The sequence below is a fragment of the Lampetra fluviatilis genome, chromosome 53 (genome assembly GCF_964198595.1).
Source record: "Lampetra fluviatilis chromosome 53, kcLamFluv1.1, whole genome shotgun sequence".
Lineage (NCBI taxonomy): Eukaryota > Metazoa > Chordata > Hyperoartia > Petromyzontiformes > Petromyzontidae > Lampetra > Lampetra fluviatilis.
The window spans coordinates 1449176-1521264 of record NC_136327.1 but is presented as its reverse complement, the minus strand read 5'-3'; the positions used below and the strand labels follow the sequence as shown (position 1 = coordinate 1521264).

At 56.0% G+C, this 72089-nt stretch overlaps 3 protein-coding genes across 3 annotated transcripts; 2 read left to right on the top strand and 1 right to left on the bottom strand.

Annotated features, from left to right (window-relative positions):
* Positions 1-14887: 14887 nt before the first annotated feature.
* Positions 14888-18217, top strand: LOC144949201 (major facilitator superfamily domain-containing protein 12-like). Its single transcript, XM_078879090.1, has 2 exons — positions 14888-15209; positions 17987-18217. Exons 1-2 carry the CDS (start codon positions 14888-14890, stop codon positions 18199-18201), a joined length of 537 nt encoding a protein of 178 aa, XP_078735216.1. The 3' UTR covers positions 18202-18217.
* A 1463-nt stretch (positions 18218-19680) lies between these two features.
* On the top strand, positions 19681-34045 carry MFSD12 (major facilitator superfamily domain containing 12). Its single transcript, XM_078879184.1, has 10 exons — positions 19681-21066; positions 24351-24561; positions 25798-25921; positions 28062-28259; positions 28851-28943; positions 29585-29677; positions 30476-30643; positions 31187-31281; positions 31701-31831; positions 33134-34045. Exons 1-10 carry the CDS (start codon positions 20802-20804, stop codon positions 33214-33216), a joined length of 1461 nt encoding a protein of 486 aa, XP_078735310.1. The 5' UTR covers positions 19681-20801; the 3' UTR covers positions 33217-34045.
* A 580-nt stretch (positions 34046-34625) lies between these two features.
* Positions 34626-45254, bottom strand: LOC144949263 (uncharacterized). The gene is made up of 5 exons (XM_078879183.1): positions 44800-45254; positions 43642-43936; positions 40514-40601; positions 36653-39038; positions 34626-36209 (listed from the first exon to the last, which is right to left on the bottom strand). The coding sequence occupies exons 1-5, from the start codon at positions 45073-45075 to the stop codon at positions 35766-35768; spliced, it is 3489 nt and encodes a 1162-aa protein (XP_078735309.1). The 5' UTR covers positions 45076-45254; the 3' UTR covers positions 34626-35765.
* Between the last annotated feature and the right edge of the window lie 26835 nt (positions 45255-72089).

Sequence of the window (72089 nt, the reverse complement as noted above, 5' to 3'; positions counted from 1 at the left end):
CAGTCACGAAAGTTTGAAGTCAAAATTTGGACCTTGATCAGCAGAATCCACCCAGTGGGCCCAGGGACACGTGATTAATTCATGAACAATTCCCGGAATTATAATCATGTCCAATGGTGTAAACAAGGGCAGTCTCCATCTCCCTGCCCTCTCTCTGTGTGCTATGAAGAAGGGCCATTGCCCGAAACGTCGCCTACCACTCTAGATATTTGTTTCCCATGTGAAGGCCAGAGAGCGTTATCGACCACCTTGTTGAGTGTTTGTTGTTTGCGCAGCATCAGTCACGCGGTGTACAACAACACCACGCACGGCCGCCTTTGGGGCCGTCCATAAATGACGTCACGCACCTAGGGGGGGGGGGTCAGATATTTGTGACGATGTGTGACGAGGGGGGGTTTGAGAAATGTGACGTCGCATCAACATGCGCAACTTTAAATAAATAGACAACACGGTCTGCTTAATTAAATAGACTTTTTAATACATGTTTACTCCTACAACATCAGAGTGCAGCGGCACATTAAATACGCACTACAATGACAATAGTTTAAAGCGATTTGAAACATGTTTTATTTGGGGGGGGGGGGGGGGCAGAGCTTTGTGACGTCATATTTGAGGGGGGGGGCTGACTTTTTGTGACGTCGTGTGACGAGGGGGGGGGGGGTCAAAAATCGTCAAAAATCGCGTGACGTCATTTATGGACGGCCCTTTGTGTCCCCAAACAAACACACGCGCACACGTCCAGCCCCCCCCCCTTCTCCTCCCTGCGTTTCCCAGGAGCTCAGGAGACGCCGCGGAAGACATCCTACGCAACCCTCCCCCTCCAGCCCCCGCGCTCTCACCCCTCCCGACCCCTACCCGTGATGTTGCGTCGCTGCTGATGTCACAACGGCGCCTGTTGAGGTGCTAGGCGAGGTCCACGTGGAGAGCACGTGGCGTGTGTGTTAAGCTGCTGTCACGTGACAGACCCAGGTGCTATGGCTGGGAAGATGCGCCGCCCGTTCCTCCCGGCTGTGCCAACTCGCTGCGTTTAATCCGCCCGGCGCTCAGCTCGTTGTTGTGAGCGCCGCACCTCTGCCGCCCGTTTGTTGTTCAAGGGCGACTGCCTCCAACTGCCCGCAGAGGCCGATCTTGACACCGCTGGTACCCGGTCACCGGCAAGTCCACTCAGCTCCACGTCCCTCTGCACCGCATCAGCTCCATCTCTTCTCGAGCCCGTGCCGCGCCCATTTACCCCCCCCCCCCTCTATCCGGGCAACCAGAACCTTCTTGGCCATGCGGTGGCTGGGGCATGGGGGCTCCATGGGGCATGGGGGGGGGCTCCATGGGGCATGGGGGGGGGGGCTCCATGGGGCATGGGGGGGGCTCCATGGGGCATGGGGGGGGCTCCATGGGGCATGGGGGGGGGCTCCATGGGGCATGGTGGCTCCATGGGGTAGGGGGGGCTCTATGGGGCATGGGGGGCTCTATGGGGGGCTCTATGGGGCATGGAGGGGGGGCTCCATGCCCCAGCCACCGCAGAATCGCCTACCGATGGGCGCTCACCGATGAGACTGCCCCCCCAACCCCTCCCCTCCCATTCCCCCAATCTCCTGCCCCCCCCCCGCCCCGCCGCCTGCTCCCCACGCTTCGTGCCTCAACCCCAGACCGGTCCCTCACCCAGGCGTGCTGCTACTGCAGCGAAGGGGTCGTGTGGGGGGGGGGGGTGCAGGTGGCGACCGCCTTCCCCTGGGGGGGCGGGGGGGGTCGTCACCCGTGGCTCCATGACGACCTGGAGAGGATTACGAAACCTCAACCCTCACCCCGCGATCCCCCCCATCCACCACCACCACCACGCCTCGGTCTCCCTCGCGGCGATGTTTTACAACACCCGCAGCAGCTGCTCGGTTTTTTTAAGGCTGAGTCGACCCAGGGGAGGCCCAGCATCGGTTCAGATGATTGTCGCCGGTGTTGGCCGTGAGTTGGGAATCGAACTCGGGTCGCCGGGCTCGTCGATCGACGCGCTAACCACTACACCACCGCTCCCCACGAACAAACATTGATATAGTGGATATGCAAAGATCCACTTTATAGACTTTACAGATTACAGATTATTGTCAGCGAGTAGCACCTATGAAGTCGGAGCGGTACACAAAGGGGTGGGAGGCCAGAACTACGCCCGACCGCCTTTGTCTTCCCAGTGGCGATGTTTATTACACACCGCACCAGATACTCATTTGACGCTGAGTCGACCTAGGGGAGGCCCAGGAACGGTTCAGATCGTCACCGGTGTTGGCCGTGAGCAGGAATCGAACTCGAGTGATCTCGCTGGGTTCATAGCGCAGCGTAGCGCTAACCGCTACACGACTGCTCCCCACACACACACACACAGACAGACACCCACACAGACACACACACAGACACACACACACAGACACACACACACACTGACATCACCATCAGCAGCCATGATCAATCCGCTGCTGGATGAAGGCATCCACAAGCCCTACGATTTTGTGATGTAATCATGAAATCAAGCCCTTGTAACAAGAGCCGATTTTACCTGGCTCCATCTCTTCTCGGCTCCGGGTGTTCCCTAGGTCGACTGAGCCTTAAATTAATATTTGGTGCGTTGTGTAAACATCAGCACTGGAATGGGAGGAGAGAGGGGAGGAGAGAAAGGCAAGTGATGGCTATGATGGTGTGATGATGTGATGGGTATGATGGTGTGATGGGTATGATGCAAGTGATGGTGTGATGGGTATGATGGCAATGATTGCTGGTGGTGATGGGTGTATTGGGGAACGACAGTGCAGTGGCTATCGCACTGCGCTACGAATCCGGCAATCCGAGTTCGATTCCCGCCAATACCAGTGACGATCATATGCACCGGTCCTGAGCCTCCCCTAGGTCGACTCAGCCTCAAATGAGTACCTTGTGCGGTGTGTAAACACCGCCGGACGTGGTGCTGGCCACCCACCCCGTCGTGTGCCACAGTGCCGGCCTTCACAGGTGCTGCTCGATAACAGCACTTGCCCCAACAGTCTGTGAAGGCTACACGGGGGATCTTTGTCTTTGATGGGTGCGATGATGATGGTGATGAAGGCGGTGCTTCTCTGCTGCCTCCTGGCGGCCCACAGTGGGATAGAAGGGCGAGTTTCTCTGCTCCCCGTGGCTCCCCCTTGGCTCCCCGTGTCTCCCCGTGTTATCTGTTATCTTCCCCTGATATCTGTAATCCCCCTGTGTCTCCCCTTGCTATCTGTTATCTCATCGTGTCTCCTCCTGATATCTGTTATCAACCCCTGATATCTGTAATCCCCCGGTGTCTCCCCTGCTATCTGTTATCAACCCGTGTCTCCCAGGATCTCCCCCTATCTCCCCGTCTCTCCCCCGTCGCCCAGTGTCTCCCCGTACCACCGTGTCTCCCCGTGGCTCCGCGTGTCTCCCCCGTGTCTCCCCGTGTCTCCTCCTGCTCCACGTGTCTCCCCCTACTCCCCCGTGTCTCCCCCTACTTCCCCGTGTCTCCCCCTACTATCGGAATCTCACCCCCCCCCCCCCCGTGTCTCCTGTCACCCAAGGGGGTCTGAGGGCCCCGTGGCCTCCCGAGGGTTCCCAGACCACGTGGGCCATCAGTTCTGGTTGTGGTCCAGTCGTCGAGATTGAATCGTCTGCATTGACTGGTCGTGGTTGACTTGTGGAGGTAGACTAGTCGCGTTTAAACTGGTTGACTCGTGCGTATGTTGAACTTCTTTCGCACCGTACGTAGCCAGCCGTGTTTATCGGAGGTGTGCGGGATTCGTGGCTGACTGGATGTTTGTTCACGAGCCGCGATTGACCAGTGGATGTTGACTCGTTGAAGGTTTACCGAGGTTGACTAATCGAGGGTGACTGGTTGAAGTTGACTGGTCGAAGTTGACTGGTCGAGGTTGACTGGTCGAGATTGATTGGTCGAGTTTGTCTGGTCGAGGTCGACTGGTCAAGGTCGACTGGTCGAGTTGACTGTTCGAGCTGCGTGGTAGTGCGGAGGTCGCATCTCGTGTCCGTGTGAATCGCAGCTCCAGGCACAATGCGTCCCCGCGTTCTGGGAAAATCAAATTCACATCACAGCGAGACGCACACTCACTCACACACTCACTCACACACACTCACTCACACACACTCACACACTCACACACTCACACTCTCACACACTCACACACACACACTCACACTCTCACACACTCACACACACACACACTCACACACTCACACACTCACTCACTCACACACTCACTCACACACTCACTCACTCACACACTCACTCACTCACACAATCACTCACACACTCACACACTCACACACTCACACACTCACTCACTCACACACTCACTCACACACTCACACACTCACTCACACACTCACTCACAGACTCACACACTCACACTCGCACACTCACTCACACGCACACTCACACACCTACTCACTCACACACCTACTCACACTCAGTAGCAGCAGCAACCTACACTCCCCACTGGCAAACTCTCGCCCCAGGTCACTCCTGCGAATGAGACACCGATCCTGGTCTCTTGACTTCTCAACCTGGTGGAACAACAATCAACTTGCACGTGTGTTGGACTTCTTTCGCACCGTACGTAGCCAACCGTTCTAATCGGAAGTGCGGGGGAAGGACAACAACCTCACTCACCATCATTCACCGCAACTCACCATCACTCACCATCTCTTATCTCTTCGTCATCTCCCCGCTTGCTGAGTCAACATCTCCATCCATTCGCGCCCCCCCCCACATCAACATCCCTCTCCCCAAAGCTCCCCCCCCCGCCTCTCCGCACCCCCCGCCCGCCCAAGTCCCCATCTCTCTCTCTCTCCCTCTAATCTCTCGACGTCTCAGGGCAGGAGCCGCGTCACCCCTCCTCCTCCTCCTGCTCCTCCACCCCTCCCCACGACACCGCGAGTTTAAAAGCCCGCGGCACCGCTGCTCCTGACACGAGACGCGGCCTCGTCCAGCTCTCCCAGGGCTCCCACCCCCCCGCCCCTATCGCCCCTCTTTCCCATCCCTCAAACCCCCATATCGGTCCCCTCTGATACCCCCTCTGATACCCCCCTTGTCTCGTGCACCACCAACCTCTCCTATCTCTCTCTCTCCTGCTCTTATCCCGTATGCTAGCAACTCACCACCACCTCCACCACCAATCCGCTCACCATGTGGGCCCCAGCCAAGACGTCGCACGCCCCACAGCCGCTGCCGCTCTTGGCGAAGCTCGCCTACGGCAGCGGCCACTTCTTGAACGACGTGAGCGCCTCCCTGGGCTTCACCTACAGCCTCGCGTTCCTGCACAGCGTGGCCGGCATCGGCTCGGACGGCGCGGGCCTCCTCGTGCTGCTGGGACAGGTGGCCGACGGCCTCGTCACGCCGCTCGTCGGCATCGCCGCGGACCGCGCGCCCGCGATCCCCGGCATGGCTCGACGCAAGAGTTGGCACCTCCTGGGTGAGGAGGGGGGGGAGGGGGGTGTGGAGTTAATGGGGGAGGGGGCGAATGGGGGAGCAGGTGGAGGGGGGAATGTGGAGGGAGGGGAGGGGCACTTCTGTTGGGTGGGGACTGGGGAGGTTGGCACCGCATCACCTGTTGGAGGAGAATCGGAATCGAGGGGGAGGGAGGGGACGGAGGGAGGGGGTGGGAGGGGAGGGAGGGGAGGGAGAGTCGGACGGGGAGAATCGAAGGGGAGGGGAGGGGGGGCACCTGTTGGGGGGTGGTGGGACCCCTGCGTGGGGGGACCGAACTCACCATTTGGTGACATTGTGTTTGCTGCTGCGGCGTTGGCAGTGAGGGCAGTGCGAGTGGTTCTGTATTGGGGGAGGAGGTGTGGAGAAGGTTGGCAACCCCGATTAGAGAAGAGGGAGACGGGGGGAGGGGGCAGCAGACCTGTCACGGGAAGTTCACGATACCTGCGGGGTGGGAGAGGGAGACACCTCGTGGCAGGAGGGACAATCCTCGACCCGTTGAGCGTCTTGGGGGTTCGGACATGAGATGGGGGGAGCGGTGGCTCTGCGGTTAGCGCGCCGCGCTGCGAACCCGGCGACCCGACGGCCACCAACACCGGCGACGACTACTCACGCCTCGGTCCTGGACCGACGCGACGTGATGTCTCGCGCGCGCCCTCTCTAATCCACGCGCTCCTCTGCGCCCATCCCGTCTCGCGGTGTTCATCCCAAGCGGCTCCGCTCCGCGCTTCTGTGCGCACTCATTGTCAACTTTGGGTGAAACGTTCTCCGTGGGCGTCCACGTGTTCGCGCCGTACGCGATATCTGGGGATAGGGAGAGAGGGCGTCTGCCGTGTGCATGACGACGTGAGTGTGATTACACTGGTCAACAAAAACAAAAAATTCTGGCCTGGACTTTTGCAGCTGTTTTAGACTAATTTCAGGGTGCTGATTCCAATCTGATCTCAGATTTGCTCTATCACATCTCATTTTTATGCTATCGGCATACCCCATTTTCATTGATTTTACCCGAAATTAACTCTGTCACTTGTGATTGCAAGTTGTTGCGAGGGAGGGGAGGGGCACGTCTGTTGGGGGGGACTGGGGAGGTTGGCACCGCATCACCTGTTGGAGGAGAATCGGAATCGAGGGGGAGGGAGGGGAGGGAGAGTCGGGACGGAGGGGAGGGAGAGTCGGACGGTGAGAATCGAAGGGGAGGGGAGGGGGGGCACCTGTTGGGGGGTGGTGGGACCCCTGCGTGGGGGGACCGAACTCACCATTTGGTGACATTGTGTTTGCTGCGGCGTTTGCTGTGGCGTTGGCAGTGGAGGCAGTGCGAGTGGTTCTGTATTGGGGGAGGAGGTGTGGAGAAGGTTGGCAACCCCGATAAGAGAAGAGGGAGACAGGGGGGGAGAGGAGCAGCAGGGGACAGGGGGGGGGGCAGCAGACCTGTTACGGGAAGTTCACGATACCTGCGGGGTGGGAGAGGGAGACACCTCGTGGCACGAGGAACAATCCTCGACCCGTTCAGCGTCTTGGGGGGTTCGGACATGAGATGGGGGGAGCGGTGGCTCTGCGGTTAGCGCGCCGCGCTGCGAACCCGGCGACCCGACGGCCACCAACACCGGCGACGACTACTCACGCCTCGGTCCTGGACCTCCCGTGGGTCGGCTCAGCCTAAAATGAGTATCCGGGTGCTTTGTGTAAAAATCGCCACGAGGGAGACAAAAGCGGCCGGGCGCGGGGCTGGCCACACCACCCACTCACGTGCCGGTCCGGCCTTCACGGGGGCTACTCGCTAACAGCACTTGCCACGAAAGTCTGTTGAAGCTATACGGGGGATCTTTGTCTTTTTGAATGAGATGGAATGTTCACCTGTGGGGGGGGGGGGAGGAGACACCTGTGGGGGGGAGGAACCTGTGGGGGGAGGAGAGGGAGACACCTGGGACAGGTCGTCGCTGCTGACTCTGCGTATCGTGCAGCCGACGCGACGTGATGTCTCGCGCGCGCCCTCTCTAATCCACGCGCTCCTCTGCTCCCATCCCGTCTCGCGGTGTTCATCCCAAGCGGCTCCGCTCCGCGCTTCTGTGCGCACTCATTGTCAACTTTGGGTGAAACGTTCTCCGTGGGCGTCCACGTGTTCGAGCCGTACGCGATATCTGGGGATAGGGAGAGAGGGCGTCTGCCGTGTGCATGACGACGTGAGTGTGATTACACTGGTCAACAAAAACAAAAAATTCTGGCCTGGACTTTTGCAGCTGTTTTAGACTAATTTCAGGGTGCTGATTCCAATCTGATCTCAGATTTGCTCTATCACATCTCATTTTTATGCTATCGGCATACCCCATTTTCATTGATTTTATCCGAAATTAACTCTGTCACATATGATTGCAAGTTGTTGCGAGTCAGTGACTGCTTTAGTGTTAAAATACGGTGCTGTATTTTTAGGATAGTGTGTTTCTAATATCAATTTATGTAGATGTAGTATTGTAAATTACGGCGGGAGACCACTTGACGGGTAGCACACTTTATTAACACTTGTCTTGCCACAATAACACGTGTGGTCACTACAGTTCACGCTACACGTTCCACCCGACACGTGTGGTTACTACAGCTCACGCTACACGTTCCACCCGGCTACACACACACAGGCATTCCAGCCCCGTAGCATCCGGGGGAACCTACAGACCCACCCCAACTTGGGTATGGGTCACGACCACTGGGTCCCGCGGCCCGGCCCTCACACGGACGTCCGGCCCCGGGTCCCAAGGTCCCACCTCTGAGCCACACAGGGTCCCGGTCCTTACAAGGACAGCGGGACTAGGTGTCTCAGGGCCCTATCTCTTCCTCCTCCGTCTTCCGTCTTCACTGGTCACCAACTCCCTGGGCGCCCGCGCGCACCGCCATTTATAGCCCTCCGCTCCCGAGGGGACGGAGCCTATGCGGACCGCGATGTGAGCACCCACTCTAGTTGACCAATCACGACGCGCTGCCACACGATCCGTTTTCCCAGTCAGCGCGCGTCACCAACACACAGCCAATCACCACGCGCTGCCACACGATCCCTCACTGTCAGCGCGCGTCACCAACACACAGCCAATCACCATGCGCTGCCACACGATCCCTACTGTCAGCGCGCGTCACCAACACACAGCCAATCACCACGCGCTGCCACACGATCCCTACTGTCAGCGCGCGTCACCAACACACAGCCAATCACCATGCGCTGCCACACGATCCCTACTGTCAGCGCGCGTCACCAACACACAGCCAATCACCACGCGCTGCCACACGATCCCTACTGTCAGCGCGCGTCACCAACACACAGCCAATCACCATGCGCTGCCACACGATCCCTACTGTCAGCGCGCGTCACCAACACACAGCCAATCACCACGCGCTGCCACACGATCCCTACTGTCAGCGCGCGTCACCAACACACAGCCAATCACCATGCGCTGCCACACGATCCCTACTGTCAGCGCGCGTCACCAACACACAGCCAATCACCACGCGCTGCCACACGATCCCTACTGTCAGCGCGCGTCACCAACACACAGCCAATCACCATGCGCTGCCACACGATCCCTACTGTCAGCGCGCGTCACCAACACACAGCCAATCACCACGCGCTGCCACACGATCCCTCACAGTCAGCGCGCGTCACCAACACACAGCCAATCACCACGCGCTGCCACACGATCCCTACTGTCAGCGCGTATCACCACTACATAGATATCCACATTTATTTAATATTTTTCTTCTGCAGGGCGTGATCTAACAATGGCTACAACATCCGAAAGAAGGAAATGCAGTAATGACCCAGATATCTTCTGCTACATCTGTGGCAGCTTCACTTTGCAGGATCAAAGGCGCAACATCAATACCTTTGTCAAGAAGGTTTATCTTGCCTACTTTAAAGTACGACTTGGAGAGCAAAACAAAAATTGGGCTCCTCACATAGCGTGTAAACCTGTGTTGAAACTTTGCGATCATGGTCTAAAGGAAAGAATGCTAAGCTGAAGTTTGGTGTGCCAATGGTTTGGAGAGAACCTACAAACCATTTTGATAACTGCTACTTCTGCCTTGTCAATGTACAAGGTTTCAATAAGAAAAACAAACAACACTTACAATACCCAGATATCACATCTGCCAGACGACCAGTTGAGCACTGTGAGGAAATGCCTGTGCCTGTATTTACTGAGCTACCAGAGATTGATGTTGAATCCCTCAGTTTACCTGCTTCTACAGATGATGATGATGATGATGCTCAGATCGAATATACGCCATCTGATGCAAATTGTGATAACATTTCTCTGTTTAGTCAGCCTGAATTGAATGATCTTGTAAGAGATTTGTATTTGCCAAAGCAGTCTGCTGAATTGTTGGCTTCCAGGCTGCAAGAGAAAGGACTACACAGACCTGGCACTAGTGTCTCCTTTTATCGTAACAGAAAAGCAGCACTGCGAAAGTACTTCCATTCAGATGGTCAACTTGTTTGTTCGAATGGTGTTGAAGGGCTTCTTCTCAATATGGGACTGCCCGCATATGATTCAAGTGAATGGAGACTTTTTATTGACAGTAGTAAAAGGAGTTTGAAATGTGTGTTACTTCACAACAGAAATATATATGGTTCAATCCCAATAGGACACTCTGTAAAAATGAATGAAGAGTATGCCAACATCAAGATTGTTCTGGATAGATTCGAATACCATGTTCATGGATGGCTAATTTGTGTTGATCTGAAAATGGTTAATTTTCTGCTGGGTCAGCAGGGAGCTCACACCAAATACCATTGTTTCCTGTGCTACTGGGACAGTCGGGCTACATTAGAACACTGGGTTCAAAAGAACTGGCCACCAAGAATCAGTTTGACGCCTGGTGACAAGAACATCAAGAATGAGCCTCTGGTTGATAGGAATACAATTGTATTTCCCCCACTGCACATAAAACTTGGGTTAATGAAGCAATTCGTCAAAGCTCTTGATCACACTGGAGACTGCTTCAGCTATATATGTTCAACCTTTTCAAGTCTCAGTGCCGAGAAGAAAAAGGCAGGAATATTTGATGGCCCTCAAATAAGAACACTCATCAGGGATCCACACTTTGTTACAACAATGACTGCGGCAGAGGCTAGAGCTTGGAATGCATTCTCTGATGTGGTGCGGAATTTCCTTGGGAACAGGAAAGCGGACAACTCTCGAGAGATTGTGGAGGAGCTGCTCTTGAGTTTCCAAGCACTTGGATGTGGAATGAGCATCAAGGTTCACTACTTACATAGTCACGTGGCCCAGTGTCCGGAGAACATTGGTCACGTGAGCGAAGAGCAAGGTGAACGCTTTCATCAAGACATTAAAGTTATGGAAGAACGTTACCAAGGCCGATGGGACTCAAACATGATGACAGATTACTGCTGGTCCTTGATGAGAGACATTCCACAAGCTGTACATCGGAGATCGTGAAAGAAGAGGTCGTTTATGCAAATGTAACATAACTATTGTGAATTACCTTTTTCTACATATTTTTCTTATCTTCACAATTCAATTCTTACACGGTAATGTGCATTCACTCACATTGATATGCAGTCACTCTCACCACTTTGTGCTACGGCTCATTAAATGTTTGTTTCATTATTATTGTTTATTGTATCTCATCTTATTTTTGTATGGATATCTGTTTAGCTATTCGTATATGAGCATAAATTTGCTGTTTTTATTGAAAATGCAATATTTGATATCTCAAAAACCTGATGTGATAGAAAAAAACTGATGCCAGATTTGGAATCAGCACCCCAACCTTACATTAAAACCGTTGGAATACCTTATGCCAGAAAACGTGTGTTGACCAGTGTAATCGGTGTGTTATATTTGGCCCCGTGAAAGGCTCGGCTCGATGTGTAGACTGGCAGAGACTCGCATAGAGACCCACAGACTCACGTAGACGCACAGACCTCGCATAGAGACCCACAGACTCACGTAGAGACCCACATACCTCGCATAGAGACCCACGGACTCACGTAGACGCACAGACCTCGCATAGAGACCCACGGACTCACGTAGACCCACAGACCTCGCATAGAGACCCAAGGACTCACGTAGAGACCCACAGACCTCGCATAGAGACCCACGGACTCACGTAGACGCACAGACCTCGCATAGAGACCCACGGACTCACGTAGACCCACAGACCTCGCATAGAGACCCAAGGACTCACGTAGAGACCCACAGACCTCGCATAGAGACCCGCGGACTCACGTAGACGCACAGACCTCGCATAGAGACCCACGGACTCATGTAGACCCACAGACCTCGCATAGAGACCCAATGACTCACGTAGAGACCCACAGACCTCGCATAGAGACCCGCGGACTCACGTAGACGCACAGACCTCGCATAGAGACCCACGGACTCACGTAGACGCACAGACCTCGCAGAGACCCACGGACTCACGTAGACCCACAGACCTCGCATAGAGACCCACAGACTCACGTAGAGATCCACAGACCTCGCATAGAGACCCACGGACTCACGTAGACGCACAGACCTCGCATAGAGACCCACAGACCTCGCATAGAGACCCACAGACCTCGCATAGAGACCCACAGACATCGCATACAGACCCACAGACCTCGCATAGAGACGCACAGACTCACGTAGACCCGCAGACATCACATAGAGACACACAGATTCACCCATATACACAGTAAGTCATCGTTGAACGCGGTAGATGCGTTCGTGAAAAGTGACTCCCGTTCAACGAAAAATGCGTGAAGCGAAAATAATTTCCCAAAAGGCAGAGGTGTGGACTCGAGTCATGTGACTTGGACTCGAGTCAGACTCGAGTCATGAATTTGATGACTTGCGACTCGACTTGGACTTGCATAACAATGACTTTGTCCCACCTATGAGGTGTGGACTCGAGTCATGTGACTTGGACTCGAGTCAGACTCGAGTCATGAATTTGATGACTTGCGACTCGACTTGGACTTGCATAACAATGACTTTGTCCCACCTATGAGATGTGGACTCGAGTCATGTGACTTGGACTCGAGTCAGACTCGAGTCATGAATTTGATGACTTGCGACTCGACTTGGACTTGCATAACAATGACTTTGTCCCACCTCTGCCAAAAGGTAATGTAGCGATAAAGTTGGGGGCGAGATACGATGTACAGTGATATGGCAGGACAAATAACTGAGGTACGGCGCCGTGTTACTGTATCATTCCGCGCAGCTCAAGAAAGTAGTTCGTCATCGACCGCTCAGTGACCGCGTTATAACAGTCGCGTTCCGCGTTATAACGGTCGAGTTCCACATCAAAGGACCTCCCTTACAAACTAACCAGGCAAAAACAATTGTAACTTAAACGTAACTATATTCTGGATTCTTTCGGTAAAGTCACGTAGAATGGAAATAATAAAATAAGAACAATAAAACTTTTTTTAATTTATTTCCCTTCTACGTGACTTTACCGAAAGAACCAAGAATATGAATCCCTGCAGCCACGAAAGCTTTAAGTCCAAATTTAAACGTAACTGTTGAGTCTTTTTGGGAGGTTGGATATGAGATGGGGAGCGGTAGTGTAGTGGTTATCGCTATGCTGAGCTACGAACCCGGTGTTACCCGAGTTCGATTCCCACTCACGGCCAACACCAGCGACGATTATCTGAACCGGTCCTGGGTCTCCCCTAGGTCGACTAAGCCTCAAACGAGTACCTGGTGCAGTGTGTAGGCAGAGTTCACATAGACCCATATACTCATATACAGGCCCATAGACTGGCCCTGAGACCAACATACTCGCATAGAGACCCACAGAATTACACAGAGACCCATTGACTCACATAGACCCACAGGCTCATTAGAGACTCATTGACTCCTGTAGACACCCACAGACTCGCATAGAGACCCATAGAGACCATACTGTTCTGATCTCACCACGTGCTGAGCACACCACGTTTTCTGCGCCAAACCGTGTTCCGTCCGACAGAACTCGTTATTAGAAGGGTCCTGCCACATTGGGATGTTTGGCCTTTGAATGTGCAGCAGAGTTATGAGTGCTTGGCAAGCATAGTACTGTATCACGAAGGTTTATCCACCTCGGGTGTTGGTGGTGATGATGGTGGTTTCTGCCGGGGCCCATAGCGCTGAGATGTTAACTCCCTCGCCTGGTCTACAGGAGGTCGTGGGTTCGATCCCGACCATCACGCCTGCTGTATATTTCGAGTTTGTGTGCCTCTCTCTCCCCGTGGTAGCGTGGATTTTTCTCCGGGTCCTCCGGTTTTGCCCTCCACATCTAGAACCAACATCACTCGTTTAGAGTATTTGGGTGCTATACATTTCCACGTGATAAGAAACTTCGTTGAGCTGTCATTTGTGGCCAGGGTCGCTTATTAAAAAGAGCTACGAAGGTCAGTGGACCTTGCCTGGTAAACAATATTAATAGTAAAAAAAAGAGTTAATAGCTAGAGGGGTGGGGGTGGGGTGGGGGGTGAATGTTGCAGTTCCTCCGAGATCTCGTCTTGAGTTGCCAGGGCCCGGACGTGGGGGCCCCGTGCGGGTGACCATCTCTCCCCGGGCCCTCCCGAGGGTCTGCGGCCGTACGGGCCTCGTGCGTAGAGGGCCCAGCGCGGGCCATGGCGAGGCGAATGAGCAGGGAGGGCGGTCAATGACCTCTGACCCTCTCGGCCGAGGACGTCCCCCCCCCCCAGCCACAACCCCTCCCCCCACCCCCCCCCGTCTCTCAATTAACACGGAGCCGAGGATGCGCGATTCATTAGAGGCTCGCGCCGAGTTCGACAAACAAACAAACTCGGCGCATTCTGGGGACTCGTGTCACTTTTACCCCCTAGGCGCTCCGGGGGTGGGAGGAGATTGGGAGGGGAGGGGGTCTAAGGGGCGGGATGGGGGGGGCGCTCCTATAAATGAAGTCGCGCCATGGCCCACTCGCATTTGATCGACGCGTCCCTCTGCCCAGTGCCCCCCCCCAATCGCCGCCCCTTCTATGCAGCCCCTCCCCCTGCCTCCCTCTTGGGTCCCCTACTGCGCCGTTGCCCCTCTATCCAGGGCCCCCCCTCTGCGCAGGGTGAGTGGGATACCGGGCGGCGCGAGAACGGCGGCGGCGGGGGGGTTGGTTGTTTGCGTGCGAGCCGATCGCCTCGTGCGTGTGGACGTCTCGCGCGCAAGCCGGCCGATTTTATTTCGCGAGTCGGGGCAGGCGGCACTCGGGCATCTGCGAGGCAATCGTGGGGAGCGATGCCGTTGCCGCGCTATCCATGAGCGCGCAGTCGCAGGCGACTGAAGTTGCCCGGCTGTCGGAGCGACTCGGGTCGCGCATCTAATCGCGCAGGTGTGGTTCAGCCTCAGGGCTCCAGGTCCCTTCCGACCCACCCCTCTCCATCTCCATCGCTTCGGCTGCTCCATCAACGCCCGTACAATGGGGGGTCCTAATGGGACCCCCATCTTCCGAGCGCCCACGACGGCGGCCCCTGCAACCGAACCCCTGGGCCGCATGACCCTGGCCTCCAGGCTGGCCTTCGCCGGCGGCCACTTCTTCAACGACGTGTGCGCCGCCACGTGGTTCACCTACGGCCTCGCGTTCCTGCACGGCGTGGCCGGCATCGGCTCGCCCGGCGCGGGCCTCCTCGTGCTGCTGGGACAGGTGGCCGACGGCCTCGCCACGCCGCTCGTCGGCATCGCCGCGGACCGCGCGCCCGCGATCCCCGGAATGGCTCGACGCAAGAGTTGGCACCTCCTGGGTGAGGAGGGGGGGAGGTGGAGGGGCGTGTGGAGTTAATGGGAGAGGGGGCAAATGGGGGAGCAGGTGGAGGTGGGAATGTGGAGGGAGGGTGGGATGAGACTGGGGAGTCTTGACTTGAAGATTTCGTGACTGCAGGAATTTATACTCTTTGCTTCTGGCGGGAAAGTCGCGTAGGTAGAAATAAATTAAATATTTCTAACTACGGGACTTTACCGATAGAACCAAAGAGTAGGGATTGTGAGGTTGGCGCACCTGTCGGAGGAGAGGTGAGCACCTGTGTGGATAGCAGACAGGGCGGTGTACACCTGTTACGTGGGGGGGGGGGGGGGGGCGCAAGAGAGGGTGGGGGGTGGGGGGTAGATGGGAGGCGCCCCCCTGTGGGGTGGAGAGGGACCTGGAGACGGGGCAGTGTCAATGGGTGGGGAGCTGGGGGAAGCGTGGCACGCACAGGCGGAGTTTGACCTCGAAAATGGTGGGGGGGGGGGCAGGGATTGGCTTTGTCGCTCACATTCTGAATCGCGGGCGCATGCAAATTTTTTAAATCTTAATTGTAAACTATTAAAATAAATTAAGAAAGGTGCCAAGTATTGGACGGGGCGTTGCCCCCCCCCCCCGTGCCACCCTGCAATCTCCACCCATGGTGGCGCACGTGGTGTTGGAGAAGGGGGGGGTGGGGCACACACTTATTGGGGGGGGGCATGGTGGGGCACTTGTTTACTGGTTGGTGGGGAGGGGGGGGTTAGAGCTGATGGAGAATGGAGGGGGGAGATGGAAGTTGGAGGTGAGAGGGAAACGGGGGGAGGGGGTCACCCGTTGGGGGGGTGGGGGGAGGTTGGCACCCCTGTTGAAGACGACGTTTCGGGCAACAGACCTTCATTGCACGTAAATCAATTTATAAGTCTGAATGTGAATCTATGGATCTCTAAGTACGTCTTTGGGTATCTCTGTGAGTTTATCGACCTCTTTATGAAAGGGTGTTTAAGTAAGTCGATGTGAGCCTCTGTGTCTACATTTACTACTGAGCCAACAATGTCTGTGTGTCCCGTGCGTGACGTCAATCAACGTCGACCAGCTCCCCTCATTAATAATCATGAGCAGGTGACGTCACTCCGCATGGAAACCACCCCACCTTTAATATTAATTAGCAGGTGACGTCACTCCCTTCCCCCCTCCTCAGCGTCAACTTACAACCCTCACTACAAAGGCAGAACCCTCACGTCACGCGATCTCCGTAAGGCTGTTGAGACATCGAAGTAAGAAGGACGTCGTGATGAACAAGGGATTATAACTTTTAAATGAAATAAGTCTATAATCGTTGGTTCTTTCGGTAAAGTGACGTAGATAGAAAAATAATAATAATAAAGTGAATAAAAATTAGAAAAATAAGAAAAACTAATTTTACTGAAAGAACCTACATTATAGACTGCCAGTGCGCTCACTCAGGTTAAGAACCAGGCTACAGTCTACATTATAGACTGCTAGTACACTCACCCAGCTTAATAACCATTGCTACAGTCTACATGATAGACTGCCAGTACACTCACCAAACTTAATAACCAGGCTCCAGTCTACATTATAGACTGCCAGTACACTCACCAAACTTAATAACCAGGCTCCAGTCTACATTATAGACTGCCAGTACACTCACCAAACTTAATAACCACGCTCCAGTCTACATTATAGACCGCCAGTACACTCACTTCGATTAAGAACCAGGCTACAGTGTACATTAGTGGTTTTAATATTTTTATTCAGTTTATTTTTATTATTATTTTACTATCTACGTGACTTTACCGAAAGAACCAAAGAATATGAATTCCTGCAGCCACGAAAGTTTTTAGTCAAAATATGAAATCGGTCTGTGTCACCACGGCCTTACAAATTTCACACGAACGGATGCAATCAATATCACGTCGCGCTCTACTTTTCGCTTGCAAGTTTCAGATTTACTGCAATACACCCGTCCTTGGACGGGCAAACGGCGAGTGTGAATCGATGGGTCGATGTATAAGTCTATGTTTCAGTTTCATTTATGTGGTATAGCCCTGTGAGCCATTCGGCTCTTGAATGGGTCTCTCTGTGAGTCTATGGATCTGGGGGTGAGTCTGTGGGTCTCAATGTACACCAGAGTATGTCCACCACTGTGAGCCTACGCGTGACTCTCTGCGTCGGGCTACGACTCTCTCGGTAAGGAATGTAATTCCCTCGGTCTGTATGAGTCAGCTCACGTCTAGGCGCCACTCCCAAGGAGGAGCTCTGTGTCCACCCCCCCAAAACGCCGATCCCCTTGACCCCCCCCCCGTATCCCCTTGACCCTGCGTAACCCCCCCCCCACTCGCCCCGCGTCCCATCCCTGTGATGCCCCCATGCCCGCCCCATGTCCCCGTGTCACCCTCCAGGATCCGCCTTCTCCTGTCCCCCTCTCTCCCCCGTGCATCCCCACGTCTCCCCCCCCCTCCCCCCAGGATCCCCCCACTTTTCCCGCCGTGTCCCCCCCCCCGTATCCCATCCCGGTGCCCCCCCCCTTATACCCGCGACCCTCTCCTCCTATCACCCCCCACCCCGTGTCCCCTACGCCACACCCCTCCCCCATCTCTCCGTGTCCCCGTGCCCCCCACTGCCCCCACTGCCCGTACCCTCCTATTGCCTCCATACCCCCCTCCCACCACCCCGTGTCTCCACCAAACCCATGCCTCCGTAACCCCCTTCCTCTACCCCCCCCCCCCCATCGTGTCCGTCCCTCCGACCCCCCCCCCACCGCCGCCGTGGTGCCAGGCACGGTGCTCCTGACGCTCACGTTCCCCTTCACGTTCGCGTCGTGCCTCGCGTGCGGGCTGGCCCCCCAGGAGGGGACGCTGCTGGGCTACTACGCCCCCTTCATCGTGCTCAGCCAGGTGGCGTGGGCGGCCGTGCAGGTGTCTCACCTGGCGCTCATCCCCGAGCTCGCGCACACGCAGAGCGAGAAGGTGGAGCTCACCGCGTACAGGTGAGCCCGCCGGGGGTGAGTGCGTGCCCACAGGTGAGCGGGGTCGCGGGCAGGTGAGTGGTGGGGTGGGTGCTGTTGTGTGGAAAGGTGAAGCCGCGTAGCGATTAGCACGGTTGGCTACGTACGGTGCGAAAGAAGTTCAACATATGGACATTCATACGGCAGGTGAGTGGTGGGGTGTGTGTGCGGACAGGTGAGCGTGGTACGGAAAGTGAGTGGTGGGTGTGTGTGTGGTCAGGTGAGTGGTGGGTGTGTGTGTGGTTAGGAACGGGAGAGACCCATCGACTCACACGGTGTGTGGACAGGCAAGTCGGTGTGTAGGGACACGTGTGAGGAGCGTGCACAGGTGAGAGGTGTGTACAGGTGAAGTGTGTGTACAGGTGAGAGGTGTGTACAGGTGAAGTGTGTGTACAGGTGAGAGGTGTGTACAGGTGAAGTGTGTGTACAGGTGAGAGGTGTGCACAGGTGAGAGGTGTGGCCAGGTGAGGGTGGTGTGTGGGTGGACAGGTGAGCGGCGTGCGTGAAGTGGTGAGTGATGGTGTGGACGGGTGAGTGATTGTGTAGGTAGGTGAGCGGCTTGGTGTGTAGGCAGGTGAGTGGTAGTAGTGCATGGGTGGGTTTAGCGGTTAGCGTGGGGAGCGGTAGTGTAGTGGTGTAGCGGCTAGCGCCCTGCGCTACAAACCCGGCGACCCGAGTTCGATTCCCGCTCACGGCCAACACCGGTGACGATTATCTGAACCGGTCCTGGGTCTCCTCTTGGTCGACTCGGCCTCAAATGAGTAGCTGGTGTGGTGTGTCAACATCGCTGCGTATGGGAGTTACACAGCGCGGTGCCATGGCTAGGATCACGATGGACTTGGAGTGCTGCAGAAGTCGCCGGTTTCGCGTCGATCTCCCGGCGCGGCAGCTGAACTCTGGCTTCAAGCAGAGTGTGTGTGGCCGTCCTCACGCTCGCCGCTCACTCATCGCTCTCCAGGCTCGAGTCCTGCTGAGCCTCCGACATCTGCGGGGAACGCGGCGGGTGCGTTCCGGCTGATTCGGAGGCAGGGAGGGGATGCGGCTGTAAAGGTGCTGGCACGGACAACCGCCATGCATAACAGGTGTTATAGGCTGCTGCTGCTGCCGCTTATTGACAGGGGGGTTACGTGGTGGGCGGCAGACATCCATGGTTGCGACTGGACGTGTATGCTCCCCATAGATCGTTCGATCGCTCGGCCGAAGCAATGGTGCAAGCTGCAGGTGTCAGATGGGTGCACGGCAGTGTAGTCGGTGTGGCGTGTGCCCACCGACCCTCTTCTCTGTGTGGGCACACAGTGCCCACCAACCGTCTTCTTCTTAAAGACGTCTCACATTGAAGCGCTGCGCCTTTGCCTCTATATTTAAATTACCCTTGGCGCGATGACGTCACAGGAGAGCGGGGCATCGGCGGATGACGTCACGTAGCAATTTGGGCGCGTGACGTCACTCACGTTGCTTCCGCCCATAAACACGTGACGTCATAAGGTTCCCGCCTACGAGCACGCGACGCCGGTGGCGGATGCGGCCTGGTCTCTCTCTGAGACCCGCGCTCCCCCACGGCTCGCCTGAATCCCCGACCCGCTGAGGGTGACCCCAGCCCGCCGGGGACTTTGAGGGGCACCGGGAGTCACCGAGCCCCCCGACTAAGTTGTGGGGTTTCCCAGTCAGGGTTCGTGCGGATAGGAGGAGACCTCGTTAGGGACCGCGATCCCGATTGCCAGCTCCCTACAAGGACCCGCAGACGTCAAGATTCCAGCACCGCAGACCGGGGACCTCTCCAACTTGGGCTCCCTCATACCCCCGGACCCCTTTGGGGACCCCGGTTCCTTCCGCCCCCCCCCCCGGGGCCGGTCACGAGCGGCGCGTGTCCCGCGGTCACGCGCCGGGTCCGAGGGGTCTCCGACTCCGGAGCGCCGCGGGTTTCCGTCATTCATTGACCGGGGCGCGGACCCTGCACCGCCTCCCTCGCTCGCTCCCTCCCTCCTCCTCCTCCCCTGGCGAAGTAGCGGAGGCGGTCACACGGGCATGAGGACGTCGTCTCGACAACAACAGCAGCAGCAGCATCAGCAGCATCACGCTCGTCACCCGACCACGGGGCGATAAAAGCGCCTCGGCTGAGGAAGGTTTGTGAGGAGACGCGCAGCGGGCAGCTGTGGGGAGGGGGTCTCAAAAGTAATCGGTGGACGAGTCTCCTCTGGAGAGGAATTCAGTTCTCACGGCGGGACCACGGGGACATCACCGACACCAACAGCTACAGCAGCAAGCAGCCGCCGCCAATAGCCATACGCCGCGCTTGTGCCAGGCTAGGTGCGCTGTGAATCCAGGGGAAGCGCCGACTACTCACTCACTCGAACCACCACTACTACTACTCACAACCACTACCACCAACCACTACTACTACCCACCACTACTACTACCCACCACTACTACTAACCACCACTACTACTACTACCACCACCACCACTACTACAACCACCACTACTACTAACCACCACTACTACCACCACCACTACTACTACCCACCACTACTACTAACCACCACCACCACTACTACAACCACCACCACTACAACCACCACCAACGACCATGGCCGATCGCACCCCCTTGAGCGCCTCCACGAAGCTGTGCTACGCCGTGGGTCACGTGCTGAACGACCTGTGCGCGTCCATGTGGTTCACCTACCTGCTCGTCTACTTCCACAACGTGCTGCGCTTCAGCAACGCGGCCGCGGGCGTCGTGCTCGCCGTGGGCCAGGCGGCTGACGGCCTCTGCACGCCGCTCATCGGCTACGAGTCGGACCGCTCGCTCGCAGCCTGCGCCTACGGACGCCGAAAGTCGTGGCACCTCGTGGGTAAGCGATGCCCGGGGGGGTGGGGGGGGCTGCGTTGGTGTGTCTCTGTGGGGGGGGGGGGGGTGTGTCTCTGTGGGGGGCTGCGTTGGTGTGTCTCTGTGGGGGGGGGGGGTGTCTCTGTGGGGGGTTGCGTTGGTGTGTCTCTGTGGGGGGGGGGGTGTCTCTGTGGGGGGCTGCGTTGGTGTGTCTCTGTGGGGGGGGTCTCTGTGGGGGGCTGTGTGGTGTGTCTCTGTGGGGGGGGGGGCTGTGTTGGTGTGTCTCTGTGGGGCGGGGGGGGGCTGTGTTGGTGTGTCTCTGTGGGGGGCGGGGGGCTCCGTTGGTGTGTCTCTGTGGGGGGCTGTGTTGGTGTGTCTCTGTGGGGGGCTGTGTTGGTGTGTCGCTGTGGGGGGCTGTGTTGGTGTGTCTCTGTGGGGGGCTGCGTTGGTGTGTCTCTGTGGGGGGCGGTTGTGTGGCCGGGCGACCCGAGTTCGATTTCGCGCTCCCGGCCACTAACGCCAGTGAACATTCTCTAAGCCGGTCCTTGTCCTCCTCCCCGAGGTCCACTCCGGTTCAATTGAGTCCCTGGTGGGAAGTGCAAAAACCATCGCCACTCGGGAGACAAAAGCGGCCGGGCGTGGTGCTGGCCACCCACCCTCTCGTGTGCCGTTCGGGGCTCCATATGTGCTCGCTATACAGCACTTGCCCCTACAGTCTGTTAAGGCTATACGGGGAATCTTTGGTGGGTGGCACGACCTGGTGGTTGAGGGGAGCCGAACAGTTCAGATGGATGGGATGGGATAGAGGCACTCACTGAGACCCGCTCAGGGGATGGGATGGAGGGCATCGGTGGGATGGGGGCACGAGTGGGACCCAAGCTGGCTTAGGTACGGGGATAACAGTGGAACGTCGGTTGAACTTCTTTCGTACCATACGTAGCCAACCGTGCTCATTGGAGGTGCGTAAACAGGTACCCCATTGGAATAATGACCCCCAGTGGAACAAGGTTCACCTGTGGGACCCTAGCCAGAGAGGGGTTTTGGGGACCCCAGGGAAACATAAATCCCCCCTGTTAGACCCCAGCCATGAGAGAGACATGAACCCCAATGGAACAGAATCCACCCCCCGTGAGACCCCAATGAGGTGTTAACTCCAGGAAGCCGGTATTTTCCGTCTGGTCAGAGACAAGATACCCCTCAAGACAAAGAGAGTTTAACCTTCGTTGGGCGCTTATCTGGGCAGTCATCTGAGTCGGTGGCTGGTGGGAGCCAGTGGCGTTTCTCTATAGTATGTGGGTCTGTTTTTTTAGAACTCTGGGGAATATTTGTAGGTCTACTGGTCTATTTAAATATCGATCTGTGTATGTCGTTGGATCGTTATGTAATTCTGTGGGGCTGTATGTGAGCTTATGAGTCTACAAGTAAATGTGTGGGGTCTTTGTATAAATCTGTGTGTTTCTGTAATTCTAGGTCTCTGTGTAAGTCTGTGGGTCTCTGTAGGGTTATGGGTCTCCATGTAAGTCAGTGGGTCTCTCTGTAGGAGTTTCTGGTGGTCAATCATGAGGATTGTTGTGTAAGCTGGTTCTTTAGATATGTGTCGATCAATTCACAGATTTCAATCAACCTCTCACGCTCCCCACTTTGGCCTGCCCGTGCGAAATAAATGTTCCGTGTTTGAGTAATTATGACTTGAAAATAAACACATTTACACAAATATTCGCTTTAGGCAACAAGGCAACAGCACTGACCAAAGACGTTGCACAATACAAACGAGTTTGACCATACACATGAGCCAGATTGTATTAGACGAAATACATTATTTAATCGAATTATAACCCTGGGTCATCTCGCAGCATCACACTTTGAGGTGAGTTTATCCACAAAATACGGATCATAGGACTGCCCATGGAGCTCTGGAGGTTAGTCTCTGTGGAAGTTCACAAATCACTCAAAGCGAATTGCGTTACCCTAACCATAGCTACTCCTTATGGGTGCCCTGGGCTCTGGTGTAATATGCTTATGCTTGGAGGGTCCTGCCAAGTGTTTTTTTACAGTCGGGGCAATGCTTCTATGTTATTTCCCTGCCAAGTTATTACGGTAGTGGCAATGTATCTCATAAGGGCCAAGTAATTTGTAAGTAATTCTTCACATTTGGATCGTGACGCCGGTACACAATTACCTACTGTTCTTAGAATTTCATGGCGGGATCTTTATTGTCCATTGCGAAGCAGACGGCACATAGTAATTTCATGGGACCTTTTTTGCCAGTATCAAAATATGATGAATAAGAATAGGGTTTACCCTTTATGGCAATACAACGGGTTTTAAGATGTTCAAACACCAAATAGACACCTGTTGAACACACAAACAAGCTCTGATAATCGATGCATTGTCTTTGAAACTGATTGGCCTACGGCAGAGCCAGAGGAGAGAACGGCAAATACTTTTTTGGCGTTCTGTGGTCTGACGCTGGTGAGACGAGGCTGTCTCTGCTGTAGGCCAATCGGTTTCAAAGACAATGCCATATATTATCAGAACATGTTGTGTTTGCATGTTCACCACAAGTACGTGTGGTTAATGCAGACTTAATTCCTTGCAAAAAGTTTATATTTGGTGTTTGAACATCTTAACAACTGTTTTGTTGCCAGAAAGGGTAAATCCTATTCTTATTTTTTCGGTGTGTCGTAATGTTTACGGTTAATACACCGGCAGTATTAACCAGGGCTGCCTGCCGGATTCGAACCACGAACTTCTTCAACAAGCGATGAACGGTGCTCCCGCTGGGACACGTCACCGCCCCTCCAGCTGCGACAATATTCCCCGTCGCACGCTCGTTGCCAGGCGTTTCGTTCTGCCCCCGTGCCTCGAAGGTGAAGATGGCAATGGTGGTAGCGATGGTTGTGGTTGGTGTGCTGGTGACAGGTGGGGTTTTTGCCACCTCTTCGTGGGAAAAGGAAGAACACTATCTCTCAATAGTGGAGGAGCGGAGAGCGACTTGTGCATGCATCAATGTCTTAAGTGGCATACCACTACCACCATCATTATTATGATGAAACCGACAAAACATGGGACTTTTGATGTCCCCAGAAGAGTTACTGATTACCCAGGACGACAGCAGCAGCAGCAGCAGCTACCTCACTCAACAAGAGGGTGATCCTGGGACCACCAGGACGGCTTGTAGCAGTTGGGGAGGTAGTTGGGGTGGTAGCAGTCTGGGGCAATGGCGGCGACAGCGATCGGGGTGGCTGGAAGGGTGTTGGCGGTCGTGATTGTGGCGGCGGTGACGGCGGCGTGGCGCGTGGGGTGCAGGCACGGTCTGCGTGCTCGTGTCCTTCCCCTTCATCTTCCTGCGCTGCTTCGGCTGCTCGGAATTCACGCCCGAGTACGTGCAGCTGCTCTACTTCCTGCCGCTCGTCATCATCTTCCAGTTCGGCTGGGCGGCCACGCAGATCTCGCACCTCTCCATCATCCCCGAGCTCGCCACCAACGATGGCGAGAAGGTGGAGCTCACCGCGTACAGGTGAGGGGGCGACGTCGGAGAGCGCCGAGTGGAGGCGTGAGAAGGCTGGGAGCGTTGTTCGTGCAATGCGGGTGACCACGTGACGCGCTCGCAAGCGAGTGTGGATGGAGGTCGCGCCTTCCTGCCGTTTGTGAGCAGTAGCGTACCTTTGGGTGCTGTTAGTTACACGTGAGGGTAGGTGCACGAGTGAGGGCCGGGTTGTGAGGGTAGATGTGAGTGGTGGAGTGAGGTTGGAGATGAGGGTCAGTGTAGACTCGAGCGGGGTGGTTGGGGTGAGCGGTAGATGAGGTGCGAGGGTGAGCACGTGCGAGCGGTGACGGCGAGCGATTGAAGTGCGTACGTGAAGGCGTGAGTGGAGGTGTGGTGAGGGGGACTGCGTGCGAGGTGTGAGAACTTTGTGATGATTTCCGCAAAGCACAGTAAAGTGCCACCACGTGAAGTTTACAGCCGCGTGACCTGAGCGCTTCCGCAAGGTTCTGCCTTGTCACGGTACTCACACGTGCCCCACGTGCCCCACGTGCCCCCCCCCAGCACCACACTTCCCACGCTCCTCACGTGCCCCCCACCACACCTCTCACGTCCCCCGTGACCTTCCACCTGTCGGATCCTGGGCGCCGCCGTGATGTATGACGTCACCACGGCTCTGCCGCAAACGTGGTGGGACCGGGCGCCGAGCGGTGGGGTGTCGTTGTGTCGAGTGCTGTGGATGTCTCGTTGTGTTGGCTGCGGTTGAGCCGTGGTGCCATTCGATGGCGACTCCGTTGCTCGACCACATGTGTGTGATCCGAGTTCGATTCTCGCCGACGGCCACCAACACCGGTGACGATTATCATAACCGGTCCTGGGCCTCCCCTAGGTCGATTCTGCCTCAAAAATGAGTACCTGGAGCGGTGTGTAAACATCACCACTGGAGAGACAAAGGCGGCCGGGCGTGGTGCTGGCCACCCACCCACCTCGTGTGCCGTGCCGGCCTTCATAGGTGCTCGCTAACAGCACTTGCCACAACAGTCTGTTCAGTCTAACCGGGGGGGGTGAGATCTGTGTCTTGCGTGGTGTGCCGAGTGTCGTGCCGCCAGTGTGACCTGTGCTGCCGGTGTGCTGTGTCCCAGGTACGCGTTCACGGTGTGCCGTGTCCCAGGTACGCGTTCACGGTGTGCCGTGTCCCAGGTACGCGTTCACGGTGTGCCGTGTCTCAGGGACGCGTTCACCGTGTGCTGTTGGTGTGCCGTGTCTCAGGTACGCGTTCACGGTGTGCGCCAACATCCTGGTGTTTGGCATCGCTTGGCTGCTCTTCCACTTCCAGGCCAACAAGGAGGACCTGGGAGCCGACCTTGGCCCCGAGGACGGCGCCATCTTCAGGGTGCGGCCAGTGTGTGTGTGTGTCTGTGTGTGTGTCTGTGTGTGTGTCTCTGTGTGTGTGTCTGTGTGTGTGTCTGTGTGTGTCTCTGTGTGTGTCTGTGTGTGTGTGTGCTTGCTGTCATTCCCCGTACGGGAGCTTTACTGGTACCGCCTGGACCTCTGGAATATCGGAGGTCCGGTCGGCTGGTTCGAGCTGCAGTTACAAACAAGGGGTGATAAGTGTGCCACTCGGGGGAGTAAACTGACAAGCAACGGGGAGTGGCTCTTCTTCTGAACAAAACAATGATGGGGCCGAGGAGGGGGGAGCATGGCGGCGAGGTCGAGGGAAGCTGCGAGTCCCAGCCTCTGCTGTGGGGCTCGCCTCCCCATCGGCATCCAGTGAGGAACGGTGGTGACTTTTGCTCCCAGACAAGATGACCCCCCTGAGTGGAGAGATACAAGCGAGGCTGATGAGTTGGATGCCTTCTATGGCCCCCTGTCTTAGGTGCTGGCTCAAGTAGCGCCCTCGGGATGGGGAACTTATTGGAGGCCTTTAATGCCCGAGCGGGTAACGGCGCAGACACCGTGGACCCGATTTAGCTCGATAACAACCGTAGCAGGAGGCTGCTAGACTTGCGCTTCTTAACCTGGTAAAATAAAAAATAGTTTAGTTTTAGATTCCTCGGCGACATGTGCTTGGGGTGGTTTGCCTTCAGGTTGTAGGCAAACCACCCTACGGGTTTCTACTAGGTAGGTTAGTTCTATGCAGCGAGCGGGGAAAAGGGGAATTTATCCAAAAACCCACGAGAAATTACCACCGGGCACACACACACACACACGTATGCACGCTTACGCCCTAGCGCATTCCCGAACTCACAATAATTAATCATTAATGCATTGATTATTTATCCAGGAAAGCCACACTGAGTGTTTTTTAGTAGGGTCCAGCATTGGGTTTTTAATCCCAGATGTTTTCAGCCAGTCACTTATGAGTGTCTACACAATTGGGAGGAAATTGGAGCGCCCGGAAAAAACACAAGACAAAGACAATGATCCCCCGTATAGCCTGAACATACTGTTGGGGCAAGTGCTGTTCGCGAGCACCTATGAAGGTCGGCACGGCACACGAGGTGGTGGGTGGCCAGCATGACGCCCGACCGCCTTTGTCTCCCTAATGACGATGTTGGCGATTAGTTTCACATGTAGGGCTTTCGCGACAAATCTTATCCATAATAGAGGTTTTTTTGGGTTAGGTCGTGTAAATATCAATGTGTCGTTAAACCCGCCACCACCTGACACAGCCAACTAGTAAGGTTTGTTGCCTAAACAAAAGCGTGCCAATTGGTTCCTACTACAGAACACCGGTGTGTTGGAGAGTAAACCCACAACATTTACCATTAGAGTCCCGTTACGTTTCACCGGTAATTTGGCTTAAAGTGCACTTGGTGTACTGCTTTTCGGAGAGCCAGGGTATATGGCCACCTCAACGCCGACGTGGAAGGGAGTTTCACAAGATGTGTGCGATCCACCGACCCTCGCCTCGACAGTGCTGGCCTACAGGCGTGCGCAACCACCGCCACGCCGCCTACCCCTGAGCGCATTCCCGAACTCGCTCGCACCTTGAAACGATGTTCCATCGGCCACCGCTATGCACCGATGCCGTGTTGGACGTCCTCCCGGATGTCAGCTCGTCCCCACCATGAGCCAAAATAAATCGGATGACACTGCAGGGTTTGCACAGTCGTGATTTCACCCCGCCCTTGGTCGTAATCTCTCGGCTTTGTTGTCTCGAGGCAACCCCACGGCACCACCTCCACAATCCGCCAGAAGGCGCCCCACTCACGCCACCTCGCCACAGTCCACCACTCTTATGCCGGACACCGCAACAACTCGGCGCCGTCCGGCACCACGGTTCACAACCTCCACCGTTACAGATCACCAACGCTCCACCTCGGTCCACAGCACAAGTGTCCCTCTCCTTCGCCGGTTCGGTAACGCGGCGTTACCGATCCCTCCTCGCCACGGGGCGGCGCTTGGGGGGGGGGGGGGCAGCCTTCCGCTGCTTGCTCTTGGTCCCAGCTGCTGTTGTGTCCTCGTGAGGCTGCGGGTTCTCTGCGTGAGCCCTCTGGGTCTTTGTTTCGTGTATTTCCTCGCGTCCCCAGAACCTCGTTCTCATCGTCGTGGCGATCGGCGCCGTCTTCTCGCTCGTCTTCCACCTGGGGACCAAGGAGCAGCCGCCCCGCGGCGACGGGGAGGGCGAGCGGCCCGACGAGGCGACCCCGCTGATCCAGGGCGGCGTCGTGCGCTCCACCATGCGCATGAAGTGGAGCGATTGGCTGAAGGAGCCATCCTTCCACCAGGTGTGGTCCCAGGTTCCCGGCTATCCCGGGGTCCCAGGGCTTCGAGGACCGGTCCGGTGATGTCCCTGTTCCACACCCGAGCCGGGTCAGCGCGGCGTCCGCACAGTGCGGGTGGTTTTGTCGATCTGCCCACTAAGGGTGAGAGCGTGAGTCCAGTAACGCTGCGGAGAGTCTGGTGCACGGGCTGCGTCGCTCTCCCCCGTGTGTTCTCGGGCTGTGCCGCGCGCAGTCCGGCGCGACGGTACCGACGTTTTCGCAGGACGTGCCTGGAGCCTCTTTCCATTCGGTTCCTAAAGAAGCTCCTGGCATGTGGAGCGAAACGTCGGACATCGTGTCTGGCCCCCGGCTCCTGACGCTGCCCGTGTTCTCCGTCGCACTGGAGGAGGAGGAGGAGGGGGGGGGGGAGGTTGAGAAGGCGTCGCGATCGGGCGTTTAAAAAGCCGAGTCATCGCACACCTCCAGTTCTCACTCCTGTCCCTGTGTGTTGTCTTGTTTCCATGTGTTCCTTGTCTCCCTGTGTCTGTGCCCCATGTCCACTGTGTTCCCGTGTGTCTCTGTCCCCACTGTGTCCCCACTGTGTCCCCACCCCAGCTGGCGCTGTTGTACATGTGCACGAGGCTCATCGTGAACCTGTCGCAGGCCTACATCCCCATGTACCTCACCGAGAGCCTGGAGCTCGACAAGGTGAGAACCCCCCCCCCCCCCAAATCCTCCTCCTACCCCACCCCCCGCCAAGCCCTCAACTTCCCCCTAACACCTCTCCCTCACACCTCCCCCTAATTCCCACCCCTCCCCCCTGTAACACCTCCCCCTAATTCCCACACCTTCCACCAGCTCACTCCAACTCCCCCCCCCCACCTCTCCGTGTACCTCCCCCTATCTCCCATTACCTCCCCTAACTCCCACCACCTTCCCCAACTACCCCCATCACCCTCCTAACACCTCCCACCACCTACCCCCAACCTCCCAGCACCACCTCCTCCAATCTCTCACCATCTCCCCCATCTCCCCCGGCCTCCCCCCACCACATCCTACCTTTCTCATCTTGCCTCCCCTTCACTGAAAAAATCGCCCCCCTCCCTTCCCGCACATCCGCTACTTCCCCCACCTCCCCTCATCTCCCCCCAACCGCATAGACACAGAGTGGTGGTGGTGGTAATGATGCTGAGCAGCGAGAGAGTGGCGGTGGTGCGGTGATGACGATTGTGGTTGTTAATGTTGAAGATCGGTGCCGGTAATGAAGTGGCCTAGATATATTATTGTTCCGACTCCCCGTGCCCCCCCCCTTCCCCCCCCCCCCCCCCCCCCCCCCGGTGTGTGAATAGAATTACATCGCCACGATCCCGCTGGTGATGTACGTGAGCGGCTTCCTCTCCTCCTTCCTCATGAAGCCCATCAATCGAATCGCCGGCAGAAACGTACGCCAATATTACCACCATCACATCACCATCACGTCACCACCATCACATCACCACCATCACATCACCACCACATCACCACCATCACGTCATCACCATCACACATCACCATCACGTCACCACCATCACGTCACCACCATCACACCACCATCACATCACCATCACATCACCATCACGTCACCACTATCATGTGAACTGCATAGCGAGCAGAAACGTACGGCGACATCGTCAGCATCACGTCACCAACACGTCATTTTCTTTAGAACTGCTTATTGTGTTTAGTTTGTTGTCCTTCCCCCGCATCTACGATTAGCATGGTTGGCTACGTATGGTGTGGAAGAAGTTCTACATACATGCGTGACCTTCACGTCACCATCACAATCAGCTGCATCGCCGGCAGAAACTGAGGGCATCATCACAATCGTCACTACCATCACATCGCCGTCAGCACACAATTACTCGTGTCATCACACCACATTGTCACTCATAATTACCCTTGCATCATCACATTCACATCTAGATTTGAAGCTTTCGTGACTGCAAGGAATCATATTCTTAGGTTTTTTCGGTAAAGTCACGTAGGTAAAAAAAAAAATTGTTTTATTTTATTTTATTTTCATTAATTTTGATGTTTTACCTACGTGACTTTACCGAAAAAACCTAAGAATACACATTCACATCATCGCGGATACTTGCCTTGTGACCCCGTGACCCTATGCTTCTCATGGCCCCGTGACCCCTGTGACCTGGTTACCACCGTGTCTTGTGACCCCATGACTCGTTGACCCCCCCCCACAGATGACCTATTTCCTGGGCCTGGTGCTGGTGCTGGTGTTTGCCGACTGGGTGTGGCTGGGCGTGGGGGGCGATGCCGTCTATGGGGCGGCCGTGCTGCTCGGAGTCGGGGGCTCCACCATCCTCGTCACCTCCTTGTCAATGACGGCCGACCTCATCGGGCCCAACACGGTGACTCTTCCTCGCTCGCTCCTCGCTCGCTCACCCCTCCTCGCCGCTCCACCACGTCGCTCCACCACGTCGCTCCACCACGTCGCCCCACACTCCACCAGCCTCATCGCCTCGTCTCTGCCCACCAAGCTCGCCGGCCTTAATTGGGGCGGCGACTTATCGCTCACCTCCTCGCCCCCGCCATGCTCGTCACGTTGCTCTCCATGATGTGATTAGGGTGGTGTGAGTCGTGTGTGTAAGCATGTGTGGTATTTAGTGTATAGTGTGTGCAATGTGTGTATTGTGGAGTGTGCGTGTAGTGTGTGCATAGGGGGGTGTGTACGTGTGTAGTGTAATGTTTATGCTGTGTGTGTGTAGTGTTAAGCTTACGTGTTAAACCGAGTGTATAGTGTTTGCGGTGTGTGTGCTGTGTGTGCTGTGTGTGTAGTGTGTGGAGGATAATGCGTGCGCTGTGGATGTATAGTGTGTGCAGTGTGTAGTGTGTGTATAGGGGTTTGTGTGCATGTGGAGGTTAATGCGGCGTGCGCTGTGTGTGTGGCACAGGAAAGCGGCGCATTTGTGTACGGAGCCATGAGCTTCACAGACAAGGTGTCAAACGGCCTCGGAGTGCTGCTCATACAGAACCTGCATCCTTGCAAGTACGGCCCTAAGCTCACCACTCGCCATGCTCCCCACACTCATGTCGTACGCTCACCGCTCTCGGCACACCTACCACACATACTCGCCACACTCGCCACACTCGCCACACTCGCCACACTCGCCACACTCGCCACACTCGCCACACTCGCCACACTCGCCACACTCGCCACCATCCTTGTCACCTCGTTACCCATGGTGCTGGCCACCCCCTCGTGTGCCGTGCCTGCCTTCATAGGTGCTCGCTAACGGCACTTGCCCCGACAGTCTGTTAAGGCCATCCAGGGGGGGGATCTTTGTTGCGTGTGTGTACACGTGTGTGTACACGTGTGTGTACACGTGTGTGTACACGTGTGTGTGTGTACACGTGTGTGTGTGTACACGTGTGTGTGTGTGTACACGTGTGTGTGTGTGCTTGTAGAGACGTGCCGTGCTGCGACCAGTGCAAGCCGTTCTACCGCACCATCATGGTGGCGGTGCCGGGTGGCGTCGCCGTGCTGGCGCTCATCGGCCTCGCCCTCATCGTCGCCATTCCCATCCGCGTGCGCAAAGGTGGGGGACGCCGCGCCGGGTGGCACTCTTACAGGGACGTCTCTCTCTGTGTGTGTGTGGTGACACGCGCAGAGGACAGGGATGCGCAGGCACACACGGGGGACGCACGGGTGTGTGTACACACTCGCTAACCACTCTGTCCCCCCCCTGGGCTGTGCAGTGGTGGGTGGGGTGGAGCGTGGGTTGAGTTCCCCCCCACCCCCCCCCATCCCCCCCACTGTCTGCTCTACGGAAGACGCCAAATGGAAAAAATTAGTTTTTTTTATGTTTGTGAGGAAGCCCAGATGCTACTGGGTTTCGCTTCCCTTTGCGGTCACGTGGGTGTGAGCAGATGCCACATGTACTCACACAAATGTACACACACACACGTGTATGCACAACAACAACGAACGCCCTTCCCCACTAAGTGGCGGTGATGTCACCGCGGTTCTTGCGCCAGGTTAGGTGCACTTAGGCCACGTGGTGTGTTAAAGACTCGCTGCTGGCATGAGGCCACGGGACAGACCGAGGTGCCACGGGGCTGACTGAGATGACTGGCAGATGAATCAGCTGTGGCCACTCGACTGTGCCAACTCACTGTGTTTTTGCTGCCCGGCGACTGCCTCCAACTGCCCAGTAGCGTCCTTCACGAGCCTCCTCCACAGAGGCCGAACTTGACACCGCTGGTACCAGTGATTGGCAAGTCGTCTCGGCTCCACATTCTCCCATACTGCATCATTCCCACTCTTTTCTAGCCCATGCTACGCCCATTTAGCCGCCTCTATCTGGCCAAACAGAAGCTGCTTTGGCATGTGATGGCTGGGCATACGGGCTACGTGATTCGGCCAACGCAGCCTCGCCTGCCAGAAGAGCTCACTTGATGAGACTGTGTCCAGATCTCTCAAGGATCTGTGAGCTCCTCGCACAATCTGGTCTGCTCAAACCCAGGTTGCAGCGTGTAGGCAGGGCCAGCCTGGATGTTGCAAACCGGCGCAGATCTTCCTTGAGAGGGCTTCACGTTTCTCAAGCATAGAGAAGGGAGGACAGAACTGGGGCCGAGAACACCCAGAGCGATAGACCAGGTAGCTTCTACACAGTGTGTTACAGTGTGTACACAAACATCACCTATGTAGCCTGAACAGACTGTAGGAGCAAGTGCTGTTAGCGAGCACCTATGAAGGCTGGCACGGCACCCGAAGAGGGTGGGTGGCCAGCACCACACCAGACCGCCTTTGTCTCCCTGCACCAGGTACTCATTGAGTCTCGTGTACACACACACACACGTGTCTCCTCTGATTGGGTCTGTGCTTTCCCCCCTTGCAGGCTGCACGCCCCCCATGCTGGAGAACGGCTCCGTCAACGTCCCCACGGAGACCGGTGGAGGCAGCGGTGACGATTCTCAATGACCCCCCCCCCAACTCCTTCCCCGTGACCACAATCCCACCCCCCCCCCTCCTCCACCTCAACCCCATCCTCTGTCCCTCCCCGGGTAGGAGTGTAAGGGACTTGAGCCCGTGTCACTGGGACCATATGGACTAACAGGGACTAACAGGGACTAGGTGGGGACTCGCTCGAATTGAGTGGAACTCGCCAGGACTCGCTGCGTGCATCAGGACTGCAACTGTTACTGGGGATCCGAGCGTCCACGTCAGCTCGTGGGGTCAGAGGTTGCCCAGGGAAGCTGAACCCTGACCCAGTTAGCTTAACTCCCCATGCACCACCACACCGTCGGTGTATGCACGTTGAACTTCTTTCTCACCTTACATAGCCAGCCACGCTAATCGGAGGTGGTGGAATGCCCAGCTGGCTGGTGGTGGTGTGGAGTGCCAAACTGGTTGGTGGTGGTGGTGGTGGAGTGCCAAACTGGTGGTGGTGGTGGAGTGCCAGGCCGTCTGGTGTTGGATCTGTTCGCCGTCAGGAGCCACTGCGCTGTCCGCGGCGCACGTCCTTAAGAAGAGGGGGAGCGAGTCTGTAAATTGGCGTGCCTCGCTCTCCTCCGGTGTTCCGCCGCACTTCACTCCTCGATCGTGGGGCGCGTGGTGGCGGTGTCGCGATTTCTTGCCAAGGGACCCCCTCCCCGCCCCCCGCCTCTGTGAACCCCTCCCCCCCTCTGCCCCCCAATGAAGCTCGGTTGGGCGGGGTGGGGGCCTAGCGATGGGCGGTGGCGCTGCGCGTTTGCACATTGTGATTTGAGGTTGTTGTAATAAAGGTGTCTGCACGTGCAGGGCGTCGCAGCGTACTGTGTGTTGTGCCAGTGTGTTGTGCATGTCGTCTGTGATTGTGAGTACCTGGTGCGGCGTAGTAAACAGCCACCGGGGAGACAAAAGCGGATGGGCGTGGTGCTGCCCCCCCCTCCCGCCGGCCTTCATCGGTGTGCATGAACAGAACTTGCCCCGACAGTGTTTAGGCTATCGGAGGAGTCTTTGTGAATTGTGCGTGTCTTCTGTTGCCGTGTGTGTGTTATGTAGGTACTGTTCAGTGCTCGCTTACATCACTTGATCCGGAAGTCTGTTGAAGGCTACACGGGGAATCAGTCTTGTTGTATGTAATGTGTTTTTGTTGTGTATGTGTGGTGGTGGTGGGTTGTGGACGTGTGATTAATTATCATGTGCAGCTGTGTGCCCTCATCCTGGAGTTGCTGACCACTCGCCTGCATTGTTCACCACCCCCCCCACCATCTCCAACCAGGACACTTAAGGCCTCTGTCCTCTGTATACACCGAGGTGACCCACTTGGGATCCCTTGACCTGCCACCTCCATTGTGATCGGAGCGACCACTACCTGACGGTGACGCCACACAGCGCGACCCCGGGGCACGTGGTTCCACATTTATTTTGGGGCCCACGGGGCCCCGCCGCGTCCGTCCCTCCCGCCGAGCAACAACAAAACGATGACAGCATCAACGACAGCGACGAGGTTAACGACGACGACGACGTGAGTGATGAGTTGATGAGCGCCGCTGCCCCCCCCCCCCCCCCACGGAGAATGGAGCCTCCGCTCTTTGGCACGGGGCTCGGCCTTCGGTGGGGACGTCTGTGGGGAGGTGGAGCCGGGAATCGACGTGGTTCCGTCCAGGACGATGACCGTGGTGGTGGTGATGATGGCGGCGACCATGACGATATTGATGATCACAATGCTGATGACGATGCCATGACAACGACGACGCGTCTAGGAGCGTCCTCGCTGAACTCGTGCGCGTGGCCCGGCGCGAGTCTGTTCGCCGGTCACGCGGGCGGATTCCTACACCCCCCCCACCCCCCCTCCGCACACAACTTCGGTTCACATCTCGCGGTGAAGTCGGCCAAACCAATGGCATCGCCAAAGCGACGATGCCAACGCTGAATTGTCACGAGCGACGCGGCCACCTCGAGTCGAGTGGCCCTGCTCCGGCCGACCCCCTCCAACTCTCCACCCCCCTACCCCCATTCCCCCTCCCCCCCCAAGTCCAGAGGATCGTCAGTCTGATCCGGAATAATGGTCCCGTAGAACCAGGTCCCAACAAGACACCCGATCCTTGGATCCGAGTCTCGAGCCCAGAATCTCGGCCTCCTGGAGCCGAGTCTCAAGTCCCTCACCGCGAAAGGGTGGACCTCGTGTTTTCCCTCATCGGCAAGACCCCTCGCCGACAGCAACGCGCGGAGGCCACGTGGCCCAGCCGCTCCGAGTCTCAACGCGGTGTGGCCAGGGTCGTTGCGGGAGACGCGCCCGAAGGCCCCACGAGTCCAAGGTGGCCTCCCGGCGCTGTCTCCCCGGTGGGGCGCCCCAAGTGCTCAACAACTCGCGTCTCCGAATCGGGGTCGAAAGCTGTCCCCCCCAACAGCTCCCCCCAACCCCCGCGACCTCCGACCCCAGAGCGGTGGCCATCCCGGGGCTCCTCCGCGGGGTCGGTCCCCGTCGTGCCGCGTATCTACAAGCCGCCGCCGCCCACGTGACGGCTCGGGGGCCTCCCGAGCCGTCACGTGGGCGTCAGCGTGGCGGCCCGCGCCACCGCCTCGCACGCGGCCTGACCCCCGGCGCGTCCGGCCCGCTCGGCGGGGGGCGGCGCGCCCCCCGCGGTGTGGCCGGGGGGGCCTGCCCGGGAGCCGGGTTCGGGCCCCAGCGACCCTCCGGCCTGCCGGTGCAGGGGGAAGAGGCCGTCGCGGGCACGGGGCTGGGGGCGCCGTTCGCGGCCGCCGCCTCCGATCTTCGCCGACAGCTGCGGAGGCGGCTGTTGCTGTTGCTGCTGCGGTGGTTGTTGTTGCTGCTGTTGCTGTGGATGGTGGTGGTGGTGGTTGTTGTGGTGGTGCTGGTGGTGCGGGTTGTGGTGGTTGTGGTGGTTATGGTTTGGACGGTGTTTTGCGTCGAGGTCCGGAAGTTTTTTCAGGGCGAGGAGGCGATCCCACGGCCGGGAGAGCGCGCCCTGGGACACACACACGCGACACGCAACACGTGACGTGTGACGTACACGATATGTGACACGCAACACAATGCGACACTTGTCACTGTTATGTGTCTCGCGTATTATGCAAGTGCGTGACGCATGATACGCGCCATGTGACACACAATGCATGACACGAAACATGGGACAATGCGTGACGCACGACACGCTGATCAGCGTGCAGAGACCAACAACCTGCAGCGACTTCATTCCAGAGTCGCAGCCTCGTCTGTGCTGTGTCTGTGTCGTGGCGGTGCGGCGCGAGTAACGCACGCAACGCACGGTTGGCACAACTTAGGGGCTTAGAGAGTGAGGTGAGAGTGAGGTGAGTGTGGTAGCGACTGCGAGGCTGGCGAGGTGATGGCGAGGTGATGGCGAGTGCGATTGGAACGGGTGAGGAGGGTGGCGAGCACGCAAGGCCTCACCTGCTTGATGGGCCCGTGGGTCTCCGCGTGCCGTCTCCGCACCTCCACCCCGGGTTTCACCTCCTCTGCCTCCCCCTCCCCGGCCCGGCCGGGCACCCCCAATGGGCCCTCTGTGGGGGCCCCCGCCCCTGGTTTCTCGCTGCTCGCCTTGGGTGGGTCGGGGGTGGGGACCCCGGGGTCACGCCTGCCGCTCGGCTTGGCCCCCGCGTTGTAGGGGCCCAGGGCCTTGAACGAGGGCAGGGGCCCCGCGCGAGGCCTCCCCAGGTCGGAGCGGGGCCCGGTCTTCTCGGCCGCCGCCGCTACAGGGGTCCCCCCGTCGCGCCGGTACAGCGACGACAGCAGGGCCCGCTTGTCCCTCTGCGAGTCCCTGGCCGCCAGCGGGCCCTGCCGGGGCCCCGGCGACCCTCCCGACGCTTGGGCCCCACCGGCCCCCGCGGCCCCGTAGCCGGCGCAGCCGCCCCCGAAGAGGGCCCCGCCGTTCAGCGGAGCGGGACGTTGGTGCTGGGCGAGCGGGGCCTTGTGGGGGCCCGGCGGGTGCTTGGCGGGGGCCCCGTGGGCCGGCGGTCCCTGGCGGGGCACGTGGATGCCCGGAGGGGGCTTGTGAGTCACGGTGGGGCCCGAGACCAACTTGGGCCCCGGGCCGCCGGCCGGGCCCTGCTTGGCCGCGTGGCCCGGGGGCGGCGCGGGGTGGTGGAGGTCTCTGCGAGGGGGCCCCGGCCACTCGCGGGCGGGGCCCCGGGACGAGGCCGAGGCCTGGGTCCCCGCCGGCCCCGACGTGTGGGAGCAGTGGGCGGGAGCGGGAGCCGTGCCGGGGCCGCAGGGGCACGCGGCGGCGGGTCGCGGGCCCACGCCGCGACCCGCGGGGGCGGCGTTGGTCCCGCACGTCGGATGGAGGCCCTGGGTCCCCGTCCAGCGGGCCGGAGTCTCCCCGTCCCTCCCGGGGACTCCGGGGCCCGGTCCGCGTGGCGGCTGCTGCTGCTGCTGGCGGGAGGCGAGACGGGGCCGGGGCCCGCGGGGTTCGGAGGGGCCCTCATCCGTGTCCGACAGCTCGGAGCTGGAGGAGGAGGCAGAGGAGACCGCCGCCACCGTCGCCACCGCCGCAACCGCCGCCGGCGCCGCCGCCCCGCGCCCCGGGGTCCCGTTCCTCTCGCCGGGCCCCGCGGCGGCCCCCCGTGGGGGAAGTCGCAGCCTCAACGATCTGTCCACGAGCGACGGGGCCTCCTTGTCCTGCCCCGGGCGCCCATTCTCGGTCTCCGCCTTGGGCCCCGAGGCCGCGGGGCCCTGCTCCTGCCTCGCTTCCGCCGCGCCGCGCTCCCTCTCGCGCCTTCGCGCCTTCAGGTGCTGCAGCGCGGCCTTGACGAGCGCGGGGCCGTCCAGAGCCGGAGGCCTCTGCTGCTGCTGCTGCTGATGGGATGCGGGGCTCTTGGCGGGGGAAGTCTTGGGTTCCGCGTGGGGTCCGGGCGGCGGAGCCCCGTCCTTGCAGGGGAAGGGGATGACGACGCGAGGCAGCGCGGCTCGCACGCGAGGGACGGGGCCCGCGTGGGCCCCGGCGCGGGACGCCGAGCGGGGGGACGCAGGGGTCGCGACGGGCCTCCGCGCCGCCGCCGCCGCCGCCACGGGGGCCCCGGGGCCCGTGGCGGGGCCCCCGGCGCCCGCCCTGGCCATGCCGTCGCTCATCAGCGCTCGCTTGGCGGCCGGCCCGTCCCGCTCGTGGCTTCCTCCTCCGCCGCGGAAGAGTTTGACGTGCGGAGCCGCAACCAGCAGCTCCAGCCTCGGCTGCTTGAGGCACAGCCGAAGGGGCCCCGGGGGGGTCCCACCGCTCGGCTCGGCCCGCTCGGCCGGCGCGGCCCGCGGGGACGGCGCCGTCTCCGCGTGCTCGGGGCTCCCCCGCGTCACCCGGGCCCCCCCTCCCCCTCCGGCGGCCGCGCTGGCGGCCGCGCCGGCGGCCGTCGGGCGTCTCCTCAAGCCGGGCCCCTCCGCGGGCCCCGCCGTGGCCCCCGCGGAGGGCCCCGCGGAAGGCCCCGCGGAAGGTCCCGCGCGCCGCGAGGCCGCGGCCGCCTCGGGGCCCCGCGCCGCCGCCGCCGCGGCGGAGGCCGCGAGCCGCGCCCTCTTGGCCATGCGGCCCTCGCGGTCGCTCCCGGGACGCGGCCGTCTCCGCAGGGCCCCCACGCGGGGGCCCTCGCTCCCGGGGCCCCCGTCCCAGGCCCCCGCGGCACCCGCGCGGTGCTGCGCGAGGACGGAGCGCGTCCCGCTCTGGGCCCGATTCTCCCCCCGCGGCCCCGCGGCCCCGTGGGCCCCGTGGGCGCCGTGGGCCACCCGGGAGCGCTTGGCCCGGCCGCGGCTGCAGCGGCGCTCGGCGGTGGCCGGGGCCCGCACCTCGCAGAACCTGCGGGCACGCGGGCGGGCGTCAGGGGGTCGTATCGCGGGTCCCTGTTGGGGCCCTGTTGGGTCCCTGTTGGGTCCCTTTCATTTGGGGGTCCCCAGCTCGGGAGAGGGGGACGCCACCAGCAGGGGGCAGTGCAGGATCAGCAGCGGGAGGAGGAGGAGGAGGTGAGAGTCGAGGAGGAGAAGGAGGAGGTGGTGATAGAAGTGGAGATGAAAGGAGGTGGCGGACAGGAGGAAAGAGGCGAGGTGGTGATGGTGGAGAGAGGAGGAGGTGGAGAGAGGAGGAGGTGGAGGGAGGAGGAGGAGGAGAGACGAGATGGAGGGAGATGGAGAGAGGTGCAGCTACGGGGAGAGGACACAAGGTGGCGCACGAGGAGGGAGTCGTGTGGGGGGTGATTGATGGAGGTGGGAGGGAGGGAGGGAGGAGGCGGGGGAGGATGGATTGGAGGAGGTGCTTGGTGAGAGAAGCAGGTGGGGTTCAAAAGGTGGATTGAAGAGGTGGGAGGAGGCAAGAGAGGTGAGCGGAGGAGGTAACAGGAGCAGGTGGAGTGGCTGGGAGGCGGGGGGAGGGGAGGGGCTGTGGGTGAACTCCATCTGTTTTGGGGCTTGAAGTCCCGGTGCCAGGTGGAGCTCCACATCACCTCCCCCTTCACCTCCCCAACATCATCCCATCACCTCCCCCATCACCTCCCCAACATCATCCCATCACTTCCCCCATCACCTCCCCTAACATCATCCCATCACCTCCCCAACATCATCCCATCACCTCCCCCATCACCTCCCCAACATCATCCCATCACCTCCCCAACATCATCCCATCACTTCAGCAACATCATCCCATCACCACCCTATCATCATCCCATCACCAACACCCTTATCGTCATCATATAATCTTCCCCATCATCTCCCCGATGTGGTGAGTGTAGCGGTGAGTGCTGAGCGTGGTGGTGAGTGAGTCGTGAGTGGTGAGCGTGGTGGTGAGTGGTGGGTGAGTAGTGAGTGGTGGGTAGTAAGTGGTGAGCGTGGTGGTGAGTGGTGAGCGTGGTGGTGAGTGAGTGGTGAGTGAGTGGTGAGCGTGGTGGTGAGCGTGGTGGTGAGTGAGTGGTGAGCGTGGTGGTGAGTGGTGAGCGTGGTGAGTGGTGAGCGTAGTGATGAGCGCTATGAGTGAGAGGTGAGCGTGGTGGTGAGCGTGCTGAGTGAATGGTGAGCGTGGTGGCGAGTGGTGAGCGTTGGGGTTGAGTGGTGGTGAGTGGTGAGCGTGGTGGTGAGCGTGGTGGTGAGTGGTGAGCGTGGTGGTGAGGGGTGGTGAGCGTTGGGGTTGAGTGGTGGTGAGTGGTGAGCGTGGTGGTTAGTGGTGAGCGTGGTGAGCGTGGTGGTGAGCGTGGTGGTGAGTGGTGAGCGTGGTGGTGAGTGGTACGTTGGGGTTGAGTGGTGGTTAGTGGTGAGCGTGGTGAGCGTGGTGGTGAGTGAGCTCACCGGGGAGCGGCGAGTCCGTGACGGGAGCAGTCGAGGAGCGTGCCCACGTAGGTGCTGTTCCTCCAGCGCACGTGCAGCACCAACATACCTGAGTGGACACGTACAGACCAGTTCACACGCGGTGCACGTGTACACACACACGCGTGTGTACATGTATAGAATACACACACATGCGTGTACATGTATAGGACACACACACACGCGGTTCACGTGTACACATACATGTACACGCGTGTACACATACATGTACACGCGTGCACATGTATAGACTACACACACACACGCGTGTACATGTATAGACTACACACACACACGTGCACATGTATAGACTACACACACACGCGTGTACATGTATAGAACACACACACACGTGTGTACATGTATAGACTACACACACGCGTGTACATGTATAGACTACACACACACACGCGTGTACATGTATAGAACACACACACACGTGTGTACATGTATAGACTACACACACACGTGCACATGTATAGACTACACACACACGCGTGTACATGTATAGAACACACACACACACGTGTACATGTATAGACTACACACACGCGTGTACATGTATAGACTACACACACACACGCGTGTACATGTATAGAACACACACACACACGTGTACATGTATAGACTACACACACGCGTGTACATGTATAGACTACACACACACACGCGTGTACATGTATAGACTAGCTACATACGCATACACAGACACGCCCGACCGCCTTTGTCTCCCCAATGCTGACGTTCACAGACCACATCACGCGTTCATTTATGGCTGAGTCGACCCAAGGGAGGCTTAGGACCGGTTCAGATATCACTCGCCACAGATGTTGGCGAGTGATAGCGCAGCGCGCCAACCACTGCGCCACCGCTCCCCCCCTCCCCCGCACACAAAGACAAAGATCCCCCGTATAGCCTTCAACAAACTGTTGGGGCAAGTGCTGTGAACGAGCAGCACCTTTAAGGTGCCACCACTGTGGCACACGTGGGGGGGTGGGTGGGTGGCCAGCACCACCACGCCTGACACACACGTGCTCACACATGCACGTATACAGTACAAAGACAAAGATCCCCCGCGTAGCCTTAACAGACTGTTGGGGCAAGTGCTGTTGAAGGCCAGAACGGCACACGAGGGGGTGGGTGGCCAGCACGCACGCCCGGCCGCCTTTGTCTCGCTAGTGGCGATATTTGTACGCACCGCACCAGGTACTCATTTGAGGCTGAGTCGACCTAGGGGAGGCCCAGGACCGGTTCAGATAATCGTCACCGGTGGTGGCCGTGAGTGGGAATCGAACTCGGGTCGTCAGGTTCGTAGCGCAGCGCTAACCGCTACACCACCACTCCCCACAGTACACACAGACACACACAGACACGTGTGTACATGCACACACGTACTGTATATATACTGTGTACGTATGTTCAAAGACAAAGACCCCTCCCCTGCCTTCAAACTGGTGGGGCATGTGATGGCGAGTTTCTAACGCCACACACACACAGTAGACAGTACAGTCACATCCACAGAGACAAAGATCCCCCAAGTAGCCTTGAACAGAACTGTTGGGGCAAGTGCTGTTAGCGAGTAGCACCTATGAAGGCCGGCACGGTACACGAGGGGGTGGGTGGCCAGCACCACGTTGACACACACACACGTGAAACCGCATTCACACATGCACACTGACATACGTGTATGCTCGAATATAATTACAAACACACCATCGCCACCACAATGATGTCATCATCAACAAAGATCACCCGTATAGCCTTCACAGACTGCAGGAGCAAGTGCTGTAAGCGAGCACCACCCATCACCCACTGTCGTCATCGCCATCACGGCAACACAATAATCATCATCACCAGTCAACACCACCATCACCACCACCCACCACCACCACCAGTCAACACTACCATCACCACTCACCAACACCACCATCACCACCACCAACACGACCATCACCACTCACCAACACCACCATCACCACCACCATCACCACCACCACCACCACCAGTCAACACTACCATCACCACTCACCAACACCACCATCACCACCACCAACACGACCATCACCACTCACCAACACCACCATCACCACCACCATCACCACCACCACCACCACCAGTCAACACTACCATCACCACTCACCAACACCACCATCACCACCACCAACACGACCATCACCACTCACCAACACCACCATCACCACCACCATCACCACCACCACCAGTCAACACTACCATCACCACTCACCAACACCACCATCACCACCACCATCACCACCACCCACCACCACCACCAGTCAACACTACCATCACCACTCACCAACACCACCATCACCACCACCATCACCACCACCATCACCACTCACCACCAGTCAACACCACCACCATCGCCAACACCACCACAACCAGTCACCACCATCACCATCATCAACACTCACCACCACCACTACCAGTCAACACCACCACTCACCACCAGTCACCACCACCATCACCACCAACACGACCATCACCACCACCACTCACCACCACCACCAGCAACCACCACCAGCCAACACCACTCACCACCACCAGTCAACACCACAACCACCAGTCAACACCACCACCACCATCAACCATCCCCATCGCTCGCAGGGCGCGGGTCGATCCAGGGGCCCCAGGGGGAGGGGTCGCCCCCCACCCCGCCCCCCGCGACGCCGCGGGCTGATTAACCCTTAATTAGAATTTATACCCCGAGAGCGGCGCGTCGTTAATTAGCGCTCCAATCAGGGCCCTTCGCGCCCCCCCCACATCTCGGCGGCCCCCACCCCCTCCCCCGGACCCCCCACCCCCCACCGCTGTCCTCGAAACAACTCTTCTCATCGCGTGCAGCAGCCATGGTCACTCCACTGCTGGATGACGACGAGAAGCCGATCCACGCCGCGCTGGTTTACGCGGCGACCATACTTCACCACGCCGGTCAGTGCGACCCGCACGCACTCCGTCGCCCTCCCTCACCCCTCGTTACCCCCCCCCAACACCTCCACCACCACCTCCATCACCTCCACCTCGCTCCTCCAACCCCCCCGTGCCCCCCCCGTGCCCCTCCCCCCCGTGCCCCCCCCCCCCCTCCTCACCCGCTTGGTTCTCGTGCCACACGAGGCCGTGCAGCCTGACGCTGGTGCCCGGCTCGCAGGGCCCCAGGCAGGCCGGCTCCGTGAGGCTCCACGCGTCACGGCACCCGGGGGTCCCCGGGGGGGGAGCCCCCCCCTCCTCTCCATCTCCCTCCTCCTCCTCCCCCTCCTCCAGGGATGCGACCCCCTCGCTCGCGGGACCCCCCGCGGGGCGCGGGGAACTCCCGTGGACCCCCCCGCCCCCGGGGCCCAGGGCGCACGGGGGAGACGGCGCCATGCGGGGGTAGTGAGGGCCCACCTGGGGGGAGGGGAGGGCGGGTTGAGTGTCGCCTCCTCCATCACCTCCATCACCTCCTCGCTGATCTAAAGGCGGCGCGCGTGCAGCGCGGAGGGGTGGCTCAGGGTGGGGTGAGGGGGTGGGGTGAGGTGAGGGGGTGGGGTGAGGGGGTGGGGTGAGGTGAGGGGGTGGAGGGGTGGGGTGAGGGGGTGAGGTGGGTGTCTGGTGTGGGTGTGTGGAGGGTGTGTGGTGAGTCTGTGTGGTGAGGGTGCGTTGTGAGTCTGTGGTGTGAGGGTGTGTGGTGAGTCTGTGTTGTGTGTGGTGAGGGTGTGTGGTGAGGGTGTGTGGTGAGTCTGTTGTGTGTGGTGAGGGTGTGGTGAGGGTGTGTGGTGAGTCTGTGTTGTGTGTGGTGAGGGTGTGGTGAGGGTGTGTGGTGAGGGTGTGTGGTGAGGGTGTGTGGTGAGTCTGTTGTGTGTGGTGAGGGTGTGGTGAGGGTGTGTGGTGAGTCTGTGTTGTGTGTGGTGAGGGTGTGGTGAGGGTGTGTGGTGAGTCTGTGTTGTGTGTGGTGAGGGTGTGTGGTGAGGGCATGTGGTGAGTCTGTGCTGGGTGGTGAGGGTGTGTGGTGAGTCTGTGTTGTGTGTGGTGAGTCTGTGTTGTGTGTGGTGAGGGTGTGTGGTGAGGGTGTGTGGTGAGGGTGTGTGGTGAGGGCGTATGGTGAGGGTGTGTGGTGAGTCTGTGCTGGGTGGTGAGGGTGTGTTGTGAGTCTGCGGTGCGAGTCTGCGGTGCGAGCGGTGAGGTCACGTGGTGTGACATGCGGTGTGTATTTGGTAAGGGCTGGGAGGTGAGTGGTGGTGGTGAGGAGCGAGGTGCAGGGGGGGGGTCACCTGCTCTCCCCCCGCGCACGCGCCACGAGGGGTCGCGCCCCCCGCGACGCTGGGCTCGGCGTCGCGGAAAAGAAGTCCTCCCTCCTCCTCCTCCTCGTCACCCTCCTCCTCATCCTCCTCCTCATCCTCCTCCTCTTCCTCCACTTCCTCCACCTCGTCGTCCTCCTCCTCCTCCTCAGCTCCGGCTCCGACCGCCGCGCTGTCCCCTTCGCTCTCCCGCTCCATCTCCTCCTCCCTGGTGCCACGCGACTCCCCTACGAGGCCCCGCGTCGCCATGGCCCCCCCCCTCCCCCCCCGGGTCGCGCCGGGTCAGGGTCACGGGGTCCCTCAGGGTCACTCGGGGTCACTCGGGGTCACGGGGGTCCCTCGTGGTGACGGGTCCCTCGGGGTCACTCAGGGTCACGGGGTCCCTCGGGGGGAACCTGTTCAGGGGGCCCGGGGGAGGGGGGTGGGGTGACGGTGGATGGGGGAGGGGTGGGTGGGGGGGGCGGGTGGGGGGCGGGGGAGACAAAGGTGGAGGGGTGGAGAAGGTGCGGGGCAGAGTGGATGAGGAGTGAAGTGAGAGTGCGGCAGGAGAGAGCGGCAGGAGAGAGGAGAGAGAGTAGTAGTGGCAGCAGGAGGAGGGGGAGGGGGATGAGAGTGAAGAGGAGGAGGAAGAGGGATGTGTGTGGAAACGGAGTGCGGTGAGGGTGGAGCAGGAGAGACAACGGTGGAGGGAAGACAAAGTGCAGTAGACAACGTGGAGGAGGAGGAGGAGAGAGATGAGGGTGAAGAGGAGGGTTGAGAGTGAAGACGATGGGGGAGATGAGAGTGAAGAGGAGATGAGAGTGAAGAGGAGATGAGAGTGAAGAGGAGATGAGAGTAAAGACGATGGGGGAGATGAGAGTGAAGAGGAGGGGTTGAGAGTGAAGAGGGGGAGGAGGAGGGGGAGATGAGTGCGACGAGACAGAGGGGAGAATAGGAGAACGAGAATTTGTAGGAGAGAGCGGAGGAGGAGGAGAGGGGGGTAGGGGGAGATGAGAGAGGTTGGCGAAAGGGGAGAGGCGAGGGAGGAGATGAGAGGGAGGAGGGGGAACGAGGGGGGAGGGAGGGGGTGGACAGGAGCGAGAGAGAGATGGGGAGGGGGATAGGGGGTCGTTAGGGGTTATTAGGGGTCGTGTACCCTCGCCCCCCGCTGTCCCCCCAACAAGAGGGGTCGAGGCAGGGAGAGTGGGAGAGTGAGTGGGTGAGTGGGAGAGTGGAGTGAGTGAGTGGGAGAGTGAGTGAGTGAGTGGGAGAGTGAGTGAATGGGAGAGTGAGTGAGTGGTAGAGTGAGTGAGTGGGAGAGTGAGTGAGTGGGAGAGTGAGTGAGTGGGAGAGTGAGTGAGTGGGAGAGTGAGTGGGAGAGTGAGTGAGATAGTGAGTGAGTGGGAGAGTGAGTGAGTGAGAGAGTGAGTGAGATAGTGAGTGAGTGAGAGAGTGAGTGAGAGAGTGAGTGAGATAGTGAGTGAGAGAGTGAGTGAGTGGGAGAGTGAGTGAGTGAGATAGTGGGTGAGTGAGAGAGTGAGTGGGAGAGTGAGTGAGTGGGAGAGTGAGTGAGTGGGAGAGTGAGTGAGTGAGTGGGAGAGTGAGTGAGTAAGATAGTGAGTGAGATAGTGAGTGAGGGAGTGAGTGAGAGAGTGAGTGAGTGGGAGAGTGAGTGAGTGAGTGGGAGATGTGAGTGAGTAAGATAGTGAGTGAGTGGGAGAGTGAGTGAGATAGTGAGTGAGTGAGAGAGTGAGTGAGATATTGAGTGAGATAGTGAGTGAGTGAGGGAGTGAGTGGGAGAGTGAATGAGTGGGAGAGTGAGTGAGTGAGTGGGAGAGTGAGTGAGATAGTGAGTGAGTGAGGGAGTGAGTGGGAGAGTGAATGAGTGGGAGAGTGAGTGAGTGAGTGGGAGAGTGAGTGAGTGAGAGAGTGAGTGAGTGGAGAGTGAGTGAGTGGGAGAGTGAGTGAGTGAGAGAGTGAGTGAGATAGTGAGTGGGAAAGTGAGTGAGTCCCGCTCACGGCTAACATCAGTGGCCAGTGAAATCCAAACCAGAACCTCTCTCTTAGTTCAGCGTCACCTTAAATGACCATCTGTCGCGGTGTTTAGACACCAGGACTGGGGGAGACAAAGGCGGTCGGGCGTGGTTCTGGCCACACACCCTGCGCCGTGCCGGTCCTTAATAGTTGCTCGCTAGCAACACTTGTCTCAAAGGTGTGTATGTTTACCCGGGGCATCTTTGTATTTGTGTGTTAGTGTTTCATCGTGTTTGCGTCTGAGGTTGTGTGCGAGAGAGTTTGGGAGACTGTGAGTGTTGTGTGTGTGAGAGAGTGTGAGAAAGAGAGTGTGAGAGAGTGTTTGTGTGCGAGAGCAAGAGAACTGTGTGTGAGAGAGACTGTGTGTGTGTGAGACTGTGTGTGTGTGTGAGACTGTGTGTGTGTGAGAGAGAGTTTCTGTGTGTGTGTGAGAGAGACTGTACGTGTGTGAGACTGTGTGTGTGTGAGACTGTGTGTGTGTGAGACTGTGTGTGTGTGAGACTGTGTGTGTGTGAGAGAGACTGTGTGTGTGTGAGAGAGACTGTGTGTGTGAGACTGTGTGTGTGTGTGAGACTGTGTGTGTGTGAGACTGTGTGTGTGAGAGACTGTGTGTGTGTGAGAGAGACTGTGTGTGTGAGACTGTGTGTGTGTGTGAGACTGTGTGTGTGTGAGACTGTGTGTGTGTGAGACTGTGTGTGTGTGAGAGAGACTGTGTGTGTGAGACTGTGTGTGTGTGTGAGACTGTGTGTGTGTGAGACTGTGTGTGTGAGAGACTGTGTGTGTGAGAGACTGAGTGTGTGAGTGATTGAGTGAGTGTGTGTGTGACAGTGTGTGAGGGAGCGTGTGATAGGAGTCTGTGTGTTGAGGGAGGGAGTGTGAGGGAGAGTGCGCGTGATAGGGTGTGTGAGAGAGAGACTGTGTGTGTGTGAGGCTGTGTGTGTGAGACTGTGTGTGTGTGAGACTGTGTGTGTGTGTGTGAGACTGTGTGTGTGTGTGTGAGAGAGACTGGGTGTGTGTGTGTGAGAAAGACTGGGTGTGTGAGAGAGAGTCTGTGTGTGTGTGAGAGAGACTGTGTGTGTGTGAGAGACTGGGTGTGTGAGAGAGAGTCTGTGTGAGAGAGACTGGGTGTGTGTGAGAGAGAGTCTCTGTGTGTGTGTGAGAGAGACTGTGTGAGAGACTGTGTGTGTGTGTGAGACTGTGTGTGTGTGAGACTGTGTGTGTGAGAGAGACTGTGTGTGTGAGACTGTGTGTGAGACTGTGTGTGTGTGAGACTGTGTGTGTGTGCGCGACTGGGTGTGTGTAAGAGAGACTGTGTGCGTGTGTGAGACTGGATGTGTGTGAGAGACTGGGTGTGTTAGAGACTGGGTGTGTGTGAGACTGGGTGTGTGAGAGAGACTGGGTGTGTGAGAGAGAGACCGTGTGTGTATGTGAGAGACTGTGTATGTGTGTGTGAACGAGAGTGTGTTTCGCGAGTGCTAGAGAGGGTGTGGTTTGTTGTGAGACTGAGTGTGTGAGTGATTGAGTGAGTGTGTGTGTGACAGTGTGTGAGGGAGCGTGTGATAGGAGTCTGTGTGTTGAGGGAGGGTGTGTGTGTGTGGGAGAGAGATCGTGTGTGGGAGAGTCTGTGTGTGTGTGAGAGTGTGAGGTGGAGTGCGTGACAGATTGAGTATGTGTGCGAGCGAGTGTGCGAGAGTGTAATTGTGTGTGCATGTGTGTAAGGGAGAGAGAGGGCGAGTGTGTGAATGAGAGATTGTGAGAGATTGAAAACGTGTGACAGTGCGAGAGAGAGAATATGTTAGGAGTGTTAGGGAGTGTGAGAGATTGAGTGTGTGTGTGAGATAGAGTGCGTGTGTGAGAGAGAGAGATTGTGTAAGGGAGTGTGTTAGACTATGTGTGTGTCTATGTGAGTGTGTGAGTGTGAGAGAGATTGTGTGAGAGTGCGTGTGTGTGAGAGAGATGGTGTAAGGGAGTGTGTTAGACTGTGTGTGAATGCGCGTGAGTGTTGTGGGTGAGGGAGTGTGTGTGACAGATTGAGAGTGTGTGTGAGGGAGAGCGAGTGAGTGTGTGAGAGATTGTGAGAGTGTGTGTGAGAGACGGTGTAAGGGAGTGTGTTAGACTGTGTGTGAGTGTGTGAGGGAGTGTGTGTGTGTGACAGATTGAGAGTGTGTGTGCGAGAGAGACGTTGTAAGGGAGTGTGTTAGACTCTGTGTGTGTGAATGCGCGTGAGTGTTGTGTGTGAGGGAGTGTGTGTGTGACAGATTGAGAGTGTGTGTGAGGGAGAGCGAGTGAGTGTGTGAGAGATTGTGAGAGTGTGTGTGAGAGACGGTGTAAGGGAGTGTGTTAGACTGTGTGTGAGTGTGTGAGGGAGTGTGTGTGTGTGACAGATTGAGTGTGTGTGTGAGGGAGTGTGTGTGTGTGTGACAGATTGAGTGTGTGTGTGAGGGAGAACGAGTGAGTGTGTGAGAGAAAGAATATAAATGATGTTCGGTAATGAGCGAGGCAGTGTGTGTGTACGTGTCTGTGTGTACGTGTGTCTGTGTGTACGTGTGTCTGTGATGACGTGTGTCTGTGTGTACGTGTGTCTGTGATGACGTGTGTACGTGTGTCTGTGTGTACGTGTGTCTGTGTGTACGTGTGTCTGTGATGACGTGTGTCTGTGTGTACGTGTGTCTGTGATGACGTGTGTCTGTGTGTACGTGTCTGTGTGTACGTGTGTCTGTGATGACGTGTGTCTGTGTGTCTGTGTGTACGTGTGTCTGTGTGTACGTGTGTCTGTGTGTACGCGTGTCTGGTTAGTGCGCTATGCTACGAACCCGGCGACCCGAGTTCGATTCCCGCTCACGGCTATCAACACCGGTGACGATTATCTGAACCAGTCCCTGTGCCTCCCCTAGGTCGACTCAGCCTAAAATTAGTACCTGGGGCGGTGTGTATGCATCAGGACTGGGGAGACAAATGCGGCCGGGCGTGGTGCTGGCCACTCAACCCCTCCCGTAACGTGCCAGCCTTCATAGATGCTACTCGCTAACAGCACTTGCCCCAGCAGTCTGTTGAGGCTATACGGGGGATTATTATCTTTGGCTTGTGCATGTATGTGTTTAATCAGTTGGTTTTGTGTGTTCAGTTTAAATGTGTGTGTTGAGGGTGTGCTATGTGAGAGGTGTGTGAGGGGTGTGTGTGTGTCTTTGTGTGCTGTGCCGGCCTTCATAGGTGATCGCTAACAGCGCTTGCCCCAACAGTCTGTGAAGGCTATACGGGGGATCTTTGGCTTTGTGTAGTGTGTGTGTGTGTTTAATCTGTCGTGTGTGTGTGTTGAGTGTGTGGTATGTGAATGATTATAGTGAATGTGTGTGTGTGTCTGGTATGTGTGGGTGGTGAGAGTGGTGAGTGTGTGGTGTGTGTGTTAAGTCTGTGTGTGTGTGTGGTGTGTGTGTGGTATGTGAATGATTATAGTGAATGTGTGTGTGTGTCTGGTATGTGTGAGTGGTGAGGGTGGTGAGTGTGTGGTGTGTGTGTTAAGTCTGTGTGTGTGTGAGTGTGTGGTATGTGAATGATTATAGTGAATGTGTGCGTGTCTGGTATGTGTGAGTGGTTAGGGTGGTGAGTGTGTGGTGTGTGTGTTAAGTCTGTGTGTGTGTTGAGTGTGTGGTGTGTGAATGATTATAGTGAATGTGTGTGTGTGTCTGCTATGTGTGAGTGTTGAGGGTGGTGAGTGTGGTGTGTGTGTTAAGTCTGTGTGTGTGTCGAGTGTGTGGTATGTGAATGATTATAGTGAATGCGTGTGTGTGTCTGGTATGTGTGAGTGGTGAGGGTGGTGAGTGTGTGGTGTGTGTGTTAAGTCTGTGTGTGTGTGTTGAGTGTGTGGTATGTGAATGATTATAGTGAATGTGTGTGTGTGTCTGGTATGTGTGAGTGGTGAGAGTGGTGAGTGTGTGGTGTGTGTGTTTAATCTGTCGTGTGTGTGTGTTGAGTGTGTGGTATGTGAATGATTATAGTGAATGTGTGTGTGTCTCTGGTATGTGTGAGTGGTGAGCGCTGTGTGTGTGGTGTTTCATGAGCATGGTATGGTGAGTGCCAAGATTGTCATCGCTTACCACACACATTACAGAAAACTCACCACACTGCACACAATGCAACACTCACCCAAACAATACTCACATCGCAAAACACTCAATGTAACACATAGCACAACCATCACAATCCTCACCACACACTAATCAGCACTCACCCCACATGGCACACTTTAAATACTCACCACACTGCACACATTACACCACTCACCACTCTCACCACACACTCACAACACTCACTGCATAGCACACATTACACCACTCACCACACCACTCACCACACATTACACCACTCACCACACCCTCACCACACAATACACCACTCACCACATAGCACATTACACCACTTACCACTCTCACCACACACTCACAACACTCACTACATAGCACACATTACACCACTCACCACTCTCACCACACACTCACAACACTCACTACATAGCACACATTACACCACTCACCACACTGCACACCACTTACCACACTCACCACTCACTACACCCTCACCACACATTACACCACTTACCACTCTCACCACACACTCACTACATAGCACACATTACACCACTCACCACACTGCACACCACTCACCACACTCACCACTCACTACACCCTCACCACACATTACACCACTTACCACTCTCACCACACACTCACTACATAGCACACATTACACCACTCACCACACTCTCACCACACATTACACCACTTACCACTCTCACCACACACTCACTACATAGCACACATTACACCACTCACCACACCCTCACCACACATTACACCACTCACCACACTCACCACATAGCACATTACACCACTTACCACACCCTCACCACTCCACTCACCCCTCCCCGCACACTCCACACACACAAAGCACCGTCGGCACACGTGGCCCAGCCTAAACAATACGAGCCGCCAACAGCTACACACACACACAGCCACACACACACACACAGCCACACACACACACACAGCCACACACACAGCCACACACACACACAGCTACACACACACACAGCTACACACACACACACAGCCACACACACACAGCCACACACACACACAGCCACACACACACAGCCACACTCTAATCTATACACTCATCTACACACACAGCCACACACACACAGCCACACACACACAGCTACACACTAATCTACACACTCATCTACACACACACACATCCACACACACACAGCTACACACTAATCTACACACTCATCTACACACACACACATCCACACACACACAGCTACACACTAATCTACACACTCATCTACACACACACACAGCCACACACACACAGCCACACACACACACAGCTACACACTAATCTACACACACTCATCTACACACACAGCCACACACTAATCTACACACACAGCCACACACACACACAGCTACACACACAGACACACAGCTACACACACACAGCCACACACTAATCTACACACTCATAGCTACACACACACATATTCACACTTCACTGTAAACCACTGTACCCGGCATAGCACGCAGCACGGGGCATGACAGCACCGGATATAGCACGACACGGGAAACAGCAACACACACACAGCAACACACACACACACACAGCCACACACACAGCAACACACACACACACAGCCACACACACACACACACAGCCACACACACACACAGCAACACACACACACAGCAACACACACACACAGCAACACACACACACACAGCAACACACACACAGCAACACACACACACACAGCCACACACACACACACAGCCACACACACACAGCAACACACACACACACAGCAACACACACACACACAGCCACACACACACAGCAACACACACACACACAGCAACACACACAGTACTACACACACACAGCAACACACACACACATCACACACACAGCCACACACACAGCAACACACACACAGCAACACACACACAGCAACACACACACAGTACTACACACACACAGCAACACACACACACATCACACACACAGCCACACATACACAGTACTACACAGCCACACACACACATCAACACACAGTGACTACACAGCACCACACAGACAGCATCACACACACACGACACCACTCACGGCATCACACAAAGCACTACACTCACCTGACCACACTCACCACACCACACTCACCACACTCACCTCATTCACCACACTCACCTCATTCACCACACTCACCTCACCACACTCACCACACCACACTCACCACACTAACCTCACTCACCACACTGACCACACCACACTCACCACACTCACCACACTCACCACACTAACCTCACTCACCACACTCACCTCACCACACTCACCACACCGCACTCACCGCACTCACCACACTCACCACACCGCACTCACCACACCACACTCACCTCACCACACTCACCACACTAACCTCACTCACCACACTCACCACACTCATCACACCAACCTCACTCACCACACTCACCTCACTCACCACACTCACCTCACTCACCACACTCACCACACTCACCTCACCACACTCACCACACTCACCACACTAACCTCACTCACCACACTCACCACACTCACCACACCGCACTCACCGCACTCACCACACTCACCACACTCACCACACCGCACTCACCACACCGCACTCACCGCACTCACCACACTCACCACCCTCACCACACCGCACTCACCTCACTCACCACACTCACCTCACTCACCACACCACACTCACCACACTCACCACTCACCACACTCACCACACCGCACTCACCACACTCACCACACTCACCACACTCACCACACCCACCGCACTCACAGCACCACACTCACCTCACCACACTCACCAAACCACACTCACCACACTCACAGCACCACACTCACCACACCACACTCACCACACCGCACTCACCACACTCACCACATTCACCACACCACACTCACCGCCCTCACCACACCACACTCACCACACCACACTCACCACACCGCACTCACCACATTCACCACACCACACTCACCACATCGCACTCACCACACTCAACACACTCACCACACCACACTCACCACACCGCACTCACCACACCACACTCACCATACTCACCACACCGGACTCACCACACTCACCTCACCACACTCACCACACCACACTCACCAAACTAACCTCACTCACCACACCGCACTCACCGCACTCACCACACCGCACTCACCACACTCACCACACCACACTCACCACACCGCACTCACCACACCGCACCACACCGCTACACACTCACAGCACCACACTCACCACACTCACCTCACCACACTCACCACACTCACCACTCACCACACTCACAGCACCACACTCACCTCACCACACTCACCACACCACACTCACCACACTCACCGCACTCACCACACCACACTCACCACACTCACCACACCGCACTCACCACACTCACCACACCACACTCACCACACCGCACTCACCACACTCACCACACTCACCTCACTCACCACACCGCACTCACCGCACTCACCGCACTCACCGCACTCACCACACCACACTCACCACGCCGCACTCACCACACTCACCACACCACACTCACCACACTAACCACACCACACTCACCACACTCACCACACTCACCACACCGCACTCACCACACCACACTCACCACACCACACTCACCCCACTCACCACACTCACCACACCGCACTCACCACACTCACCACACCGCACTCACCACACCGCACTCACCACACCGCACTCACCACACCGCACTCACCACACCGCACTCACCAGACCACACCACACTCACCACACCACACTCACCACACCACACCACACTCACCTCACCACACTCACCTCACCACACTCACCTCACCACACTCTCCTCACCACACTCACCTCACCACACCCACCACACCACACCACACTCACCACACCGCACTCACCACACTCACCACACCACACTCACTACACTCATCACACCACACTCACCACACCACACTCACCACACCGCACTCACCACACCACACTCACCACACTCACCACACCACACCGCACTCACCACACCGCACTCACCACACCGCACTCACCACACCGCACTCACCAGACCACACCACACTCACCACACCACACTCACCACACCACACCACACTCACCTCACCACACTCACCTCACCACACTCACCTCACCACACTCTCCTCACCACACCACACCACACTCACCACACCGCACTCACCACACTCACCACACCACACTCACCACACTCATCACACCACACTCACCACACCACACTCACCACACCGCACTCACCACACCACACTCACCACACTCACCACACCACACCGCACTCACCACACCGCACTCACCACACTCACCACACCACACTCACCACACCACACTCACCACACCACACACCACACCACACTCGCCATACCACACTCACCTCACCACACTCACCACACTCACCGCACTCACCACACCACACTCACCACACCGCACTCACCACACTCACCACACCACACTCACCACACCGCACTCACCACACTCACCACACTCACCTCACTCACCACACCACACTCACCGCACTCACCACACTCACCACACCACACTCACCACACTCATCACACCACACTCACCACACCACACTCACCTCACCACACTCACCACACTCACCGCACTCACCACACCACACTCACCACACCGCACTCACCACACTCACCACACCACACTCACCACACCGCACTCACCACACTCACCACACTCACCTCACTCACCACACCACACTCACCGCACTCACCACACTCACCACACCACACTCACCACGCCGCACTCACCACACCACACCGCACTCACCACACTCACCACACCACACTCACCACACTCACCACACCACACTCACCACACTCACCACACCGCACTCACCACACTCACCACACCGCACTCACCACACCGCACTCACCAGACCACACCACACTCACCACACCACTCACCACACTCACCACACCACACTCACCACACCACACCACACTCTCCTCACCACACTCACCTCACCACACCACACTCACCACACCACACCACACTCACCACACCGCACTCACCACACTTACCACACCACACTCACCACACCACACTCACCACACTCATCACACCACACTCACCACACCACACTCACCACACCGCACTCACCACACCGCACTAACCACACTCACCACACCACACCGCACTCACAACACCGCACTCACCACACCACACTCACCACACCACACTCACCACACCACACTCACCACACTCACCACACCACACTCGCCATACCACACCACACTCACCTCACCACACTCACCTCACCACACTCACCACACCGCTCTCACCACACTCACCACACCACACTCACCACACTCACCACACCACACTCACCACACTCACCACACCACACTCACTACACCACACTCACCACACCGCACTAACCACACTCACCACACCACACTCACCACTCCACACTCACCACTCCACACCCACCACACCACACTCACGACATAACACTCACGACACCACACTTACAACTGCACCACACTCACACCACAGCACCGCACACAGCACACCACACTCACCACACTGCACTCACCACACTCACCACACCACACTCACCACACCACAACACCGCACACAGAACCACACAGCACTACACACTCCACACCAGCCCGCACAATACATAGCACAGCACACACACACGGCACAGTATAATATAGCATGCAGGACATAGCACACATGATCTCGTGCACAAGACATAGCACACATGGTATAGCACGATGTGCGATATAGACGTAGCCAATACACACGACATCAACAATAACATAGCACACAGTAGCAACAGCACACAGGGCAGCAGCAACACACACAATCATAGCCTCCAGCAAGACACAGCACACACCACCACACAGCACACACCACAACACATAGTATGCGCATAGTTTACACAGAGCACAAAGGCCATAGCGTGCACACACAGCACACGATAAAAAGCACACGCAGAAGACAAGACAGCACTCAGAGCCTACGATTCATAGCATGCACAGTACACACGGAGACATAGCAACACACACATAGCAAGACTCACAACAGCAGACACCACGAGTCAAAGTACAGCCCCACGCACAGCACGCGAGACTCAAAGCATAGCATGCTCCACACAACTCACAGCACAAGGACTGATAAACACAGCACACAACAGCACATTACGCAAAGCTCATAGCGCATACACAGAACAGCACACCATGTGTAGAAAGATACATAGCCTATGACACAGCACACACACACAACCAAACTCAGGATGCAAAACAGCACGCAAGATTCAAAGCATAGCAGACATAGTCGCAATGCATAGCATAGAGACCACCAGAACGATGTGAGTAATAGTACACTAGCTCACAGCACCACACAACAGCACTCATGACAGCCAGAGACAGCACCGCTCACCACAGTCACTCTGCAGACAGCACCCGGCATGGCACACAGAACACAGCAGCACTTCACTCCATCATCACACAACCCGCAAAAGTGCACGCAACATAGCAGCAACAGCAGCACACACGCGACCCAAAGCACAGCACGCAACAAAGTATAGCACACAACACAGGAGGCAGCAGCACACGCGAGTCTCAAAGCATAGCACGCATCGTTTCACACAGCAGCACACACGACTCTTTAAGCATAGCAGGCAGCATAGCACGCGTCACGCAAGATTCAAAGTAGTGCGCCGCATAGGAGACACCAGCTGACAGCTCGTACATTCAAAGTGCAGCAGACAACACAGCACTCATCACTCAACACTCAAAGTACAGCACTCATAGCAGCACACGCACAGCTACCCGAGGTAGCAGCAGCAGCAGCAGTAGCTGTTGTTGCCCCGCGCTCAGACAAAGGCAGTCGGCACCGTCACCTGTGCGTGCCCGAGGTAACCGGGGCCGGCTATGGCGTCTCCCCCTCGTCTCCCCCTCTGCTCCCCCTGCTCCCCCTCTGCTCCCCAGGACAGATGATCGCCTCTATCGCGAGTGGGAGCGACCCCGCGTCTCCCCCCCCTACCCCCCCCGTGCATCCCCCTTCCTTCTCCCCTCCCCCCACTCGATCCTTCCCCTACCCCCTCTGCTCCCACCTCCTCCTCCCACCTCCTCCCTCCCTCCCTCCCTCCCCCTCCTCCTCCTCCTACTCCGACCCCCATGCACCCCCCTTCCTTCTCCCCCCACCTCCCCCACTCGTGCTCCCCCCCCTCCTTCCCGTCCCGCGAGGGGCAGCAACCCCCCACCTCAACCCCACCCCCCACCCTACCCCCCACATCGCATTCATCACCATCATCACTGCCATCATCACTGCCATCACTGAGCCGCACACACCTCGCCTCGCCCATTGAATGTAACGCAAACATCATCATCATCAACATCACTGCTATAAATTAACGACTGTATTTCCATCGCTACTGCCGTCACCAACATCAACCCATCACCAGATTCGCTACGATTATCACAGCCGTCAACATCATCCCCATCACCAACATCATCATCATAACCAACATCAACTCCCATCATCATCCCCATCAACAACATCAACCCCCATCATCATCCCCATCACCATCATCGCTACCATCATCCTCATCACCACCATCGCTACCACCATCACCACCATCGCTTCCATCATCATCCACAACACCACCATCGCTACCATCATCATCAACAGCATCAACCAGCATCACCACCATGGCTACCATCATCATCCCCATCACCACCATCGCCACCATCACCATGTCCATTACCACCATCACTAGCATCGTCATACCCATCACCACCATCGCTACCATCACCACCATCACCATCCCTATGACCCACCATCGCTACCATCATCATCACCACCATCGCTACCATCATCCCCACCATCGCTACCATCATCCCCATCACCACCATCGCTACCATCATCATCTACATCACCACCATCGCTACCATCATCATCCACATCACCACCATCGCTACCATCATCCCCATCGCTACCATCATCATCCACATCACCACCATCACTAGCATCATCACCACCATCGCTACCATCATCCCCATCACCACCATCACTACCATCATCATCTACATCACCACCATCGCTACCATCGTCACCATCATCATCCCCATCACCACCATCGCTACCATCACCACGATCATCCTCATCACCACCATCACTACCATCATCATCTACATCACCACCATCACCACCATCGCTACTTTCATCATACCCATCACCACCATCACTACCATCATCATCATCCCTATAACCACTATCGCTACCATCATCATCCCCATCACCACCATCGCTACCATCATCATCCCCATCACCACCATCGCTACGTTCACCATCTACATCACCACCATCGCTACCATCATCATCTACATCACCACCATCGCTACCATCATCATCCCCATCACCACCATCACTGCCACCATCGCTACCATCATCATCCCCATCACCACCATGGCTACCATCATCCTCATCACCACCATCACTACCATCATCATCCACATCACCACCATCGCTACCATCATCATTCACATCACCACCATCGCAACCATCATCATCCTCATTACCACCATCGCTACCATCATCTCCATCACCACCATCGTTACTATCATCATGCACATCACCACCATCGCTACCACCATCACTACCACCATCATCCCCATCACCGCCATCACTACCACTATCGCTACCATCATCATCCCCATCACCACCATCGCTACCATCATCCTCATCACCACCATCACCACCATCACTAGCATCGTTATACCCATCACCACCATCGCTACCATCACCAACATCACCATCCCTATGACCCACCATCGCTACCATCATCATCACCACCATCGCTACCATCATCCCCACCATCATCCCCATCACCACCATCGCCACCATCATCATCTACATCACCACCATCGCTACCATCATCATCCACATCACCACCATCGCTACCATCATCATCATCACCATCCCTATAACCACCATCGCTACAATCATCATCCCCATCACCACCATCGCTACCATCACCATCTACATCACCACCATCGCTACCATCATCATCTACATCACCACCATCGCTACCATTATCATGCACATCACCACCATCGCTACCACCATCACTACCACCATCATCCCCATCACCACCATCGCTACCATCATCATCCCCATCACCACCATCGGTACCATCATCCTCATCACCACCATCACTACCATCATCATCCCCATCACCACCATCGCTACCATCACCACCATCACTACCATCATCATCATCCCTATAACCACTATCGCTACCATCATCATCCCCATCACCACCATCGCTACCATCATCACCATCAACATCCCTATAACCACCATCGCTACCATCATCATCCCCATCACCACCATCGCTACCATCACCATCTACATCACCACCATCGCTACCATCATCATCCACATCACCACCATCGCTACCATCATCATGAACCAGCATCACCACCATGGCTAGCATCATCATCACCACTATCGCTACCATCACCACCATCGCTACTTTCATCATAACCATCACTACCATCATCATCATCATCAACTATAACCACTATCGCTACCATCATCATCCCCATCACCACCATCGCTACCATCATCACCATCAACATCCCTATAACCACCATCGCTACCATCATCATCCCCATCACCACCATCGCGACCATCACCATCTACATCACCACCATCGCTACCATCATCATCTGCATCACCACCATCGCTACCATCATCATCACCATCGTCACCATCAATCACCATCGTCACCATCATCATCCTCATCACCACCATCGCTACCACCATCACTACCACCATCATCCCCATCACTACCACCATCGCTGCCATCATCATCCCCATCACCACCATCGCTACCATCATCCTCATCACCACCATCGCTACCACCATCGCTACCACCATCACTAGCATCGTCATACCCATCACCACCATCGCTACCATCACCACCATCACCATCCCTATGGCCCACCATCGCTACCATCATCATCATCACCACCATCGCTACCATCATCCCCACCATCGCTACCATCATCCCCATCACCACCATCGCTACCATCATCATCTACATCACCACCATCGCTACCATCATCATCTACATCACCACCATCGCTACCATCATCATCTACATCACCACCATCGCTACCATCATCATCTACATCACCACCATCGCTACCATCATCATCCACATCACCACCATCGCTACCATCATCCCCATCACCACCATCGCTACCATCATCATCTACATCACCACCATCGCTACCATCATCCACATCACCACCATCGCTACCATCATCCCCATCACCACCATCGCTACCATCATCATCTACATCACCACCATCGCTACCATCATTATCTACATCACCACCATCGCTACCATCATCACCCACATCACCACCATCGCTACCATCATCCCCATCGCTACCACCATCATCCCCATCACCACCATCACTACCACCATCGCTACCATCATCATCCCCATCACCACCATCGCTACCATCATCCTCATCACCACCATCATCCTCATCACCACCATCGCTACCATCACTACCATCATCATCCACATCACCACCATCGCTACCATCATCATCCACATCACCACCATCGCTACCATCATCATCCACAACACCACCATGGCTACCATCATCATCCACATCACCACCATCGCTCCCATCATCATGAACCAGCATCACCACCATGGCTAGCGTCATCATCACCACCATCGCTACCATCACCACCATCACCACCATCGCTACTTTCACCATACCCATCACCACCATCACTACCATTATCATCATCCCTATAACCACTATCGCTACCATCATCATCCCCATCACCACCATCGCTACCATCATCACCATCAACATCCCTATAACCACCATCGCTACCATCATCATCCCCATCACCACCATCGCTACCATCACCATCTACATCACCACCATCGCTAACATCATCATCACCATCGTCACCATCATCATCACCATCGTCACCATCATCATCCTCATTACCACCATCGCTACCATCATCTCCATCACCACCATCGTTACTATCATCATGCACATCACCACCATCGCTACCACCATCACTACCACCATCATCCCCATCACCACCATCACTACCACCATAGCTACCATCATCCCCATCACCACCATCGCTACCATCATCCTCATCACCACCATCGCTATCACCATCACTAGCATCGTCATACCCATCACCACCATCGCTACCATCACCATCCCTATGACCCACCATCGCCACCATCATCCCCATCACCACCATCGCTACCATCATCATCCACATCACCACCATCGCTACCTTCACCACCATCACCACCATCGCTACTTTCATCATACCCATCATACCGATCACCACCATCACTACCATCATCATCATCATCCCTATAACCACGATCGCTACCATCATCATCGCCACCATCACCATCCCTATGACCACCATCACTACCATTATAATCTACATCACCACCATCGCTACTATCATCCCCATCACCACCATCGCTACTTTCATCATACCCATCACCACCATCACCACAATCGCTACCATTATCATTCACATCACCACCATCGCAACCATCATCATCCTCATTACCACCATCGCTACCATCATCTCCATCACCACCATCGTTACTATCATCATGCACATCACCACCATCGCTACCACCATCATCCCCATCACCGCCATCACTACCACTATCGCTACCATCATCATCCCCATCACCACCATCGCTACCATCATCCTCATCACCACCATCACCACCATCACTAGCATCGTTATACCCATCACCACCATCGCTACCATCACCAACATCACCATCCCTATGACCCACCATCGCTACCATCATCATCACCACCATCGCTACCATCATCCCCACCATCATCCCCATCACCACCATCGCCACCATCATCATCTACATCACCACCATCGCTACCATCATCATCCACATCACCACCATCGCTACCATCATCATCACCATCCCTATAACCACCATCGCTACAATCATCATCCCCATCACCACCATCGCTACCATCACCATCTACATCACCACCATCGCTACCATCATCATCTACATCACCACCATCGCTACCATCATCATGCACATCACCACCATCGCTACCACCATCACTACCACCATCATCCCCATCACCACCATCGCTACCATCATCATCCCCATCACCACCATCGGTACCATCATCCTCATCACCACCATCACTACCATCATCATCCCCATCACCACCATCGCTACCATCCTCATCACCACCATCGCTACCATCACCACCATCACTACCATCATCATCATCCCTATAACCACTATCGCTACCATCATCATCCCCATCACCACCATCGTTACCATCATCACCAACAACATGCTTATAACCACCATCGCTACCATCACCATTCCCATCACCACCATCGCTACCATCACCATCTACATCACCACCATCGCTACCATCATCATCCACATCACCACCATCGCTACCATCATAATGAACCAGCATCACCACCATGGCTAGCATCATCATCACCACTATCGCTACCATCACCACCATTGCTACTTTCATCATAACCATCACTACCATCATCATCATCAACTATAACCACTATCGCTACCATCATCATCCCCATCACCACCATCGCTACCATCATCACCATCAACATCCCTATAACCACCATCGCTACCATCATCATCCCCATCACCACCATCGCGACCATCACCATCTACATCACCACCATCGCTACCATCATCATCTACATCACCACCATCGCTACCATCATCATCACCATCATCATCACCATCGTCACCATCATCATCCTCATCACCACCATCGCTACCACCATAACTACCACCATCATCCCCATCACCACCATCGCTGCCATCATCATCCCCATCACCACCATCGCTACCATCATCCTCATCACCACCATCGCTACCACCATCGCTACCACCATCACTAGCATCGTCATACCCATCACCACCATCGCTACCATCACCACCATCACCATCCCTATGGCCCACCATCGCTACCATCATCATCACCACCATCGCTACCATCATCCCCACCATCGCTACCATCATCCCCATCACCACCATCGCTACCATCATCATCCACATCACCACCATCGCTACCATCATCCCCATTACCACCATCGCTACCATCATCATCTACATCACCACCATCGCTACCATCATCATCTACATCACCACCATCGCTACCATCATCATCCACATCACCACCATCGCTACCATCATCATCTACATCACCACCATCGCTACCATCATCATCCACATCACCACCATCGCTACCATCATCCCCATCACCACCATCGCTACCATCATCATCTACATCACCACCATCGCTACCATCATCATCTACATCACCACCATCGCTACCATCATCATCTACATCACCACCATCGCTACCATCATCATCCACATCACCACCATCGCTACCATCATCCCCATCGCTACCACCATCACTACCACCATCATCCCCATCACCACCATCACTACCACCATCGCTACCATCATCATCCCCATCACCACCATCGCTACCATCATCCTCATCACCACCATCATCCTCATCACCACCATCGCTACCATCACTACCATCATCATCCACATCACCACAATCGCTACCATCATCATCCACAACACCACCATGGCTATCATCATCCACATCACCACCATCGCTCCCATCATCATGAACCAGCATCACCACCATCGCTACCATCACCACCATCACCACCATCGCTACTTTCACCATACCCATCACCACCATCACTACCATTATTATCATCCCTATAACCACTATCGCTACCATCATCATCCCCATCACCACCATCGCTACCATCATCACCATCAACATCCCTATAACCACCATCGCTACCATCATCATCCCCATCACCACCATCGCTACCATCACCATCTACATCACCACCATCGCTACCATCATCATCACCATCGTCACCATCATCATCACCATCGTCACCATCATCATCCTCATTACCACCATCGCTACCATCATCTCCATCACCACCATCGTTACTATCATCATGTACATCACCACCATCGCTACCACCATCACTACCACCATCATCCCCATCACCACCATCACTACCACCATAGCTACCATCATCCCCATCACCACCATCGCTACCATCATCCTCATCACCACCATCGCTATCACCATCACTAGCATCGTCATACCCATCACCACCATCGCTACCATCACCACCATCACCATCCCTATGACCCACCATCGCCACCATCATCCCCATCACCACCATCGCTACCATCATCATCCACATCACCACCATCGCTACCTTCACCACCATCACCACCATCGCTACTTTCATCATACCCATCACCACCATCACTACCATCATCATCATCCCTATAACCACGATCGCTACCATCATCATCCCCATCGCCACCATCACCATCCCTATGACCACCATCACTACCATTATAATCTACATCACCACCATCGCTACCATCATCCCCATCACCACCATCGCTACTTTCATCATACCCATCACCACCATCACCACCATCGCTACTTTCATCATACCCATCACCACCATCGCCACCATGGCTAGCATCATCATCCACATCACCATCGCTTTCATCATCATCCCCATCACCACCATCGCTACCATCATCACCATCAACATTCCTATAACGACCATCGCTATCATCATCCCCATCACCACCATCACTAGCATCGTCATACCCATCACCACCATCGCTACTATCATCACCATCCCTATGACCACCATCGCTACTATCATCCCCATCACCACCATCACTCCCATCAGCACCATCAGCACCATCGCTTCCATCATCATCCACATTGCTACCATTATCATCCCCATCACCACCATCACTACCATCATCATCACTACCATCATCATTACTACCATCATCCACATCACGACCATCGGTAGCAGCATCGTACCCATCAACACCTTCATCATCCACATCACAATCGCATGTCCATTACCACCATCGCTACCATCATCACCATCATCATCTCTATAACCACCATCGCTACCATCATCATCCCCATCACCACCATTGCTACCATCATCATCCACATCACCACCATCGCTACCATCATCCCTATAACCACCATCGCTACCATCATCATCCCCATCACCACCATCGCTACCATCATCATCCACATCACCATCATCATCCCCATCACCACCATCGCTACCATCATCACCATCAACATCCCTATAACCACCATCGCTACCATCATCATCCACATCACTACCATCGCTACCATCATCGCTACAATCATCCCCATCGCTACCATCATCATCCCCATCACCACCATCACTACCATCACCATCTACATCACCACCATCGCTACCATCATCCCCATCACCACCATCGCTACCATCATGCACATCACCACCATCGCTACCATCATCACCATCAACATCCCTATAACCACCATCGCTACCATCATCATCTACATCACCACCATCACTAGCATCATCATCCCTATCACCACCATCACTAGCATCATCATCCACATCACCACCATCGCTAGCATCACCATCCCCATCACCACCATCGCTACCATCACCACCATCATCCTCATCATCTACATCACCACCATCGTTACCATCATCTACATCACCATCATCGCTACCATCATCATCACCATCGTCACCATCATCATCCCCATCACCACCATAGCTACCATCATCCCCATCACCACCATCGTTACTATCATCATGCACATCACCACCATCGCTACCATCATCCCCATCACCCACCATCACTACCACCATCACTACCATCATCATCTACATCACCACCATCGCTACCATCATCCTCATCACCACCATCACTACCACCATCGCTACCATCATCCCTATCACTACCACCATCGCTACCATCATCATCCCCATCACCACCATCGCTACCATCATCCTCATCACCACCATCGCTACAATAATCCTCATCACCACCATCACTACCATCATCATCCACATCACCACCATCGCTACCATCATCATCATCATCCACAACACCACCATCGCTACCATCATCCCCATCATCACCATCACTACCATCATCATCTACATCACCACCATCGCTACCATCATCATCCACATCACCACTATCGCCACCATCACTACCCCTATGACCCACCATCGCTACCATCATCATCCCCATCACTACCATCGCTACCATCATCATCCCCATCACCACCATCGCTACCATCATCATCCACATCACCACCATCGCTACCATCATCATCATCCACATCACCACCATCGCTACAATCAGCATCCCTATAACCACCATCGCTACCATCATCATCCCCATCGCCACCATCATCCCCATCACCAACGCTACCATCATCGCCATCACCATCGCTACCATCATCCCCATCACCACTATCACTAGCATCGTCATACCCATCACCACCATCGCTACCAACACCACCATCACCATCGCTATCATCATCCCCATCATCCCCATCACTATCATCATCAACTACATCACCACCACCACCATCATCATCTACATCACCACCATCGCTACCATCGTTCCCATCACCACCATCGCTACCATCATCACCATCATCATCCCCATCACCACCATCACCACCATCGCTACCATCATCATCCCCATCACCACCATTGCTACCATCATCATCTACATCACCACCATCGCTTCCATCATCATCCCCATCACCACCATCGCTACAATCAACATTCCTATAAGCACCATCTCTTTCATCATCATCCCCATCACCACCATCGCTACCATCATCACCATCAACATTCCTATAACGACCATCGCTATCATCATCATCCACATCGCTACCATTATCATCCCCATCACCACCATCACTACCATCATCCACATCATGACCATCGGTAGCATCATCGCACCCATCACCACCATCGCTACCATCACCATGTCCATTACCACCATCGCTACCATCATCACCATCATCTCTATAACCACCATCGCTACCATAATTATCCCCATCACCACCATTGCTACCACCATCATCCACATCACCACCATCGCTACCGTCACCATCAACATCACCAACATCGCTACCATCATCAACACCAACATATATCCCCATCAAGCTCATCAACAGCATCAACCGGCATCAACACCATCGCTACCATCATCATCCACATCACCACCATCACCACCATCACCATGTCCATTACCATCATCGCTATAATTATCATCATCACCATCACACCATCGCTACTATCATCATTCCCCATCACCACCATCAATACCATCACCATCACCACCATCGCTACCACCATCATCCACATCACCACCATCGGTAGCATCATCATCCCTATCGCTCCCATCATCCCCATCACCACCAACGCTTCCATCATTATCTCCATCATCACCATCGCTACCATCATCATCACCATCGCTACCATCATCATCCACATCACCATCATTGCTAGCATCATCATCCCCATAGCCACCATCGCTTCCATCATCATCTCCATTACCACTATCGTGACCATTATCACCATCAACATCCCTATAACCACCATCGCTACCATCAACACCATCGCTGCCATCATCATCCACATCACCACCATCGTTACCATCATCATCCCTATAACCACCATCACTACCATCATCATCCCCATCACCACCATCACTACCATTATTATCAACATCACCAACATCGCTACCATCATCATCCCTATAACCACCATCGCTACAATCATCCCCATCATCGCCACCATCATACCCATCACCAACATCAACCCTCATCACAAACATCGCTTTAACATCATCCTCCTCACCAGTACCACCATCATCATAATGAACACCATCACCAACATCGCTACCATCATCATCACCATCCTCAACCCCCATCATCAACCCCACCATCAACATCGCTATCATCATAATGAACCCCCATCACCATCTTCGATACCGACATCATCCCCATCACCAACATCAGCTCCCATCACCAAGATCGCTTCCAACATCATCCCAATCTGCCCCATCACCAACATCATCCCCATCACAATCTCAGCCATCATCATCATCTCCATGACCAATATCACTACCATCATCATCCCCATCACTACCATCACTACCAACATCATCATCCCTCGTCACTAAAATGGCTACCATCATCATCCCCATCACCACCATCGCTACCATCATCCACATCACCAACTCCTATCATCATCCCCATCACTACCATCGCTCCCATCATCATCCCCATCACCAACTCCCATAATCATCCCCATTACCACCATCGCTACCATCATCATCCCCATCACCACCATCACTACCATCATCATCCACATCACCACCATCGGTAGCATCATCCCCATCATCCCCATCATCATCCACATCACCACCATCGCTACCATCATCACCATCATCACCAGTTTCACCATTATTGTCACCATCAACCCCCATCATCATTCCCATCACCAGCATCAACCCCATCACCAACATCGCTACCAGCATCATCCCCATCACCAAAATCAAGCCCATCACCAGGATCGCTACTATCAACATCAACCCCATCACCACCATTGCTACAATGATCATCCCCATCACCGCTACCAACATCAGCCCCATCACTACCAATCCTACCATCATCATCCCCATCACCGCGCACATCGTTTACATCTTTAATCACAAACACTATCGTCAACCCCATCACCACCCTCACGCGAAACCCTTGTTTCTCCATCGCTATCACCGCAGCCATTGCATACTACGACATCCATCACCACCAGACATCACCCCCCCCCCCTCACTACCATCACCACCATCACCATCCGCATCACATCCACATAACCAGCACGACCACATTTCTCCCCTCGCCTCCATCATCACGACCATCATCACCACACAACAACGCGGCACATCATCAGCTGCACTATCACCACCATCACCCTCATTACCACCCATCACACCCATCACCCCTCGCCACCCCCCATCACCTCACATCATCCCCGCCCCTCTCCCCCCACATTAACCCCTCCCCCCCTTTTTTCGGAGGAAACGCCGCGCCGATTACAGTCCAATTACAGTTAATGAGGCGCGATGGGGGAGGGGCGGGGTTTGGGGGGGTGATGGGTGGGGGTTGGGGGGGTTGACCCAATGACCCAATGACCCGGAGCCCCCGTCCCGACCCCCTTACCCCGCTGCCCGCAGCTGCAGTGCAGGGGGGGAGGGGACTCTTATCTTGAAGGGGGGGCCCGGATAGGGAGGGAGGGAGGGGGGCGTCCCTCGCGGGTGTGAACGCGGGGGGAGGGGGGAGGGGCTCTAATGTCTGTGGGGGGTGGGGGCGGTGGAGAGCGTGTGGGGGGTGGGGGATGTGATTGTGTGTGTGGGAGGGGGCTGTGTGTCTGTGCGTGTGTGCGTGGGAGGGAGGGAGGGTCTGTGTGTATGGGAGGAGTGTGTACGCGTGTCTGTGCGAGTCTGTTCGGTAGGAGGCTCTGTGTGTGTGTGGGAGGAGTGTGTGCGTGTGTGTGTGTGGGAGGAGTGTGAGCGTGTGTGTGTGGGAGGAGTGTGAGCGTGTGTGTGTGTATGGGAGGAGTGTGAGCGTGTGTGTGTGGGAGGAGGCCGTGTGTGTGTCTGCGGGAAGGAGGTGGAGTGTCTACCTGTGTGTGTGTCTGTGAGGGGAGGTGTATGTATGTGGGCGAGTTGTGTGGCGAGTGTGTATGTGTGTGTGTGTCTCATTGTTGTGGGTTGTATGTGATATGTGAGGTTTTCTATGTGTGGGGTGTGTTTGTGGAGTGTGTATGTCTATGGGTGTGTGTGTTGATTCTGTGTGTATGTGTGTGGTGTGTATTTGTATAATATGTATGTGGGTTTGGTGCATCTGTCTGTGCGTGTGAGGTGTGTTTCTGTGTGTGTGGTGTATGTCTGTGGGGTGTGTTTCTGTGTGGTGTTTGTATGTGTTTGAGTGTGTGGAGTGTTATCTGTGTGTGTGGGGTGTGTTTATGTGTGTGTGGTGTGTTCTGTGTGTGGGGTGTGTTTCAGTGTGTGGTGTGTTATGTTTCTGTGTGTGTGGGGGGGGGGGGGGGTGTGTTTCTGTGTGTGCGGTGTGTTATGTGTGTGTGTGTGTGGGGGTGTGTTTATGTGTGTATGGTGTGTTTCTGTGTGTGGTGTGTTATGTTTGTGTGTGTGTGGGGGTGTGTTTCTGTGTGTATGGTGTGTTATGTTTGTGTGTGTGTGTGGGGGGGGGGGGTGTGTTTCTGTGTGTATGGTGTGTTTCTGTGTGTGTGGTGTGTTATGTGTGTGTGTGGGGATGTGTTTCTGTGTGTGTGTTGTGTTTTGTTTGTGTGTGTGTGGGGGTGTGTTTCTATGTGTATGGTGTGTTTCTGTGTGTGGTGTGTTATGTTTGTGTGTGTGTGGAGTGTATTTCTGTGTGTATGGTGTGTTTTTGTGTGTGGTGTGTTATGTTTGTGTGTGTGGGGGGGGGGGGGTGTTTCTGTGTGTATGGTGTGTTTCTGTGTGTTGTATTATGTTTGTGTGTGTGGGGTGTGTTTCTGTGTGTGGGGTGTGTTTCTGTGTGTGTGTGGTGTGTTTATGTGTGTGTGTGGTGTGTTTCTGCGTGTATGGTTTGTTTCTGTGTGTGTGTATGGTGTGTTTCTGTGTGTTTGTGGTGTGTTTCAGTGTGTGGTGTGTTGTCTGTGTGTGTGGTGTATGTGTGTGGGGTGTATTATGTTTGTGTGTGTGTGGCGGTGTGTTTCTGTGTGTGGTGTGTTATGTTTGTGTGTGTGGGGGGGGGGGGGTGTTTCTGTGTGTATGGTGTGTTTCTGTGTGTGTATATTTACGTGTGTAGTATGTTTCTGTGTGTGTGTGTCTGTGCGTGTGTGGTCTATTCCTGTGTGGTGTGTTTCTGCGTGTGTGTGGGTGTTTCCGTGTGTATTTGCGTGGTATATGTCTGTGTGCGTGGTATGTTTCTGTGTGTGGGGGGGGGATGTTTCACTGTGTTTCTGTGGGTGGTGTGTCTTTTCTGTGTTTCAATGTGTGTGATGGGTTTCTGTGTGTGGTGTGTTTCTGAGTATGTGTGCGGTGTGTTTCTGTGTGTGTGGTGTGGTTCTGTGTGTGTGGTGTGGTGTGGTT

Coding starts and splice junctions, on each gene's coding strand:
- LOC144949201 (XM_078879090.1), top strand. CDS start 14,888: ATGGGGGGTCCTAATGGGACCCCCATCTTCCGAGCGCCCACGACGGCG. Junction 15,210..17,986: donor CAAGAGTTGGCACCTCCTGG/GTGAGGAGGGGG, acceptor CCGTGGTGCCAG/GCACGGTGCTCCTGACGCTC.
- MFSD12 (XM_078879184.1), top strand. CDS start 20,802: ATGGCCGATCGCACCCCCTTGAGCGCCTCCACGAAGCTGTGCTACGCC. Junction 21,067..24,350: donor AAAGTCGTGGCACCTCGTGG/GTAAGCGATGCC, acceptor CGTGGGGTGCAG/GCACGGTCTGCGTGCTCGTG. Junction 31,282..31,700: donor CAGAACCTGCATCCTTGCAA/GTACGGCCCTAA, acceptor GTGTGCTTGTAG/AGACGTGCCGTGCTGCGACC.
- LOC144949263 (XM_078879183.1), bottom strand. CDS start 45,075: ATGGCGACGCGGGGCCTCGTAGGGGAGTCGCGTGGCACCAGGGAGGAG. Junction 43,937..44,799: donor CGTGCGCGGGGGGAGAGCAG/GTGACCCCCCCC, acceptor CCCTCCCCCCAG/GTGGGCCCTCACTACCCCCG. Junction 39,039..40,513: donor CACGGACTCGCCGCTCCCCG/GTGAGCTCACTC, acceptor GCGTGCCCGCAG/GTTCTGCGAGGTGCGGGCCC.